This window comes from Erythrolamprus reginae, chromosome 2 (assembly GCF_031021105.1).
Source record: "Erythrolamprus reginae isolate rEryReg1 chromosome 2, rEryReg1.hap1, whole genome shotgun sequence".
NCBI lineage: Eukaryota > Metazoa > Chordata > Lepidosauria > Squamata > Dipsadidae > Erythrolamprus > Erythrolamprus reginae.
In genome coordinates, this window is record NC_091951.1 from 16,278,608 (window position 1) to 16,350,696 (window position 72,089).

The 72,089-nt window shown below is 41.5% G+C and overlaps 3 protein-coding genes across 3 annotated transcripts in view; 2 read left to right on the forward strand and 1 right to left on the reverse strand.

The window, feature by feature from the left end:
• The first annotated feature begins 3,994 nt into the window (after positions 1-3,994).
• LOC139159187 (vomeronasal type-2 receptor 26-like) lies at positions 3,995-19,761 on the forward strand. The gene is made up of 7 exons (XM_070736539.1): positions 3,995-4,144; positions 4,328-4,503; positions 5,686-5,971; positions 9,389-10,177; positions 11,175-11,387; positions 14,711-14,837; positions 18,851-19,761. Exons 1-7 carry the CDS (start codon positions 3,995-3,997, stop codon positions 19,759-19,761), a joined length of 2,652 nt encoding a protein of 883 aa, XP_070592640.1.
• Positions 19,762-44,833: 25,072 nt separating this feature from the next.
• LOC139159188 (vomeronasal type-2 receptor 26-like) lies at positions 44,834-54,404 on the reverse strand. Its single transcript, XM_070736540.1, has 7 exons — positions 54,351-54,404; positions 53,978-54,142; positions 52,706-52,945; positions 50,694-51,125; positions 50,311-50,517; positions 47,271-47,466; positions 44,834-45,729 (listed from the first exon to the last, which is right to left on the reverse strand). Exons 1-7 carry the CDS (start codon positions 54,402-54,404, stop codon positions 44,834-44,836), a joined length of 2,190 nt encoding a protein of 729 aa, XP_070592641.1.
• A 7,823-nt stretch (positions 54,405-62,227) lies between these two features.
• LOC139159189 (vomeronasal type-2 receptor 26-like) overlaps positions 62,228-72,089 on the forward strand; it is an 18,011-nt gene continuing 8,149 nt past the window's right edge. The window contains exons 1-2 of the mRNA XM_070736541.1: positions 62,228-62,485; positions 65,826-66,614. Coding sequence (XP_070592642.1) covers positions 62,228-62,485; positions 65,826-66,614 — 1,047 coding nt within the window. The remainder of the gene's footprint in view (positions 62,486-65,825; positions 66,615-72,089) is intronic.

A 72,089-nucleotide genomic window follows, 5' to 3' on the forward strand; every position in this document is an offset into this window, starting at 1 on the left:
TTCAAATACTTGAGAGGCTGCCACAGGGAGGAGGGGGGTCACATTATTTTCCAAAGCTCCAGAGTGCAAGACGAGGAGCAATGTTTGGAAGCTGTCCAAGGAGAGATTCAACCTGGAAATAAGGAGGAACTTTCTGACAGTGAGAGCGATCAACCAGTGGAACGGCTTTCCTGCAGAGGTGGTGAACGCTCCAACACTAGAGACTTTCAAGAATAGACTGGACTGCTATTGAACTAGTATGATGTAGGGTCTTCTGCATCAGACTAGATGACCTGCAAGCTCCCTTCCAACTCTAATAATAATAATAAAAAGGTCCATCCTGCCACTAAAAGGACCTAACAACAAGGAATTCTATGATGAATCAATCAAAGGTAACATCTACACAGAGATGGGCTACTGCCTGGATGGGGGGGGGGATGCAGTGGGGTAGCAAAAATGGAGTTCCACCCAGAGCACCTAATTTGCACTGAAAGATGTTGAAAGAAAATGCATAAGCCATGCCCACAGTGTGGCAGTAAAAATTTTGGTAGCCCTTCACTGCCTCTATAACACATTCTTGGGCTCAGTCTTTATAAACAGCAATGGCTCATCCCCAAAATTCCCTAATCACATCTCAAATACTATGACTTAACACAAATAGACTTCACAGAATACAATGTTGCAAAAGCACTACGTGACCTAAAACCTTTGCTATCAATTGGGCCTAATGGTCTATGTGCATACTTCCCAAAAAAGCTCTCCACAGCCATAGCTGAACCTCTAAGCCTAGTCTTTGAAAAATCATTCAGGACCAGTTCACTACCAAAACTATGGTCACTAGCCACGGTTATCCCCCTCTTCAAAAAAGGAGATCCCAGTCTAGTTGAAAACTACAGACCAATTTCTCTATGCTGTGTCACATGCAAAGTCATGGAATCAATCATAAATCAATTGATTACTCTTTACCTAGAATCTAACAATCTACTGTCTGACAAACAATTTAGTTGCAAGAAAATGTGTTTGGTGTTCGGAGCTTTGACGTCACTGGCAGGTTGCTAAGGACACCAAGGTGATCACTTCCTGGATTCCATGGAATACAGGAAGTGATCACTTTGGCATCCTTAGCAACCTGCCAGTGACGTCAAAGCTCTGTCCCCGGAATCTCTTCATAGGAGGGATTTCCCAGCTCCTTCAAAGGGAGGTCTTCACATAAAAATAAACATTGCTATTTTTATGAGAAAAAGGATGCCCACAGCAAAGCTGCAAGCAAAAGGCGGTCCTTTCACATAAAAATAAAAATAAAAAATTTACGAAAAAGAAGGGCAGATGCTCATTGAAGAAAAAAGAGGAGAAAAGTATGTAGGAATAATGGAGAGTGAGGTTGGGAGAACGGAGGGCAGAGGCTCATTGAAGAAAAAAGAGGAGAAAAGTATGTAGGAATAATGGAGAGTGAGGTTGGGAGAACGGAGGGCAGAGGCTCATTGAAGAAAAAAGAGGAGAAAAGTATGTAGGAATAATGGAGAGTGGGGTAGGGAGAACGGAGGGCAGAGGCTCATTGAAGAAAAAAGAGGAGAAAAGTATGTAGGAATAATGGAGAGTGGGGTGGGGAGAACGGAGGGCAGAGGCACATTGAAGAAAAAAGAGGAGAAAAGTATGTAGGAATAATGGAGAGTGGTGTGGGGAGAACGGAGGGCAGAGGCTCATTGAAGAAAAAAGAGGAGAAAAGTATGTAGGAATAATGGAGAGTGGGGTGGGGAGAAGGGAGGGCAGAGGCTCATTGAAGAAAAAAGAGGAGAAAAGTATGTAGGAATAATGGAGAGTGGAGTGGGGAGAATGGAGGGCAGAGGCTCATTGAAGAAAAAGGAGGAGAAAAGTATGTAGGAATAATGGAGAGTGGGGTGGGGAGAATGGAGGGCAGAGGCTCATTGAAGAAAAAAGAGGAGAAAAGTTTGTAGGAATAATAATAATAATAATAATAATAATAATAATAATAATAATAATAATAATAATAATAATAATAATTTATTAGATTTGTATGCCGTCCCTCTCCGAAGACTCGGGGCGGCTCACAACAAGCGATAAAACAATATTGTACAGGCACAAATCTAATATTAAGAAAAAACTAAAAAACCCTATCAATTAAAAACCAAACAGCACATACATACTAAACATAAATTATAATAAGCTTGGGGGAAAGGTGTCTCAAATCCCCCATGCCTGGCGGTATAGATGGGTCTTAAGTAGTTTACGGAAGACGAGGAGGGTGGGAGCAGTTCTAATCTCCGGGGGGAGTTGATTCCAGAGGGCCGGGGCCGCCACAGAGAAGGCTCTTCCCCTGGGGCCCGCCAGACGACATTGTTTAGTCGACAGGACCCGGAGAAGGCCAACTCTGTGGGACATTATCGGCCGCTGGGATTCGTGCGGTAGTAGGCAGTTCCGGAGGTATTCTGGTCCAATGCCATGTAGGGCTTTAAAGGTCATGACCAACACTTTGAATTGTGACCGGAAACTGATCGGCAGCCAATGCAAGCCACGGAGTGTTGTAGAAACGTGGGCGAATCTAGGAAGCCCCACGATGGCTCTCGCGGCTGCGTTCTGCACGATCTGAAGTTTCCGAACACTTTTCAAAGGTAGCCCCATGTAGAGAGCGTTGCAGTAATCGAACCTCGAGGTGATAAGGGCATGAGTGACTGTGAGCAATGACTCCCTGTCCAAATAGGGCCGCAACTGGTGCACCAGGCGAACCTGGGCAAACGCCCTCCTCGCCACAGCCGAAAGATGATGTTCCAATGTCAGCTGTGGGTCGAGGAGGACGCCCAAGTTGCGCACCCTCTCTGAGGGGGTCAGTAGTTCCCCCCCCCCAGGGTAATGGACGGACAGATGGAATTGTCCTTGGGAGGCAACACCCACAGCCACTCCGTCTTGTCTGGATTGAGTTTGAGTTTGTTGACACCCATCCAGGCCCCAACAGCCTCCAGGCACCGGCACATCACTTCCACTGCTTCGCTGACTGGACATGGGGTGGAGATGTACAACTGGGTATCATCCGCATATTGATGATACCTCACCCCATGCCCTTGGATGATCTCACCCAGCGGAGAGTGGGGTGGGGATAATGGAGGGCAGATGCTCATTGAAGAAAAAAACATGAACCTCTGCCCTCCGTTCCCCTCCACCCCACTCTCTGTCATTCCTGCACACTATTCTCCTCTTTTTCTTCAATGAGCATTTGCCCTCCGTTCTCCCTACCCCACTCTCCATTATTCCTACATACTTTTCTCCTCTTTTTTCTTCAATGAGCCTCTGCCCTCCATTCTCCCTACCCCACTCTCCATTATTCCTACATACTTTTCTCCTCCTTTTTCTTCAATAAGCATCTGCCCTCCATTCTCCCTACCCCACTCTCCATTATTCCTACATACTTTCCTCCTTTTTCTTCAATGAGCCTCTGCCCTCCATTCTCCCCACCCCACTCTCCATTATTATCCATTATTTTATTTTTATGTGAAAGGACCGCCCTTTGCTTGCTGCCCCGCTGCGGCATCCTTTTTCGTAAAAATAACAATGTTTATTTTTACGTGAAGACCTCCTTTTGAAGGAGCTGGGGAATCCCTCCCAGGAAGAGATTCTGTGGGCGGAGCTTTGACGTCACCCGCAGGTTGCTAAAGACACCAAGGAGATCTGTTCTTGGATTCAATGGAATCCAGGAAGTGATCACCTTGGCATCCTTAGCAACCTGCTGGTGACGTCAAAGCTCCGCCCTCGGAATCTCTTCATGGGAGGGATTCCCCGTTCGGGTTCGAGTTTGGGTTCGGTTCAGGTTCGGATGAATTTTGCGTAAAGTTCGTCCGAACTTGCCAAACCCGAACACCGTTGGGTTCGACCATCACTAGCCCTGACAGAAAAGAAAACAAACAACCCCAGGAGTGTATTTGTGACTTTTCACTTGCTATTCTACCCTTTGAGTCTGTAAAGAACTCCAGGATCCCCAGAGGAAAAATTGTTTCTCACTGTAATGATCACCATCCTGTTCTTTGAGACATATTCTGCCACAGTAATTGCCTTTGCTATTAACATCAGACTGAAACAACAAGAAAGGGATATTGCATCAAAAAGGATAAATGCTACAGGTTACACAGTCTGTGCTGCACATGTTTTGGGTCAGGTAAACATTGTGCTCTTGAATGTACCTTTATCTTCTTTCCAGGTGAAAATTGGTTTGTCTCTACAGAATCAGGAAAGCAAAAGTGCTTTGAATTGTCCCACTTCTTTATCTAGAAATATGAAGGAGATTGATTCAGTCCCATAAATTATGGATCTTCTGTTTCTAATGTTGCTGGTGTCTCAGGCACTTTCTGTGAAGCTTAGGATGAAATGCTCACTGAATTTCGAGAACCAGGATGGGGAAAAACCATGGAACTACTACACACGAGGAGACCATTTCATTGGCATAGTCACCACTGAAACAACATCATCTCCTAGAAAGTTGCCTTTCAACAGGGCTCCTTCTAGTGAGTCTCGCTCGTAAGTTATTCAATGTGAAGGAATTATATTCCCACCATATGCAGTTCATGTACTTTCCTCTTTTGACTCAAATCCAACCTTGTGGCATATAAAACCTGAAACAAGTCTAGATTATTTATGATTCCTGTCTAATACTATGTTCATCACTTGGATACTGAGTTTGGTTTAAAGTAGGGATTGAAAAGGTTGTAGATGGCTCTGCCCAATATATTTCCATATTTAAATTACATTTACATACATTTCTATATTCATTGATATTCAGTGCCAGATCCTTAGAAAAATGTATTCTTTTCACAGTTGCATATCTGGGCCACTTATGGAACATTCTCTTTTTCTCTATACTGTGTATAGAGTTAGGCTTATACGGTTATACTTTATTGAATTTTGAATACAAATTAAAGGGCAGATTAAAATTAAAACTTCTACCAATAATGGTGCATTTGTGATTCTTAACTGTGATGAAGGACTATCTCCATCCCATCTTCTCAATGCTCATAAACATGACCTGCTGATGGGTGGCTATCATTTGCCTTTGGCTTTGGATCTGTATTGATTTAAGACTTAGATGCTTGTGGAGACAAAAATAAATAAACTGAAAAAGAGGTTCTTTTTGTTGATGGTAGCACTTAGCAATAGCAATTAGATTTATACTGCTTCATAGAGCTTTTATAGCCTCTCTAAGCGGTTTACAGTTAGCCTCTTGCTCCCAACAATCTGAGCCCTCATATTGCTGATCTCAGAAAAGATGGAAGGCTGAGTCAACCTTGAGTCAGTGAGGATTGAATCCCTGGCTGTCAGCAGAATTAGCCTGCAACCCTGCATTCTATTTTTTATTTTATTTTATTTATTTTATTTATTCATTTGTCCAATACACAAATACATAGGAAGAAAAATAGACATGTAGTAATATATATAAGGGTAAAAGTGAACTTAGAGGAGAGGATATATGAAAGAAAGAAAATATATATGATAAGTGAGAGAAAGGAAAGACAATTGGACAGGGGACGAAAGGCACACCAGTGCACTTATGTACACCCCTTACTGGCCTCTTAGGAACCTGGAGAGGTCAATCGTGGAGAGTCTAAGGGAGAAATGTTGGGGGTTAGGGGTTGTCATTCTGACTGCATGCCCCACCATGGCTCTTTACAATAATGATAACATGAACACTTTTTTAAAAAACAGGAGGACAAATTATTTTAAGCAGTTAATCCTGATTTTGGCCATTCAAATGGTCAACAAGACGCCCCAGTTTCTGGGAAATCTCACACTTGGCTACAATATCCATGACAACTATGTCAACACCCTTGGCACTTCAGAAGCCTTGCTGGACATCCTTTCTACTGGGCAAGCCAATGTCCCCAACTACAGCTGTGGAAGGAAGGAAAACCTTTTGGCTGTTGTTGATGGAGCTAAGAGGGAGACCTCTATTCAGATGTCAACATTAATAGGCCCCTACAAAGTCCCACAGGTTGGTTTGGGTATTTCTATATCTGGGACAATAGTAGATGAGTGATAAATCCACCATATTTTGACTATGAATTATGTCCCTTACAAGTTTTGTGGCTGTTGATTGGAATACACCATGGGGAGGGGGGAAATAAAGGAGTCATCTCCTCTTATGACACCATCCCATTGCTTTGGGAGCTTCTGCTGAACACTTGAAAAGGATCTGTGTCCAATCAAAAGGTCTTCTGTAAGAGATGAAGGTGCAGCTTTGAGGGTAAGTTTTGTATAAAATCTTAATCAAAATAATTATATTTTCCATGGTGAACAAATCCATAATTTGTGAAAAGAATCCCAATTATTACCTTACCTACATTTGCTAAAACATATATAACTTGTGGATTTGTTGAGATCTGAACATTAACCACTTTATTTTTTAAAAATTACAAGCGCATTAGTCAATATATGTCAGCTATCTTTCACACTAATGAATTCATGATCAAATTCATCATAGAAGACTTGATGAGAACTGGAGCCCCAAAGAGGATTTTCCACAGGCTGGACTATTCAATATACACACTTCTCTCTCTCTCTCTCTCTCTCTCTCTCTCTCTCTCTCTCTCTCTCTCTCTCTCTCTCTCTCTGTGTGTGTGTATTGTTTAACCATTTAGTCATGTCTTACTGACTTTATAAGTGTGTTCTCTCCATGCCACCCTGTCAAGCATAGCTTCTTTCTATTGTTGCATGTTCAACTTTTTATCAGATTTGTTGTTATCAAGCCAGCGAGTTTGTTGGTTGCCCCTTCTTTTTGATCCACTAACCACAAAGACCACCTGGAATCTGAATTACACAGTCTCACGAATGTATTAATTTCCAATGGATTCCAAAGAGAGGCAATCACCAACTTAATCCAAAAAGAGACACCCCCCAAGAACCAAGACACAGAACAGGACAATGGCATCGCCCTCCTCCCTTACATCAAGGGCACCACAGATAAAATCAGCAAAATTCTCCACAAACACAACATCAAGACAGCCTTCGGTACAGATAAAAAAATAGCCAACATCCTAAGAAACCCCAAAGACAATATCCAGCTAGAAAACCAGGGAGTTTATCAAATACAGTGTAAAATCTGCCCAGCCACATATATTGGACAAACCAACAGGAGAGTAAATGCACGTGTTGCAGAACATAAAAATGCATTAAGGAAAAAAGAAAAAACCTCCTCCCTTTTCCAACACTTCAAAACTACAGGACATGAAATTGATTTTGACAGTACCAAATTAATTTCCAAAACAGAACACTACAGCAAAAGAATAATCATGGAAGTCATCAAGATAGAAAAACATCCCCAAAATATGAACAAGCGGGATGATACCTCCCACCTACCAGACATCTGGAAACCAGCCCTCAAACGTATCCCAGCCATAGAAACTGAAATCAGACTCAGAACACAATCAAGTAGCCTGCAAGCTTCAACTACTCAGGATATCATGCCCAATCTACAACCATTAACTAATCAGCATACCTCAGCTACATCAACGACCCGAGGTGTTACCCCACTGACTCACCAGGAAGTTTCTACACAGCAGGCAATTGCTGAGCCATCAAACCACACCCAGCCACCAGTATTTATAGAAGGAAGGCAGCTCAGGTCTCGCTGTGTTCGCCCTAGAACAATGACAGAAACACCAGCCTGAAGATGACGAGTGGGACCTCGTCGAAATGTCGCCAGAAATTTCCAAATCCTACATGGGAAGAAACCCGAATATACCAAGACCATGATACCTGTACCCGTGAAAATCTACGAATACACACACACACACACACACATATATATACATACATACATACATACATACATATTTATGCAAGTAAGTAGGTAGATAAATAACCTCTTCTGATAGGATTATTTATAGATATGAGTAATACCTGCCATATTCAATTCAGTGGAAGAGAACAATGTATGAAAAAGGAATAAAAAGGAACCTTGAAATTGCTGACTTACTATTCTAATAGATGTTGTGTCTCAAATATATATTAGCCTCCTCGTGTGCAGATTTGAGAGTGGCTGGATGAAAAGAGTAGTCCTTACAAAAGAACAAGTTTTGAAAGAGTTGAAATTGTTTTGTCTTGAACCAATTAATTATAAAAAGCGAGTCAAGGGAAACAATGGTTTGCTGCCCTTAGAAGATTTAACCAAATCCCTTATAGAAATAAGAAATAACAGAAGAAATAACATATCTAGTATTCCAATGTTATCTCCCTCTCCCTCATATATATATATGAGCCTATAGTAGTCCTTCCTTTTCATTATCAGCAAAAATATGTTACACACACACACACACACACACACACACAATTTTTTACGCCACCCTTCTCTCCCACTCAGGGCGGCTTACAACATGTTAGCAATAGCACTTTTTAACAGAACCAGCATATTGCCCTGTATATATTTTTGCTGATAATGAAAAGGAAGGGAGACTACTATAGATCTACTTTGGGCTTATTAGCCTTCATCAGGTATCCACACCCTTTTTACTGGGATTTGAATCCCGGCCTTTGCCTTGTAAGGCAGAGGTCTTAGCCATTAGGCTACAGGTTCAACTACTGTATCAGCTTGTACCAGGGAAGGGTTATGTATGATTTTTTGTTGAATAACCCCGGTATATTGAAGGAACGTGACAGCTCCTTTTTGGACGTTCCTTCACCCTAGCACAAGGGGCGTGCATAAGTGCACCAGTGTGCCTTCCGTCCCCTGTCCAATTGTCTCTCCTTATCTCATTTATCTTTTCTTCCTTTCAAATATGTTCACCTATACTTTTATATCTTTTCTTCTATTCTTTTCTTTACTTATATTATTACATTTCTTTCTCTTCAATGTGTATTATGTATTGGACAAAATAAATAAATAAATAAATAAGGCCAAATGGACCAGCCTAAAGATGATGAGTGGGACCTTGTAGAAATGTCACCAGGAATATCTGAAACATACATGGGAAGAAACCCAAATATGCCAAGACCTTCATATTTATTATTATTTATTATTTATTTATTAGATTTGTATGCCGTGCCTCTCCAAAGATATATTCTCGAGTTGCCTCGAGAAGGGCGGTATAGAAGTCTAGTAAATAAATAAATAAATAAAAATGTATGTACAGTATTATGTATGTATGTTTGTACGTACGTAGGTATGTATGTATGTATGTCTATGTTGTCTATCTATGTCTCTGATCAGACGTTTCTTAAAAAGAGAGAATTTATTTTTAATAAATAAAGTTCAGTTGAGATGTTCCATATGTGGCTCTTATTGTGGTAAACTATTGGAATATAACAGAAATATGATTCTCATTATTTATTCTTATTCTTTTTAACACTTTTTTTTAATGTATGGGTAATGTTCTGTACTTTACTGTCACAATGTTTTTCATTGCTTTTTCAGATCAGTGATGGAATTGTTGCAGAGGCCCTGAATAATAACCTTGAATTCCCTTTTTTCCACTGGCTTCTCCCCCAGAAAGGGTTCCAGTACTCAAAAATTGTCCAAGTGCTCCTCCATTTCAGATGGACTTTGATTGGGCTCTTTACTTCAGACACAGAGGAGGGAGAGAATTTCATGAGGACTTTTACTCCTATGCTTATGAGGAATGGAATTTGTGTTGTTATAGTACGACGATTCTCAGCAACTGGGCATACAGAGCCCCTCAGGGATGCCGTCTCTAAATGGAGACAAGTCAATGTCTTTGTGAACTACATAGAAATGGTTAATGTTTGGGACAGAATTCATAATTTGCAGTTAACATTTGAAAGTGTTCCAGGACCTGTTGAAGGGAAAGTCTGGATAGTAGAAAGCATTGAATATTTGGTGCTGGGACAGGAGAGACTTTACAAATATGTCCATAGTATTTGGAGCTTTGCTTTTCAGGAAAAAACAAGGCCAGTAGAAGATCCTTTTGGAACCAAACTTTATGTGAAGTTCAAAGATCGATATTTTCACTGTTCTTTTTCAAAGCACATTTCTTCTGTCAAAGGTAGGAAAAGATGCATCCAAAAAGCCCCTCTGGAGCCTGTAGAGGAATGGAGGAAGGTATGGATCGCTTTTCATTTCCATTTGCACAGTGTTATTAAGACTTTGGCCTATGCCTTGAAAGCTGCATATTCTTTCAGATCCAGGAGGAGAAGCAAGAAGAGTGAAGAGAGCTTGTGGGCCCCAAGACTGCAGCCCTGGCAGGTATGGAGTCCCTACCAGGATCAATGAAACTCCTAAGGAGGAAGAGTGGCACTTTGTCAACCTCCTTCTGCTACAAAAGGCTAACAGTTTGGCTAATTTAACCATACATTGAATAATATTTGGGGATGGGGAAAAAAAGACATTTTGGCTGAACTCTAGCAAGACCAAAAGGAAGGAAGGAAAGAAGGAAAGAAAGAAAGAAAGAAAGAGAGAGAGAGGAGGAAAGAAAGAAAGAAAAAAGAAAGAAAGAAGGATCAAAAGAGTAGGAACTATGACTCATATATTGATGTTAAAACTTCTCATTTTAAAACAATGTATAAATCACTGTATGTAGGATATTATGAGTATGGTAAAATTTTACATTCATAGGTTTGGAGAACCTTGAGTAGCGGTTCCTCTCCCCAAATCATTTAACTTGCTGTTTGTTTCTTTGTTCAATATATTTTTGTTGTGTTCTAAAATCCCTCCTTTAATAGACTAGACTAGACTAGACTAGACTAGAACAGAAGAGAACAGAATTTTATTGGCCAAGTGTGATTAGACACACAAGGATTTTTTTTGGTGCATAAGCTCTCAGTGTGGATAAAAAAAGATAAGTTCGTCAAGAATCATAAGGTACAACATTTAATGATAGTCAAGTAAGCAATCAAATTATATTAGGAACATATATAACATGTATAAACATATATAAATTGTAAGGATACAAGCAACAAAATTACAGTCATACAGTCATTTGTGGGAGGAGATGGGTGATGGGAATGATGAGAAAATTAATGGTAGTGCAGACAATAGACAATTGTATTTTGTCAATACATATTTTTGTCAATGAGCCTTTTTCACTTTTGAAGAAAGTTGATAACACTTGTTCTCCCAACTCACTATATTTGACAACTGTAGACAAAAGTTTCAAAAGTGAAGAGACCACCTGTGATTTTTTTTTAAAAGAAACACACCCTAATTTTTCTGCTTTTAATATTCCTGGATGTTTCTGTTCTAGTTCCATCCATTTCTGGAGAAGAATGAGTTTTGCAATATTTCCCATCAAAAATTGTACTTGGACCAAAATGGAGATATAACAGCAGATCTGAATGTCATAAGCTGGGTGTTTATTCCCTGGTTTGATCCTCTGGATGAGCAACTGGGAAGTTTTGAAAGGCAGAGATTTACAGTCAATAAAAATACCCTGTCATTGCTGAACATGCTCAACAAGGTGGGAGAAATTGGCGTCTATTCTCTATTGATCCAAGCCTGAGCACCCATTTCAAGTTGGCTTAGCCCAGTGATGGCAAACCTTTTTTGGTTCATGTGCCAAAAGGGAGTATGCATTTGGGCCAGCGCCTGCACACATGCCCACATCCATTATCTCCTCCATGCATGTGCACACCCCATGCTGACTTTGTGCATGCACACAACCCCCTCTGTCCCTCACACATGTGCACAAGCTTCATTGAAGCCTGAGACGGTGAAAAAAAGTTTGGAAAAATGGACTTGCCCATTGTGCTATTATTCACACTTGAGAGGCTCCAGGGAAGCTTCCTGAAGCCCCGGAGTATAAAAAACAGCACAATGGGCAAACCAGACGTCCATCCTTCCAAACTTCTGTTTTGCCCATTAGGCGGCTTTTTGCATGCTGGGGCTTCAGGAGGATTCAGAGGGTGAAATGATCTTCCCCAAGGATGAAAATCAGCTGGCTAGCAGGCCAGATCTGGCCATAATTATCCATGGTTTCCTTTCCCTCCAATTGGATAGAGCAAAAGATCTTCTGCAATGGTTGGATTCATCATTATTTTTACTAGCGGTTCTGTGGGCATGGCTTGGTGGGTATGGCTTGGTGGGCATGGCAGAGGAAGGATTCTGTAAAATCCCCATTCCTACCCCACTCCAGGGGAAGATTACTGGATAATCCCCATTCCCTCCTGATCAGCTGAGACTGAGAATAGATGGGGGCAAGGCCAGCTAGAGGTGGTATTTACTGGTTCTCCGAACTACTCAAAATTTCCACTACCAGTTCTCCAGAACAGGTCAAAACCTGCTGCAACCATCCTCCGGTCTTCTGGGTACTGGAAAGAATTTTGAGGTATTCAGTTCAACTGAAATCATAGTGACTGCTCTGATGTGAGATAATGCCCTGATCGAGAAAAACTGAGCACTAAAACATGATTTTGATTAAAAGAAAAACCCTTCCTAATATTGGAACTAATAATGGACAATTTTAAAGGAAATGTTATGTAGATCTGGCTTTTGGCTTGTAAGAGGGCATTTCATTATTATTATTATTATTATTATTATTATTATTATTATTATTATTATTATTATTATCATCATCATCATCATCTTTATCATCATCATCATCACCATCATCATCATCATTATCTTTATCTTTATCATCATCATCATTATCATTATTATTTTATGTATTTGTCAAACAATTATAGGATGGTAATTTGTACAAATAAAACATTAGATAAATAATGATACGAGTAATGATAGAAGACAATAGAACAGTAGGACAGGGATGGTAGGCACAATGATGTACTTATGCATGTCCCTTATAGACCTCTTAGAAAGGGGAAGAGATCAATTGTAGATAGTTTTAACTATAGTTCATAAAATCATATACTAAAATGTTCTCCCTGTTAGCAACTACTTCACCTTCAACCACAACAACACACAAGCACGAAATAGATTTAAACTAAATGTCAACTGCTCCAAACCAAAGTGCAAAAAATAGAGTTATCAACACCGGGAATGCACTACCTGACTCTGTGGTTTCTACTCCTAATCCCAAAACGTTTAATCTGAGACTATTTTATTTCATCTGAAAACCCTTGAATAATATTGTTTGGCATCATTGTTCCTACATTAAGTCTTGTTGATCAGAAATGAGGCTCCAAATTTAAGTAAAGGTAAAGATTCCCCTTGCACATATGTGCTAGTTGTTCCTCACTCTAGGGGATGGTGGTCATCTCTATATCAAATCTGAAGAGCCAGCACTGTCCAAAGAGATTTCCATGGTCATGTGGCCAGCATGACTAAATACTTAAGATGCACGGAACGCTGTTACCTTCCCACCAAAAGTGGCCCATATGTTTCCACTTGCATTTTTATGTGATTTCAAACTGCTAGGTTGGCAGAAGCTGGGGCAAGTAACAGAAGCTCACTCCATTCCACAGTGCTAGGGATCCGAATTGCTGAACTGCTGACCTTTCTGATTGACAAGCTCAGCATCATAGCCACTGAGTCAATGCTTCCCTCCAAATTTAGCTAATAATAAATGTGAGTCTTTCTTTCCATGCCAGTTGGAAAGTTCTTGAAGTTTCATTGAAGTTCTTCAGAAAAGTCTTGGATACCTAGCTGGGGCTTAGGAATAACTTTTTCCAAAAGTTCATATTTATGTTCATCTCCTGCAACAAAGTATGCTAGACATTTTGAGGGACATGTTATCATGATTTTATCTCTATATCATCTAACTACACTTTAGACACTAGGCACTTGCTTTTGGTCTCATATAACTAAGACGGCAGCCATATTAAAGTAAAATTACATTAAAGTAAAATTACAAATAAACAAAGACCTTCTATTTTAAAGTTGACACTTCCATTGTAAGGACCCTTTCCTATGTATTTTAACTAGGAGTAGACTACTTTCAAACTGGAGCAGCTTTACAATGTTTTAAGTAGTCTTAAAGAAAACTTTGCTCACTAATTTGAAGAGCCGGGGCTGTCCAAAGATTACTCTATAGCCAGCATGACTAAATACTGAAGATGCATGGAACACTGTTACCTTCCCACCAAAAGTGGGCCCTATTTTTCTATTTGCATTTTCATGTGATTTCAAACTGATAGGTTGGCAGAAGCTGAGACAAGTAACAGGAACTCATTCTGTTCCGTGGTGCTAGGGATCCAAATTGCTGAACTGCTGACCTTTCTGATTGACAAGCTCAGTGTCTTAGCCACTGAGTCAATGCATCCCTCCAAATTTACCTAATAATAAATGTGAGTCTGTCTTTCCATGCCAGTTGGAAAGTTCTTGAAGTTTCGTTGAAGTTCTTCAGAAAAGTCTTGGATACCTAGCTGGGGCTTAGGAATAACTTTTTCCAAAAGTTCATATTTATGTTCATCTCCTGCAACAAAGTATGCTAGACATTTTGAGGGACATGTTATCATGATTTTATCTCTATATCATCTAACTACACTTTAGACACTAGGCACTTGCTTTTGGTCTCATATAACTAAGAGGGCAGCCATATTAAAGTAAAATTACATTAAAGTAAAATTACAAATAAACAAAGACCTTCTATTTTAAAGTTGACACTTCCATTGTAAGGACCCTTTCCTATGTATTTTAACTAGGAGTAGACTACTTTCAAACTGGAGCAGCTTTACAATGTTTTAAGTAGTCTTAAAGAAAACTTTGCTCACTAATAAGTTCTTCTTTTTTCTAATAAGCTGACTAATATTCATTTTTACCTTTATTTTACATGGCTGGTAAGGACTAAATATTTTCTTTGGCATTTCTGGTTTTTCTGCTCAGTCTCTGCCTCAATCTCAGTGTGTGGGAAATTGTCATCCTGGATTTGTCAAGCAGAAGCGAGAAGGAGAGCCAGTTTGCTGCTATGACTGTGTTCCTTGTCCAAAGGGGACTATCTCCACTCAGGAAGGTGAGTGACACCAGAAAAAAGAAAAGGCCAGGCCTTGTGGAACTCGATTCTTCTGTAGCATTTTCATTTCAAAAGACAGACTTAAACTCAACTGTTTTCTCATTCATTTTCTAACTACTATGAGCTAGTTAGAGATAGCAGGATTTGGCAGATTGGACAAACTTTACTCTTGGCAGCTTTCCCCCTTAACCCTGGTATTCTCCTCCCATTTACTATACACTTGTTACCCTCCTGGTCCTTTTAGACCCGGAGTTTAAAAAGGTTGGTTCTAGCTACTGGAATGGTCTTTTTGAATACTTTTTTCACTAGTATACAAATTTGAATATTTCTGAACACAATGAAATGAAAATTGAAGTGAAAAAATAATGCTTATTTGTTTATTTTGCTCATCAAACCCCACCCCCCACCCTTTTTGTGAAATTTTGTTCATTTTCATTTAGATTAGGCTGCAAAATCTGACCTTTTTGACCATCTTTGGTATTGAGAAACTAATTTGAACATTTCTGAACACAATGATATGACAATTGAAATGAAATAATTGATGCTTATTTGTTTATTTACTCAGAAAAGGGCCTCCCCCCACGGCTGTGTGCACTTTTTTTCAATTTATAGATAGAATAGCCTGCCAAATCAGAATTTTTTTGACCATCTTTGGCATTGGCATACTAATTTGAACATTCTGAACATAATGAAATGAAAATTGAAAGGAGAAAAAAATGATGTTCGCAAAGATTATACACTTGTGCTGCTCCAGGTTCTTTTAGACCCGAAGTATAAAAAGGTTGGTTCCAGCTACTGGAATGGTTTTTTTTTTTAAATACTTTTTTCACTAGTACACTAATTTGAACATCCCTGATCACAAAAAAATGAAAAATGAAATTTAAAAAATGGGTTTTGCAGGCTAATCTATCTATAAATTGAAATAATTGCACACAGCGAGGGGGGCAGGCTTTTTTCAGCAAAATAAATAAATAAGCATTATTTTTTTTCATTTCAATTTTCATATTATTGTATTCAGCAATGTTCAAATTAGTATACTAGCAAAAAAAAGTATTCAAAAAGACCATTCCAGTAGCTAGAACCAACCCTTTTATACTCCAGATCAATATGACCCGGAGGACTACAAGTGTTATAAGAATATTTATTTATTTATTCATTCATTCATTCATTTATTAGATTTGTATGCCGCCTCTCTCCGTAGACTCGGGGTGGCTAACAACAGTAATAAAACAACATATAACAAATCTAATATTTAAAATAACTAAAAAGCCTTATTAAAAACCAAACATACAGACAAATATACCATACATAAATTGTATAGGCCTGGGGGGAATGAATATCTCAATTCCCCCATGCCTGACAACAGAGGTCGGTTTTGAGGAGCTTACAAAAGGCAAAGAGGGTGGGGGCAATTCTTATCTCTGGGGGGAGATGATTCCAGAGGGTCAGAGCCGCCACAGAGAAGGCTGTTCCCCTGGGGCCCATCAAATGACATTGTTTAGTCGATGGGACCCGGAGAAGGCCAACTCTGTGGGAACTAACTGGTCACTGGGATTCATGCAGCAGAAGGCAGTCCCGTAGATATTCTGGTCCGATGCCATGAAGAGGAGATTAGAACTGCCCCCACCCTCCTTGTCTATATAAGAGCCGCAGTGGCGCAGGAGCTAGAATGTAGTACTGCAGGCTACTTCTTCTGACTGACTGTAATTTGGCACAATGTATCTCACCAGGCTCAAGGTTGACTCGGACTTTCTTTTTCTAAAAAATATTTTTTTTAATTCATTTATAAACTTTAAAAAATACATAAAAGAAAAAACAAACAAATAAGACTTTACACAATACAAACCAAAACCAAAAATGAAACTTATATACATTCATCTCTAAGGTTATTTTACGGTACATATACCGTATATACTCGAGTATAAGCCGAGTTTTTCAGCCCCAAAAATGGGCTGAAAAACCCGACCTCGGCTTATACTCGGGTCACCACAAGAGGGCGCCGAATCACCACAAGAGGGCGCCCCGCGGGAGCCCGGCAGACATTTCTGGCTTGGGCGGGGGAGGGAGCTATTGCAGGTGCCTGCTGAGGCAGCTTCGGGGGTGCCTTTGGGAAGGCTAGACGCAGGGACTGGGCTGTGGAGGTCACACTTTTACATCCTCTGCAGCTCCAACGATGCCGGAGCTCTTGGGGCTATGGTTGGCTGGTGCCTTTACTTGAGCAGGGAAGAGGAGGCACCTGCCCCACCCCTCCCACAGCTCCGACGGCATGCAAGAAGGGAAAAACGCAATGGGAAGCCAGTGGGGGGGAGGTGGATTCGTGCTTCTGTCTTCTCACCCCTCCCCCACCTCCCCGGCTTCCCATTTTCCCCCTCTTGCGCGCCGTTTGAGTGGTTGGCTGGCGCCTTTGCTTGAGCCGGGGAGAGGAGGCACTTGCGAGAAGACAGAAGCTCAAGATTTGCTAAGGAGATCCACTTGGGAGGGCAGCAGGGAATGGAGGAGGAGGAGATCCAGAGAAGCCTGCAGCCGCAGAGGAAAAGGAGGAAGAGGAAAGAAAGAAGAACCCTCGCCGACAGCATAATTATTTATTTAAGTACCGGTATTTTAAAAATAAATTTAAACTCCTTGTAGCGGCAGGAGAGCGAGAGAGAGAGAAACAAGCCTTTTCCTCGGAGGAGGAGGAGCAGTTGGCTGGCGTCTTTGCTTGAGCCGGGGAGAGGAGGCAACGGCCCCACCCTCCCCACAGCCGCTCTCCTAGAGAAGCAGCTGTGGGGAGGGTGGGGCCGTTGCCTCCTCTCCCCGGCTCAAGCAAAGACGCCAGCCAACTGCTCCTCCTCCTCCGAGGAAAAGGCTCGTTTCTCTCTCTCTCGCTCTCCTGCCGCTACAAGGAGTTTAAATTTATTTTTAAAATACCGGTACTTAAATAAATAATTATGCTGTCGGCGAGGGTTCTTCTTTCTTTTCTCTTCCTCCTTTTCCTCTGCGGCTGCAGGCTACTCTGGATCTCCTCCTCCTCCTCCAGCATTCCCTGCTGCCCTCCCTTAGCAAATCTGCTTCCCGGAACAACACATGCGGCAATAAAGGGAAATGGGGGAGGAGAGAGCCAGCAAGCTAAAGTGGGGGTGGGGGAAACGGCATGAACTCTCTCCAGGCTTTAGAAGCCCCCAACCGGAGAGAGAAGCAGATTTGTTAAAGGGATCCACTTGGTATAGCAGCTGGGGAAGGAGGAGGAGAACAGCTGTTTCCTTTCCTCCTCCTCCCCCTGCTTTCGTCCCAAGTGGATCTCTTTAGCAAATCTGCTTCCCTGCACAACACATGGAGCAGTAAATGGAGACGAGGAGGAGGGAGGATCAGGGGTGGAAGATCCAGCCAACGAGCCAGCCAGCAAGCTAAAGGGGGGAGGGGAACAGCATGAGCTCTCCCCAGGCTTCTAAAAACTCAATTTTAAAGAGCCCCGGGTTAGGGTTAGAAATGCAAGAGTCTTCAAACCTGGAAAGATTAAGGCTTGTGGACTTCAACTCCTACTCCTGAAGTAGCATGGCTGGTGCAGGAATTCTGGGAGTTGAAGTCCACTAGTCTTAAAACTGTCAAGTTTAAAGAGCCCTGGGTTAGGGTTAGAAATAGGTTTTATCTTGGTTGCTGATTGAGCTACTTTTTTTACTTTTTAATTTATTGTTATTACCAGATTGCTTTTGTTTACCCTCTTTTAAATTTACAGAGCTAGTTTACTGGTTTTCTTTAAAATAAATATTCTAAAACATTTAATCTAGTGATGTCTCAATTAATGTAATTTTATTGGTTTCCATTTTTATAAGTTACCAGTAGCCACTGCATTTTCTAACCTCGGCTTATACTCGGGTCAATAAGTTTTCCCAGTTTTTGTGGCAAAAACTGGTGCCTCGGCTTATACTCGGGTCGGCTTATACTCGAGTATATACGGTACCCAACAAGCTACTTCTAAAAATGCGAATGGAAAGATTATTAAAAATAAATGAAAAATCTTTTGGCATTCTCAGATACAGAAAAATGCACCAAATGTCCATCTGATCAATATCCAAACAAGGAACAAGTCCAATGTGTCCCCAAAATTATAACCTTCCTGTCTTATGAAGAAAATCTGGGCATCATCCTAGTGTCTTGTGCCATATTCCTGTTCTTAACCACAGTCTTTATTTTAATTATATTCATTAAATACCAAGAAACACCCATTGTCAAAGCCAACAACCGGGACCTCTCATACATCCTCCTGGTCTCCCTCCTACTTTGCTTCTTGTCTCCCTTACTCTTCATTGGTCAACAAAGGAAAGCCACCTGCCTTCTCCGACAAACAGTGTTCAGCATTGTCTTCTCAATTGCCATTTCTTCTCTTTTGGCCAAAACAATCACAGTGGTGTTGGCTTTCCTAGCAACAAAACCAGGAAACCAAGTGAAGAAATGGCTGGGGAAGAGCTTGGCCAACTTCATCATCCTTTCTTGTACTGCTGGCCAAGTTATCATCTGCTCCATCTGGCTAGAGTTTTTTCCTCCATTCCCTGACTCTGATGTTCACTCCCAGTCTGGAGAGGTCATCTTGCAATGCAATGAAGGGGCTGTTGTCATGTTCTACATCACCCTCAGCTACATGGGAGTCTTGGCTGCCATCTGCTTCATGGTGGCTTTCCTGGCCAGGAATCTCCCTGGGTCCTTCAATGAAGCTAAGTTGATCACTTTCAGCATGCTGGTTTTCTGTAGTGTCTGGGTGAGTTTTGTGCCCACCTACCTGAGCACCAAAGGGAAAAACATGGTGGCTGTTCAGGTTTTCTCCATCTTGGCCTCCAGTGCTGGTCTACTGGGCTGCATCTTCATCCCCAAGTGCTATATTATCATCCTAAGACCAGCCCTGAATACAAAGGAGCATCTTACGACCAGAAGAAATGTAGAAATTTGAGACAGAAAGTTTGTATCATTCACACTGAGAAGATGATCAAAGCTCCTCTCCAAATTTAAGAGGACCAATGATTTTTGCTTGAAATAATTAAAGGGTTTTGAAAGATAACGACCCCAATTTTAAAATTCCAAAATGTCCACTAAGCTTTCTTGAATTCTCAAGACAGCATATCTGTCTTATGTCCTTAGTCTACTGAGGCCTGAGATGCCACATCCTGATTTTTGAAACATGACACTTCTGCAATGGGATTTTTGTTGATATGCTAAAAAATGGCATTTGATGTAAGAAAAAAGAAATGTTTTATCTACAAATTTTATAACAGAACTGGGAAATGACTGAATAATTGAGATCATTATTGAGCTTGCTACCCAGGTGTTAATTCTGAAGTTGAGTTGACTGAGGTCATCTTTGAGGCTTCAGCATTGCCACAATGGAGAGAAATAGGGAAGGGGGGGTAGAGGTAGGTTGGGGTATTGTAACCAAAACAGGATAGTTTATCCTAGGAACCAAGGACATTCCCACAGGTGGCTGAAGAGCGAAGGAGTGAGGTTATACCAAGCAACCAGATAGCACCTTGATTGGGAACTTTTATAATCAGTTTTCCCCAGTCTGTGCCAATATGATATATCCAAATAAATTGTTCATTGATGAATCTACCTGCCTCAGAGTTTTCCTTGCTATGGGTGCATCACTTGGAACCTTGACATTAGGTAGAGGTTGGGAAAAGTTGGAGATCCTGGTTGACCTGTGTTAATCTTCTTAGATGCAGAGAAAGCTTTTGATAAATTGTTCTGATCTTTTTACTTATGGTCTAGAACAGTGGTTGGCAAACCACAGCTCATGAGCCACATGCAGCTCTTTGGCCACTTAACTGTGACTATTCCGTAGAAGCCAAGTTTCTGGCACTGTACATATGCCACTATTTAAATTTGTCGACCCTTGGTTTAGGCGAACACCAGCAAAAGAATAAGCAATTTATAGATCTGCTTTGTGTTGTGGTTAGCTCTGGCCCAGCTCCTGCCCCAAGGACTGTGGATGTGGGGGAGACATCCACATGCCACAGGCCTGTTTTACTCCCGGTGGAATCTGATGATGAAGGCTCCTCTGACCAAGAAGACATGAGTGACAGGGAGGAGGAGAGTGTGGCCACCTGTGGTTGGGTGGGGCTGTGGTATTTAGTGAGGCTGCTATAAATAGCAGCCTGTGGGTTTGGCCATTGTGGAGGATTATCTGATCATTGTGTTTCGTGCCTGCCTTGATGACTTTGACCTTTGTGTACTGATTTTTCCCCGCTTTGAAACTAAACCAGAGCAAAGTGTGTTTCACTTTGTGAAAGAAGAAGGACTGTTAATTGCCTCACAGCTGCAAGCTAAGTATCTCAGAACTGATAAGGGACTTGTACAAATTACCAGTTTGTTTGGAGATGAGTGCTCTTTGCTATACAAAAAGAGAACTTAGTTTATTTGAATTTTCGGTATAAAGAACATTGTTTTGAATTTTCAAACGTGTGTGTGTCTGAAATTTGTATCTGTGAATTTTCGGGAGGATTCTACCAGAGACCTCGACAGAACACTTTGTAGCACATGCACCCTGTCATTCCAGTTTCATAACAACAGCCAATCAGTGGAGACTTTTGAACAAGTGAGAAGCAAAACTTTGGAGGGGAGAAGTTGAAAATTGTAGGAAAGAGTTAACTGCCATACAGTTCCCAAGAGTTGCTGCTTGCTTGTAACCCTGCAGTGAAACAAAAAGCTTTTGGAGGAAAGAACACAAGCCACATGCGCAAATTGATGCTGAGTTGAGTTTGATTTCCTTAAAGTCAGGGCAATCCCTCAGGCATGCGGAAAGTGGTTGAGAAGGGCACAGTCAGAAGGGAACAGAGGTAATAGATAAACATCCTGTCCTAATAAAAGCAGGTCTTAAAATAACAGGGCTGTTCCCTAGAATTGCCTACTTTATTTATTGGATTTATATGCCGCCCCTCTCCTTGCTCAGTGACAATTAACCCTGCTGTTCTCCTTGCGTTTACTGTACACTTGTGATCCTCGGGTCTGTTCTGTCGGGCTCTCTGGTAGAATCCTCCCAAAAATTCACAGGTACAAATTTCAGACACACAAACGTTTGAAAATTCAAAACAATGTTCTTTATACTGAAAATTCACTTAAACTCTGGTTTAGTTTCAAAGCGGGGAAAAATCAGCACACAAAAGGTCAAAGTCAGTAAAGCAGTCACGAAACACAAGGATCAGATAATCCTCCACAATGGCCAAACCCACAGGCTGCTATTTATAGCAGCCTCACTAATTACCACAGCCCCATCCAACCACAAGTGGCCTCATTTTCTTTGATAATAATCTCTCAGTTGTTGCTGCCCATGCATCGCTCTCCACATGCGTGGCTGTATCATTAACTCTTGTTCTGAATCCAAGGAGGAGCAAGATAATTGATCTCCTTCTGAGCTGTCTGCCATACTCTCCTCCTCCCTGTCACTCATGTCTTCTTGGTCAGAGGAGCCTTCATCATCAGATTCCACCAGGGGCAAAACAGGCCTGCAGCATGTGGATGTCTCCCCCCACATCCACAGTCCTTGGGGCAGGAGCTGGGCCATAGCTAACCACAACAGGGTCATATATAACCAGGGCTAAAGAAAGATTGGTTTTAGCTACTGGAATTGTCCTTTTGAATACTTTGTTCACTAGTATACTAATTTAAAATTTCTGAACACAATGAAATGAAAACTGAAGTGAAAAAATTAATGCTTATTTGTTTATTTTGTTCAGAAAAGCCCACCCCCCTGATTTTGTGTAATTTTTCCAATTTATAGATAAATTAGCCTGCAAAATCAGAAGTTTTTGACTATCTTAGGCATTGACATTCTAATTTGAATATTTCTGAATATAATAAAATGAAAAAGGAAATGAAAAAAATCGATGCTTGTTTGTTTATTTTGCTCAGTAAGGTGCCACTCCCCCCCCCCTCCGGCTGTGTGCAATTATTTCACTTTATATATAGATTAGCCTGCCAAATTAGACTTTTTGGACTATCTTGGGCATTGGCATACTACTTTGTACATTTCTGAACATAATGAAATGAAAAATGAAATGAAAAAATGGATTTTGCAGGCTGATCTATCTATAAATTGAAAAAATTGAAAAAATTGCACACAGCAGGGGGGGCTTTTCTGAGCAAAATAAACAAATAAGCATTCATTTTTTCATTTCAGTTTTCATTTCATTGTGTACAGAAATGTTCAAATTAGTATACTAGTGAACAAAGTATTCAAAAAAAAACAATTCCAGTAGCTAAAAACCTTTTTTTAGTCTGGGTCAATATGACCCCGAGGAGTACAAGTGTATAAAATTCCTGCTGTTCTCCTCGGATCATATTTGACCCGAAATGAAATTTGAGACCCTGTAAAAAAAATCCCCTGCATATCTGAAACTTGAAATTACATGACTTTGTCTCATTTGAAGGGTTATTTCTAAGGGTGGTGTGTTTTTTTGTAACTTTTTTTGTCCAGCAAAAACTAAACAACCCCCCAACCTCCCAAAAAAATTATGTATGTTTGTGTGGGTGAATTGAAAACCCCTGATACTGCATTAGTATTGCACTACACAGTAGAATTCAACAGTTATTGCTATGACATAGAAGCTGTTTTTCAGCCTATTTGTCCTTGTTTTTATTGTCCTGTATTTTCTGCCAGATGGCAATACAAAAAAAGGTGCCCAGCAGAAGATGGATCTTTAAAAAGATTTTGAACTTTCTTAATTAAATCAGAAAGAACAGCCTAGAAAGAACAGATTTTGTGTTTATCCCTAATATTATATGTTCTTACTGGAAGTTATTAAGCAGATATTGGATAACCATTTGTCTGAAAGAGTGTAGGGTTTCCTGGCCAAGCAGGGGGTTGGACCAGAAGACCAAGTTCCCTTCCAACTCTGTTGTTGTTGTTGTTGTTGTTGTTGTTGTTATCATTATCATCAGTACAACACAGCAAATGAGATCACCATGCTAGATTTCGTATTTCATCATCAGTCGGGCACTTCCCAAGCATCTAGGACTGTGCGATGTAACGGTGAATTATGTGTGCCTATCCCAGTAAAGCATTTTTTTGCAATTGACAGATGGAGATTTTGTCAATTCTGATGGCTTTCAAATGTCTGCTGAGATCCTTTGGCACTGAGCCAAGTGTGCCAATACCACTGGGACCACTTTCACTGGCTTATGCCAGAGTCATTGCAGCTCGATTTTTAGATCTTCATATTTCACTAATTTCTCTAGCTGCTTCTCCTCAATTCTACTGTCTCCTGGGATTGCAATGTCAATGATCCATACTTTCTTTTTCTCCACAATCAGGATGTCTGGTGTGTTATGTTTCAAAATTTTGTCAGTCTGAAGTTGGAAGTCCCACAGTAGTTTTGCTTGCTCATTTTCAACCACTTTTTCGGGCTTATGATCCCACCAGTTCTTTGCCACTGGTAGATGATAGTTCTAGCACAGGTTCCAATAGTTCTGGCACAAGATGGTAGATCTGGCACAAGTTCCACAAGTAGTAGTAGTTGTTGTTGCTGCTGCTGCTGCTGCTGCTGCTGCTGTTGTTCTTGTTGTTAGACTTGAAGACCTCCAAGATCCCTTCAAATATTATTATTTTATGTTCTACGGAATGATATGAACCATAGGCTGTCACTTTCCTGCCTTTTAGTTGGTTCTTATTCAATATTGGATAAAAACTGTTGGGAAATAAAATTTTACTTCAAACACAAGAAATTTTAAAATCAGTTCCAATTTATGATTAGAAAATGGAGACCTTATAGAAAAGAAAATCACAAAAAAACCCTACCCTTAACATTAGGGAGGGTTTAAATATTCAGTTGGCCTCCTTTGTATTAGAAGACAGGCAGGTGTCATCAGAATGTAACCAAACTCCACAGCTCTGAGTGACCTTCCTCAGCAATCTTAGGGGACAGGACACCACAATGAAAAGGCAAAAAAACCCCAAAAGTCAATTACCTGGGTATTAAATTATTTTCCTTCAGCATCCCTTTCTGGACATGCTCTGACAACAAGAAAACAGCAACCCCAGGAGTGTATTTGTGACTTTTCACTTCCTTGCTATTCTGCCCTTCAAGTCTGGGAAAAACTCTAGATCCCCAGAGGAAAAAATGTTTATCACTGTAATGATCACCATCCTGGTCTTTGAGATATCTTCTGCCACAGTGACTGCCTTTGATATTAACATCAGACTGAAACAACAAGAAAGAGATCTTGCATCAGAAAAGGATAATGCTATAGGTCACACAGTCTGTGCTGTACAAGTTTTGGATCAGTTAAACATTGTGCTCTTGAATGTACCTTTATCTTCTTTCCAAGTGAAAATTGGTTTGTCTCTACAGAATCAGGAAAGCAAGAGTGCTTTGAATTGTCCCACTTCTTTGTTTAGAAATATGAAGGAGATTCATTCAGTCCCATAAATTATGGATCTTCTGTTTCTAATGTTGCTGGTGTCTCAGGCAGTTTCTGTGAAGCTTAGGATGAAATGCCCACTGAATTTCGAGAACCAGGATGGGGAAAAACCATGGAACTACTACACACGAGGAGACCATTTCATTGGCATAGTCACCACTGAAACAACATCATCTCCTAGAAAGTTGCCTTTCAACAGCGCTCCTTCTAGTGAATCTCGCTCGTAAGTTATTCAATGTGAAGGAATTATATTCCCACCATGTGCAGTTCAAGTGCTTTCCTCTTTTGATTCAAATCCAACCTTGTGGCATATAAAACTTGAAACAAGTCTAGATTATTTATGATTCCTGTCTAATACTATGTTCATCATTTGGATACTGAGTTTGGTTTAAAGTAGGGATTGAAAAGGTTGTAGATGGCTCTGCCCAATATATTTTCATATTTAAATTACATTTACATACATTTCCATATTCATTGATATTCAGTGCCTGATCCTTAGAAGAATGTATTCTTTTCACAGTTGCGTATCTGGGTCACTTATGGAACATTCTCTTTTTCTCTATACCATATATATAGTTAGGCTTATACGGTTATGCTTTATTGAATTTTGAATACAAATTACAGGGCAGATTAAAATTAGAACTTCTACCAATAATGGTGCATTTGTGATTCTTAACTGTGATGGAGGACTATCTCCATCCCATTTTCTCAATGCTCATAAACATGACCTGCTGATGAGTGGCTATCATTTTCCTTTGGCTTTGGATCTGTATTGATTTAAGACTTAGAAGCTTGTAGAGACAAAAAGAAATAAACTGAAAAAGAGGTTCTTTCTGTTGATGGTAGCACTTAGCAATAACAATTAGATTTATACTGCTTCACAGAGCTTTTATAGCCTCTCTAAGCAGTTTACAGTCAGCCTCTTGCTCCCAACAATCTGAGCCCTCATTTTGCTGATCTCAGAAAGATGGAAGGATGAGTCAACGTTGAGTCAGTGAGGATCGAATCCCTGGCTGTCAGCAGAATTAGCCTGTAACCCTGCATTCTGACTGCATGCCCCGCCATGGCTCTTTACAATGATGATAATATGAACACTTTTTTTTAAACAAGAGGACAAACTATTTTAAGCAGTTAATCCTGATTTTGGCCATTCAATTGGTCAACAAGAAGCCCCAGTTTCTGGGAAATCTCACACTTGGCTACAATATCCATGACAACTATGTCAACACCATTGGCACTTCAGAAGCCTTGCTGGACATCCTTTCTACTGGGCAAGCCAATGTCCCCAACTACAGCTGTGGAAGGAAGGAAAACCTTTTGGCTGTTGTTGATGGAGCTAAGAGGGAGACCGCTATTCAGATGTCAACATTAATAGGCCCCTACAAAGTCCCACAGGTTGGTTTGGGTATTTCTATATCTGGGACAATAGTAGATGAGTGATAAATCCACCCTATTTTGACTATGAATTATGGCCCTTACAAGTTTGTGGCTGTTGATTGGAATACACCATGGGGAGGGGAAAATAAAAGAGTCATCTCCTCTCATGACACCATCCCCATTGCTTTGGGAGCTTCTGCTGAACACATGAAAAGGATCTGTGTCCAATCAAAAGGTCTTCTGAAAGAGATGAAGGTGCAGCTTTGAGGGTAAGTTTTGTACAAAATCTTAATCAAAATAATTATATTTTCCACGGTGAACAAATCCATAATTTGTGAAAAGAATCCCAATGATGACATTACCTACATTTGCTAAAACATATATAATGTATAGACTTGTTGATATCTGAACATTAATATTTTATTTTTAAAAATTACAAGCACATTAGTCAATATATGTCAGCTATCTTTCACACTAATGAATACATAATCAAATTCATCATAGAAGACTTAATGAAAAATGGAGCCCCCAAGAGAATTTTCCACAGGCTGTGTGCATGTGTTTGTGTTTGTGTATGTGTGTGTTGTATTTAACCATTTAGTCATGTCTAATTCTTACTAAGCGTGTTCTCTCCATGCCACTCTGTGAAGCACAACTTCTTTCTATTGTTGTATGTTCAACTTTTCATCAGATTTGATGTTATCAAGCCAGCAAGTTCTTTGATTGCCCCTTCTTCTTGATCCACTAACCATTTCCATATATATTATATATACTACATATACATGTACATATACATACATGCATATATACATACATATACATACATATATATCTATGCAAATAAGTGGGTAGATAAATAACCTCTTCTGATTGATTGCCCCTTCTTCTTGATCCACTAACCATTTCTATATATATTATACATGCATATATACATACATGATATACCGTATTTTTCGCTCTATAAGACGCACCTGCTGATAAGACGCACCTAGTTTTTAGAGGAGGAAAATAGAAAAAAAAATATTTTGAGCCAAAAAGTAGGCTAAAATATTTATTACAATAACACTGCCCTAGGGGAATTGGGAAAATATACAAACAAGCCCCCCTCTCTCTTTCTTTCTATCTCTCCCTCTTTCTCTCTACCTTTCTTTCTCTTTCTCTCTCTCCCTTTCTCTGTCCCTCTCTTTCTTTCTCTCTGTCCCTCTTTCTTTCTCTCTGTCCCTCTCTTTCTTTCTCTCTGTCCCTCTCTTTCTTTCTCTCTGTCCCTCTTTCTTTCTCTCTGTCCCTCTCTTTCTTTCTCTCTGTCCCTCTTTCTTTCTCTCTGTCCCTCTCTTTCTTTCTCTCTGTCCCTCTTTCTTTCTCTCTCTTATCTCTCCTTCTCTCACTCACTCTCTTTGTATCTCTCTCTTTCTCTCTCTCCTTCTCTATCTCTCCCTCTTTCTCTCTCCCCCTTTCTATCTCTCCTCTTCCTTTCTCTCTCTTTCTTTCTCCCTTATTTTTTCTGTTTTTCTGCTGTGGGCGGTTTAGGGCCCCTCAAACCCCGACGACCTCGCCCCCGGATCCTGGCCGGGACAGGGCAGCTTCCTCTGACAGGCGCCGCGCGGGGCCGAGGGGGCTCAGCAGGAGGCGCAGCGGCGGGCGGAGAGAGGGAAGGGGGGCAGTGGCGTCCCTCCTGGCCTTGGCGGGCCGCCCGACCCTCCCCACCTCCTGCAAACGCGGCGGGCGGCGGGGGGAGAGCGAAGAGCCGGCTCCGGCGGGCGCGGGGCTTGGCTGGCTGGCGGGGGGAGCGCCGCTGGTGGTGCGAAGGGAGACCCTCCTCCGGGAGGGAGGGGGCCAGGCAGCAGCTAGCCAGCCGAGTTCGCAGCCAAACTTTGCACAGGTGGCTGCCGGCTGCGAGCGACTGGCTGAGACCTCCCCGCCTCCTGAAGCGATTCCCATAGCCTTCCCAAAGGCTCGGGAATCGCACAGGCAGCGGCCGGCTGCGAGCAACTGGCTGAGACCTCCCCGCCTCCTGAAGCGATTCCCATAGCCTTCCCAAAGGCTCGGGAATCGCATAGGCGGCGGCCAGCTGCGAGTGACTGGCTGAGACCTCCACGCCTCCTGAAGCGATTCCCATAGCCTTCCCAAAGGCTCGGAACCGCCAACGCTCCTCCGGTGCCGCTCCGCCTCCTAAACCTGCGGGGTGGAGGCGTCCCCCGGCCCAGCACTTCCGGAGGCTGAAAAGCGCGGCTCTCTTCGGGGTTGGGAAGAGGAGAGGCGGCGACAGAGGCGGCGGTCTCCAGATGAGTATATCGCCGCCCCCCCCCTCTGCTCCAGCGCCTCCCCCCCCTCCCTGCCTGCATCTTCGCTCCATAAGACGTGGCTGATTTTTCATCCTACTTTGGGAGGAAAAAAACTGCGTCTTATGGAGCGAAAAATACGGTATACAGTGTTCCCTCGATTTTCACGGGTTCGAACTTCGCGAATAGCCTATACCACGATTTTTCAAAAAATATTAATTAAAAAATACTTCACAGTTTTTTTCCTATACCACGGTTTTTCCCACCCAATGATGTCATATGTCATCGCCAAACTAATAATTTTTGCAAATAAATAACAAAAAAATAAGTATTGTTAATAAATAATTATGTTTATAAATATCAGGATCACTAAATGTCTTATTCAATGGTGAGTACCAGTAATAATGGTGAGTAAATGGTTGTTAAGGGAATGGGAAATGGTAATTTAAGGGTTTAAAGTGTTAAGGGATGGCTTATGATACTATTCATAGCCAAAAATGGTGTATTTACTTCCGCATCTCTACTTCGCGGAAATTCAATTTTCGCGGATGGTCTCGGAACGCATCCCCCTCGGAAATCGAGCGAACACTGTATATATATACATGTATACTTATGCAGGAAGGTAGATAGGTAAATACCCTCTATTGACAGGTTTATTTATAGATGAGTAATATCTGCCATATTCAGTTGGGTAGAAGATGACAATGCTAGTTCCTATGTATGGAAAATAAATAAAAAGGAACTTTGAAACTGCTGACTTACTATTCTAATAGATGTTGTGCCTCAAATATATATTAGCTTCCTCTTGTGCAGATTTGAGAGAGGCTGGATGCAAAGAGCAGTCCTTACAAAAGAACAAGTTTTGAAAGAGTTGAAATTGCTTTGTCTTGAACCAATCAATTACAAAAAAAGAATCAAGGGAAACAACGGTTTGCTGCCCTTAACCAAATCCCTTATACTGAAGATATTTGCATTTGCAGATCTCTAGAGATCGAAAAAAATAACATATCTAATATTCCAATGTTCTTTCTCTCTCTCTCTCTCTCTTCTCTCTCTCTCTCTCATATGTATGTATGTATGTATGTCTATGTTGTCTATGTCTACGTCTCTGATCAGATGTTTTTTTTAAAAAAAATAGAAAATTTATTTTCAATAAATAAAGTTCAGTCCATATGTGGCTCTTATTGTGGTAAACTAGTGGGGTATAACAGAAATATCATTCTCATTATTTATTCTTATTCTTTTTAACAGAAATATTTTTTCTTTTATTTTTATGTATGGTTATTGTTCTGTACTTTATTGTCACAGTGTTCTTCGTTGCTTTTTCAGATCAGTGATGGAATTGTTTCAGAGGTTCTGAATAATAACATTGAATTCCCTTTTTTCCATCGGATTCTCCCCAAAAAAGGGATCCAGTACCCAGGAATTGTCCAAGTGCTCCTCCATTTCAGATGGACCTTGATTGGGCTCTTCACTTCAGATACAGTGCAGGGGGATAATTTCATGAGGACTTTTACTCCTGCACTTGTCCGGAATGGAATTTGTGTTGTTATAGCAGAACAATTCTCAGCATCTGGACATACAGCACCCCTCAGGGATTCCATCTCTAAGTGGAGACAAGTCAATGTCTTTGTGAACTACATAGAAACAGTTAATGCTTGGGACAGAATCCTTACTTTGCAGTTAACATTTGAAGGTGTTCCAGGACAAATTGAAGGGAAAGTCTGGATATTAGAAAGCATTGAACATTTGGTACTGGGACAGGAGAGCCTTTACAAATATGTCCATAGTATTTGGAGCTTTGCTTTTCAAGAGAAAGCAAGGCCAAAAGAAGATCCTTTTGAAACCAAACTTTATGTGCAGTTGAAAGATCAATATTTTCACTGTTCTTTTTCAAAGCACATTTCTTCTGTCAAAGGTCGGAAAAGATGCACCCAGAAAGCCCCATTGGAGCCTGAAGAGGAATGGAGGAAGGTATGGATCTCTTTTCACCTCCATTTGCACATTGTTATTAAGACTCTGGCCTATGCCTTGAAAGCTGCATATTCTTTCAGATCCAGGAGGAGAAGCAAGAAGAGTGAAGAGAGCTTGGGGACCCCAAGACTGCAGCCCTGGCAGGTATGGAGTCCCTACCAGGATCAATGAAACTAGGGAGGGGGAGTGGCACTTTGTCAACCTCCTTCTGCTACAAAAGGCTAACAGTTTGGCTAATTTAACCATACATTGAATAATATTTTGGGGATGGGGAAAATAAGTTTTGGCTGAACTTTAGAAAAACCAAATGGCTTCTGCTGCATGTATCTTCAGGATCTGGAAATTTAGCATCTTTAGTTCTAGATGGGGTTGCACTACCACTGAAAGATCTGGTCCACAACTTTGGGGTTATCCTGAATTTTCAACTCCTATTTCAATAAACAGGTGGCAGTCATAGCCTTGATTGACTTTGCACAACTTGTATTGTGTGCCAGTTGCACACTTTTCTGAACCAAGATTCCATGAGCTCAGTCATTCGAGACCTCATCATCTTTTGCTTTAGCCATTGCAATCACTTTACATGAAGCTACCATTAAAGAGCATTTGGATGCTACAACATATGCAGAAGGCAGCAGGGCAGGCAGTTCTTGTTGTCCCAAGTATATCCTTAGTTACATCACCACTCTGCAAGCTGCTCTGGCTATTGGTTTGCTTCTGGGGGAAATTCAAGATGTTACTTATCACCTTGAAAGCTCTGCATGGTGATTAGACACACAAGGATATTTTTTTTGGTGATAAGTTTGTCAAAAATCATGAGGTACAACATTTAAAGATAGTCCGGGTACAAGTAAGCAATCAAATTATATTAGGAACATATATAACATGTATAAACATATATAAATTATAAGGATACAAGCAACAAAGTTACAGTCATATAGTAGTTTATGGGAGGAGATGGATGATGGGAATGATGAGAAGATTAATAGTAGTGCAGACAATAGACAATTGCATTTTGTCGATGCATATTTTTGTCAATATATGATTGAACAATTTATCTGAGCCTTTTTCACTTTTAAAGAAAGTTAGTAACACTTGTTCTCCCAACTCACTATATTTGCATCTTCGACAACTGTACGCACTTTCAAAGGTGAAGAGGCCACCTGAGATATTTTTTTTAAAAAAACATCCTAATTTTTCTGCTTTTAATATTTCTGGATGTGTCTGTTCTAGTTCCATCCATTTCTGGAGAAGAATGAGTTTTGCAATATTTCCCATCGGAAATTGTACTTGGACCAAAATGGAGATATAACAGCAGATCTGAATGTCATAAGCTGGGTGTTGATTCCCTGGTTTGATCCTCTGGATGAGCAACTGGGAAGTTTTGAAAGGCAGAGATTTACAGTCAATAAAGATACCCTGTCATTGCTAAACATGCTCAACAAGGTGGGAGAAATTGGTGTCCATTCTCTATCTATCCAAAGCCTGAGCACCTATTTCAAGTTGACTTAGCCCAATGATTGCGAACCTTTTTTGGTATATGTGCCAAAAGGGAGTATGTATGTAGGCCAGCGCCCATGCACATGCCTACACCCATTCTCTCCCCCATGCACGTGCACACCCCAACACTGACTCTGCGCATGCACACAACCCCCTTCGGCCTCACTGAAACCTGGGACGATGAAAAAATGGCTAAACAGGAAAAACTGAAGTTTTGAAAAATGGACTTCAGGTTGGCCCTTTGTGCTGTTTTTCACACTCCAGAGGCTTTAGGGAAACTTGCATGCCACTGGCTTATCCTAATCAACAAGCTAGTTGACCTTCACTGAGAGAAACCCCACCTCCGGACTTCCATGTTTTTGTGATGCTGCGATTTCGCTGAGGCTCCCCTCGCTGGGAAACCCCACCTCCGGACTTCCATTGCCAGCAAAGCACCCTTTTTTGCACTGCTGGGATTCCCCTGCAGCACTGCAAAAACACAGAAGTCCAAAGGTGGTGAAGTCTGGAGGGGAGCCTCAGGGGAATCCCAGGAATGCAAAAACCGGCGCTTCGCTGGCAACAGAAGTCTGGAGGCGGGGCATCCCAGTGGTGGCGGCTTGGGTTTGTAAGGTGAAAATAGTTTGGAAGAAGAGGCAAAAAAATCTTAAACCCTGGGTTTGTATCTCGAAAAGTTTGTATGATGAGGGGTTTGTAAGACGAGGTATCACTGTACATTAAAGTAAAATATACAAATAAAAAAAGACCTATTTTAAAGTTGACAACTCTATTGTAAGGACCAATTCCTATGTATCTTAACTAGGAGACTAGACTACTTTCAAATTGGAGCAGCCTTACAATGTTTTTAGTAATCTTAAAGAAACCTTTCCTCACTAATAAGCTTCTTCTTTTTTCTAATAAGATGGCTAATATTCATTTTTACCTTTATTTTATATGGCTGGTAAGGACTAAATATTTTCTTTGGCATTTCTGGTTTTTCTGCCCAGTCTCTGCCTCAATCCCAGTGTGTGGAAAATTGTCATCCTGGATTTGTCAAGCGGAAGCGAGAAGGAGAGCCAGTTTGCTGCTATGACTGTGTTCCTTGTCCAGAAGGAACCATCTCCACTCAGGAAGGTGAGTGACACCATTAAAAAAAAAGGGCAGGCCTTGTGGAACTGGATTCTTCTGCATCATGAAAATGCTGCAGACTAAGATTAAAAGACAGACTAAGCTCAACTGTTTTCTCGTTCACTTTCTAACTACTATGAGCTAGTTAGAGGTAGCAGAGTTTGGCAGATTGGGCAAACTTTACTCTTGGCAGCTTTCCCACTTAACCCTGCTGTTCTGTTCACATTTACTATACACTTGTTCTATTCCCGAATCCTTTTGGCCCCGGACTGAACGATGTTGATTTTAGCTACTGTAAGTGCTTGAATACTTTTTGTGTTGGTATACTGATTTGAACATTCCTGATCATAAAGAAATGAAAAATGAAATGAAAAAATTAATGCTTATTTGTTTATTTTGCTCAGGAAACCCCCCCACCCCAGTTGTGTGCAATTATGTTCATTTTATATATAGATTAGGCTGCAAGTACAGTGGTACCTCATGATACGAATCCCTCATGATACGAACCCCTCATGATACGAACCCGGGGTTCGGAAATTTTTTGCCTCTTCTTACGAACTTTTTCGGCTTACGAACCCACAGCAGATCGCAAAATGGCGCTCCGCTGGGCGCCGCCGCCTGGCTGTCACCTTTTAAAGCAGCCGGGGGGCTTCTCGGCATTCTCCAAACCCAAACCCAAACTTTTTGGGTTCAGGAGGTCGCCAAGAAGTGCCTCCACCCAGCTGTCACCTTCTGAAACAGCCAGGGGGCTTCTCGGCATTCTCCCGAATGCTGAACCCGGAAGTTCAGGTTCGGGTTCTGGAGGCCACCGAGAAGCGCCTGGCTGTTTCAGAAGGTTACAGCCAGGCGCCGCCACTTGACGGAGCGCCGTTTTTGCGATCAGCGGCGGCGTTTTCGGCCGATCTGGAGGCTAGAAAGGAGGTGGAGAATCCCAATAGGGAATTCCATGGGCGGAGCTTTGACGTCACGAAGACAGCTGGGCAGCGGCGCTTCTTGGCGGCCTCTGGAACCCGAACCCGAAAAGTTCGGGTTCGGGTTCGGGTTTGGGAGAACGCCGAGAAGCCCCCCGGCTGTTTCAGAAAGTGACAGCCAGGCGGCAGCGCTTCTCGGTGGCCTCCCAAACCTGAACCCGAAAAGTTCGGGTTCGGGTTTGGGTTTGGAAGAATGACAAGAAGCCCCCCGGCTGTTTTAAAAGGTGACAGCCGGGCGGCGGCACCCAGTGGAGCGCCATTTTGGGATGGGTTTTTTTGCACAGATTAATCACTTTTACATCGTTTCCTACGGGAAACAATGTTTGGTCTTGCGAATGTTTTGCCTTACGAACCTACTTCCGGAACCAATTAGGTTCGTAAGATGAGGTATTACTGTATTCTGCTATACTTGTATTTTATTAAACAATTACACCATTTAGTTCAGAATACTTTTTTCCTTGTTTTCCTCCTCTAAAATCTAGTTGCGTCTTATACACTGGTGCGTCTTATGCAACAAAAAATATGGTTATCTTGTGCATTGAGGAATACTAGTCAAAGGTTGAGTCAGACTTTCATCCTTCTGAGGTTGGTAAAATGAGATTCCAGATTGTTGGGGGCAATAGGTGACTCTATAAACCATTTAGAGATGGCTGTAAAGCACTGTGAAGCAGTATATAAGTTAGTGCTATTGCTGTCTTCTGATTTAAGTATATTAAGAGTGGCCATCCAGCAAGATTTAGGAAGTGTATCTAGAAAGATTAACTAATTCTGTAAAATCCTATGGTGGTTCGGCATATTAAACATTGCTCTGCTCATATTCCATAGATATTAGCTATACAGTGATCCCCCGGTTATTGCGTTCCCGACCATTGCGAACAGGCTAATTTGTGATTTTTGAACCCGGAAGTCAAAACACCATCTGCGCATGCGTGCCCTTTTTTTCTATGGGCACGCATGCGTAGATGGCGCCGGGCAGATCAGCTGCTGGGCGGATTCCCTAGGTCTTCCCCCTCTTGGCGGGCATCAGCGAGGAGTTTCCCCACCGCCCACGCAAACTCCTCGCTGCTGCCGCTTCGCTCGGGCCGCTTCCCAGCTGAGTACTCATCTGGGAAGCGGCCCGAGCGAACGGCTTGTCCGCAGCCTGCCTGCCCGCGCACCCGCGGCTTGCCCGCCCTTCTCCCGCCCACACCGTTCGCTCGGGCCGCTTCCCAGCTGAGTACTCAGCTGGGAAGCGGCCCGAGTGAATGGCTTGTCTGCAGCCTGCCCACGCCGTTCGCTCCCCCTCTTGCTGGCGGGAGGGCGAGAATCCCTCCCCAGCACCCGCTCGCCCGCCCTTCGCCGCTCGCCCGCCCTTCGCCCGGCCACCCGCCGTTCGCTCGCTGCTCACCCGGGTTCGGGGGGGGGTGCTGGCAAGCCGCCCATGCCGGCGGCGACGTTTTAAAACAGCCGCGCCGCTTTCCAATGAGTCCCGAAGACAAACGCGGAAGTTTGACGTTTGTCTTCGGGACTCATTGGAAAGCGGCACGGCTGTTTTAAAACGTCGCCACCGGCATGGGCGGCTTCCTAGCAGCCCCCCAAACCCGGGTTGGGGGTCCGGGGGGGGGGTGCTGGCAAGCCGCCCATGCCGGCGGCGACGTTTTAAAACAGAACCCCAATCTTCGGCTCCTCGCTAGCGCTGCGGGAGTAAAAACACCATCTGCGCATGCGCAGATGGTGTTTTTACTTCCGCAGCGCTACTTCGCGAAAACCCGCTCGTTGCGGGGGGTCCTGGAACGGAACCCTCGCAATGATCGGGGGATCACTGTATATTTATATATTATAAAATAGTATTATTAATTGTATCATGATGAGCTTTTAAAACATGTATTTGAGGGGGGGGGGGGAATCTGGTACCAGATGTTGTCCCAAAGAGCTCCTTCTTAAAATGCGAATGGAGAGATTGTTAAAAAATAAATAAATCTTTTGGTATTCTCAGATACAGAAAAATGCACCAAATGTCCACCTGATCAATATCCAAACAAGGAAAAAGTCCAATGTGTCCCCAAAATTATAACCTTCCTGTCTCATGAAGAAAATCTGGGCATCATCCTAGTATCTTGTACCCTATTGTTATTCTTAACCACAGTGTTTATTTTAATTATTTTAATTAAATACCGAGAAACACCCATTGTTAAAGCCAACAACCGGGACCTCTCATACATTCTCCTGGTCTCCCTCCTACTTTGCTTCTTGTCTCTCTTACTCTTCATTGGTCAACGAAGGAAAGCCACCTGCCTTCTCCGACAAACAGTGTTCAGCATTGTCTTCTCACTTGCCATTTCTTCTCTTTTGGCCAAAACAATCACAGTGGTGTTGGCTTTCCTAGCAACTAAACCAGGAAACCAAGTGAGGAAATGGCTGGGGAAGAGCTTGGCCAATTCCATCATCTTTTCTTGTACTGCTGGCCAAGTTATCATCTGCTCCATATGGCTAGAGTTTTTTCCTCCATTCCCCGACTCTGATGTCCACTCTCAGTCTGGGGAGGTCATCTTGCAATGCAATGAAGGGGCTGTTGTCATGTTCTACATCACCCTCAGCTACATGGGTTTCTTGGCTGCCATCTGCTTTATGGTGGCTTTCCTGGCCAGGAATCTCCCTGGGGCCTTCAATGAAGCCAAGTTGATCACTTTCAGCATGCTGGTTTTCTGCAGTGTCTGGGTGAGTTTTGTCCCCACCTACCTGAGCACCAAAGGGAAATACATGGTGGCTGTTCAGGTCTTCTCCATCTTGGCCTCCAGTGCTGGTCTTCTGGGCTGCATCTTCATCCCCAAGTGCTACATTATCATCCTGAGACCAGCCCTAAATACAAAGGAGCAGCTTACGACCAGAAGAAATATAGAAATTTGAGACAGAAGATTTGTATCATTCCACACTGAGAAGATGATCCAAGCTTCTCTCCAAACTTAAGAGGACCAATGATTTTGCTTGAATTAATTAAAGAATCTTGGAAGATAATGACCCCAATATTAAAATTCTAAAATGTCCACTAAACCTTCTTGAATTCTCAAGGCAGCATATCTGTCTTATGTCCTTAGTCTACTGAGGCCTGAGATGCCATACAATGGGGTTTTTATTGATATGCTTAAAAATGGCATTTGGTGTTAGAAAAAAGAAATGCTTTATCTATAAATTTTATAATAGAAGTGGAAAATGACTGAACATCATTGAGATTATCATTGAGCTTGCTACCCAGGTGTCAATTCTGAAGTTGATCTGACTGAGGTCATCTTTGAAACTTCAGCATTGCCACAGTGGAGAGGAATGGGAGGGGGAGTAGGTTGGGGTATTATAACCAAAACAAGATCCTGGGAAACAAGGGCATTCCCACAAGTAGCTGAAGAGAGGGGGAGTGAAGTTATACCAAGCAACCAGATAGCACCTTGATTGGACCATGGGAACTTTTAGAATCAGTTTTCCCCAGTCTGTGCCAATATGATATATCCAAATAAATTGTTCTTTGAGGAATCTACCTGTCTCAGAGTTCTGTTTGCTATAGGTGCATCACTTGGGACCTTGACATTAGGTAGAGGTTGGGAAAATTTGGAGATCCTGCTTGATTTGTGTTAATTTTCTTAGAGGAAGAGAAAGCTTTTGATAAACTGTATTTATCTTTTTACTTATGATCTAGAACAGGGGTCGGCAAACCACAGCTCGTGAGCCACATGCAGCTTTTTGGCCACTTAAGTGTGGCTCTTCCACAGAAGGTGAGTTTCTGGCACTGTGCATGTGTCGTTATTTAAATTTGCCAACCCCTGGTTTAGGCAAAAACAAGAAAAAGAATAAGGAATTTATAGAGCTGCTTTGTAGCACATACTATAGATTAGGTAATAAAGGGGAAGAAGAAGAGGTCACACATGCACCCTGTAATTCCAGTTTCACAACAACAGCCAATCAGTGAAGACTTTTGAACAATCGAGAAGCAAAACTTTGGAGGGGAGAAGTGGAAAACTGTAGGAAAGAGTTAACTTATTATTATTATTATTATTATTATTATTTATTTATTTATTTATTTATTTAGATTTGTATGCCGCTCCTCTCTGCAGACTCGGGGCGGCTCACAGCAATCACAAGAACAATATATAGTAACAAATCTAATATTAAAATCTAAAATAACAACTTTACATTAAAAAGCCTAAAAACCCCAGTATATAAAAAATATATACATAAACATATCATACATAAAACTACATAGGCAAGGGGGAGATGTCTCAGTTACCCGATGCCTGACAGCAGAGGTGGGTTTTAAGATGTTTATGAATGGCAAAGAGGGTGGGGGCAGTCCTAATCTCTGGGGGGAGCCGGTTGCAGAGGGTTGGGGTCGCCACAGAGAAGGCTCTTTCCCTGGGTCCTGCCAGCTGACATTGTTTAGTCGACGGGACCCGGAGAAAGCCAACTCTGTGGGACCTAACCGGCCGCTGGGATTCGTGCAACAGAAGGCGGTCTCGCAGATATCCTGGTCCGGTGCTATGGAAAGCTTTATAGGTCATAACCAACACTTTGAATTGTGACCGGAAACTGATTGGCAACCAATGCAGACTGCGGAGTGTTGGAGTAACATGGGCATACCTAGGGAAGCCCATGATTGCTCTCGCAGCTGCATTCTGCACAATCTGGAGTTTCCGAACACTTTTCAAAGGTAGCCCGATGTAGAGAGCATCACAGTAGTCGAACCTCGAGGTGATGAGGGCATGAGTGACTGTGAGCAGTGATTCCCGGTCCAAATAGGGCCGCAACTGGCACACCAGGCGAACCTGGGCAAACGCCCCCCTCGCCACAGCTGAAAGATGTTTCTCTAATGTGAGCTGTGGATCAAGGAGGATGCCCAAGTTGCGGACCCTCTCTGAGGGGGTCAATAATTCCCCCCCCAGGGTGATGGCCGGACAGATAGAATTGTCCTTTGGAGGCAAAACCCACAGCCACTCCATCCTATCAGGGTTGAGTTTGAGTCTGTTGACACCCATCCAGACCCCAACAGCCTCACTTCCACTGCTTCGTTGACTGGACATGGGATGGAGATGTACAATTGGGTATCATTGGCATACTGATGATACCTCACCCCATGCCCTTGGATGATTCACCCAGCGGTTTCATGTAGATATTAAACAGCAGGGGGGAGAGGACCGACCCCTGAGGCACCCCACAAGGGAGAGACCTAAAGGTTGACCTCTGACCCCCCAATAACACCGACTGTGACCGACCGGAGAGGGAGGAGAACCACTGAAGAACAGTGCCTCCCACTCCCAACCCCTCCAACCGGCATGGAAGGATACCATGGTCGATGGTATCGAAAGCCACTGAGAGGTCAAGAAGTACCAGGACAGAGGATAAACCTCTGTCCTGGGCCCGCCAGAGATCATCCATCAATGCGACCAAAGCAGCTTCCATGCTGTAACTGGGCCTGAAACCCGACTGTTGAGGACCTAGATAATCAGCTTCTTCCAAGTACCGCTGGAGCTGGAGCGCCACCACCTTCTCAACAACCTTCCCCATAAAGGGAAGGTTGGAGATTGGACGATAGTTATTAAGAACGGCTGGGTCCAGGGAGGGCTTCTTGAAAGGAAAGGAGGGGGCACATAAGTGCCTCCTTGTACAGAGCTGGAAAAGACCCTCTCCCCAAAGAAGCGTTGACAATCTCCTGGACCCAGCCGAGACCAGCCAGGAGGGACACGGATCCAGTAAACAGGTGGCGGAAGTCACAACTCCAATGGCCTTGTCCACTTCATCAGGTGTCACCAGATCAAACTCTTCCCAGACAGATGGACAAGTACGGGCCCCAGTCACCTCGACTGACTCATTGTCAGTCGACTCTGCTATCCAATCGGAGTGGAGGTCTGCCCGGATCCGAGCGAATTTATCAGTGAAAAATGTGTTAAAGTCCTTGGCACTACTCTGCAAGGGCTCCCCAATTCCCCCCTGGTTGAGAAGGGAGCGAGTCGCCCTAAACAGAGCTGCCGGGCGAGATTCCGCTGATGCAATCAAGGCGGAATGATATGCACATCTTGCCAACTTGAGCGCCACTTTGTAAGTCTTAATATGAGCTCTTACAAGTGTTTGATCAGATTCTGACTTACTCTTCCTCCATCGGTCTCTAGATGTAACTTCTGGCGTTTCAACTCCCGGAGCTCCTCGTTGAACCATGGAGCTCTACAGAGTCTAGTGCCACAGAGAGTTCGCAACAGCGCAATCCGGTGAAGAGCCTCCACTGCAGCCTTGTTCCAGGCCTCAGCAAGAGACTCTGCTGAACTGTGGACGAGTGTATCTGGAATAACCCCAAGCGCCCTCTGAAAACCCTCTGGATGCATCAGGCATCTGGGGCGGAACCTCCTAGTTGGTTCCGCCTCCCTGCGGGGAAGGATTGGAGCCAGGAACTTAAGCCGCAGTAGAAAATGGTCTGACCATGACAAAGGCACCACTTCTAAGCCCCTTAGTCTCAGACCATTACTCAGTTGCTCAGAGAGGAATACTATGTCGGGTGCGTGCCCCCCCCTCATGAATCAGTCCCTGTACTACTTGAGTCAGATCCATGGCTGTCATGGTGCCATGAACTCCTATGCTAGCCCATAGGTTTCACCGAGCGATGGTAGGTTAAAGTCCCCCAAGACAATAAGTCTTGGAAACCCCACTGCCAGCCCGGTTACCTCCTCAAGCAGTACAGGCAGGGCTGTTGACATGCAGCTTGGAGGCAGTTATGTGAGTAACAAGCCCACCTGAACCCCTAGGTCCAATTTCACCAGGAGGGACTCGCAACCTGCAATCTCTGGAGCAACGAGTCTATTTAGGCAAAGGCTCTCCCTGGCTATAATAGCCACTCCTTCCCCCCTTCCCTGGGGTTGAGGCTGATGCCATACCTGAAACCCGGCTGGGAAAATTTCAGAGAGAGGAACTCCTCCCTCTGGGCCCAGCCAGGTACATATTCCTATAATAGTTTTGCATTTCATAAATATACCTTCAGAAAATTTGGAAACTCTAGCATGGGACCAATACAGGAGTTCTTGACTTATTGTTAAATAGTGTGCAGAATGATCCTTGAGTTGCCAAGGACATGCAATCCTTGAGTTATCAAGCACATGCAATCCTTGAGTTATCAAAGACATGAACCAGTAGATCTATGAGGACAGATTTGGGAAGTGCAGTGGCTGGATGACCTTGTGGAAGAAAGGAAGCAAGAGATTGGCCCTGACTCTCCTTGGACATTTTCCTATGGCCTGCTATGCTTTCTAGACAAGTTGTAGGTCCCAGCGGGCCCACTCTGTGGCCTGATTATGAACCAATACCATGATAACCCTGCAGCTAGAAATTTTGGTCTCTTCAAGACCTTGCACCTAGTGTTTCAGACTTTCTGGTGGCCTAGACTCCAGCATGTCATTCATTCCTATGTGAGCTCTTGTGTTTGTTGCTGCCAAGCCAAGACAGCCATGGGAGCCCCTCCTGGATTGTTATAGCCTTTGCCAATGCCAGAGATACCTTGGGGGACTATTTCCATGGACTTCCTGGTGAACATGCTCCCTTCCTCCAGTTTCATGACCGTACTCATGGTGGTGGACATGCTGACCAAGATGGCACATTTCATTCCCTGTCGAGGACTGCCAGCTGCTCAGATCACTATTTGTCTGTCCATTCAGCCTATCTTTTGGCTACACAATCTGTATGACAAAGTGATGTCAGACAGAGGAGCCCAGTTCACTGTTAAGTTTTGGAAAGAACTCGTGTCAGCTTTCGAGGTCCATGTCAGCCTATGTGATTGTGGTTAAAATATCAGAGATTTATGACTTTAGCTTGTGCATGCCCTGGATTGTTTTATCTTTCGCCAATTAAAGAACTGTGGCCAGCATGGAATTCCTTGCATTCATCATTTCATTGTAGAAATTGCTTTACCAATAGATCCTGTTTATTGAGACTTTGGAAATGCATTGGTGTATGTGAACGGAAATGAGACAGAGAGAGGAAACAATGTATTGCAAAATATGAAATAGATCAGTGATGGCAAAGCTTTTTTGGTTCGCATGCAAAAAAGGTGTGGGTGTGGGTGCTAGCACAGAGTGGGTCTTCTCCGGGTCCCGTCGACTAAACAATGTCGTCTGGCGGGACCCAGGGGAAGAGCCTTCTCTGTGGGGGGCCCGACCCTCTGGAACCAGCTCCCCCCTGAGATTAGGATTGCCCCCACCCTCCCTGCCTTTCGTAAACTCCTTAAGACCCACCTTTGCCGTCAGGCATGGGGGAACTAAAACACCTCCCCCTTGCCCATGTTGTTTTGTTGATTGATTGACTGTGTGCCTGTTTTTTATATATACTGTTTTTTTATGAGATTATTAATTTCAATTGGAATCTGGATGGGTGGGCATTGGATTTGGTATTGTGTACTGTACTGTTTTTTATTATTGTTGTGAGCCGCCCCGAGTTTGCGGAGAGGGGCGGCATATAAATCCAATAAACCTAAACCTAAACCTAAACATATGCACATATTCACACCCATTCCTTCACCCCCACGCATGAGCAGCCCTGTGCTGTCTCTGCACATGTGTACAATACCCCCATCCCTGCAATGTGCATAGTCCTCATTAAAACCTGGGCTGGTGAAAAAAATGGACAAATGGGCAAAGCAAAAGTTCAGAAAAGCAGACTTCCAGTTTGCCCGTTGTGCTGTTTTTTGCATTCCAGAGCTTTCCGTGAAGCTTTTTGAAGCTTCCAGAGTACAAAAAATAGCACAATGGGCAAACTGGAACGTGCTTTTTCTGAACTTCTGGTTTGTCCCTTGGGCGTGATTGGTTTGGTTTTTTTTAATACTCTTGGGCTTCAGGCAGCTTCTCTGAAGCCTCCAGTGGGTAAAATGGCCTTCCCTAAGGCCAAAAAATCATCTGGTGAGATATTGTTCTAATCTCAGCTGTGGATCTAGCAGGACACCCAAGTTGTGGACCTTATTTATTTATTTATTTATTTATTCAATTTTTATGCCGCCCTTCTCCTTAGACTCAGGGCGGCTTACAACATGTTAGCAATAACACTTTTTAACAGAGCCAGCATATTGCCCCCACAATCCGGGTTCTCATTTTACCCACCTCGGAAGGATGGAAGGCTGAGTCAACCTTGGGCCGGTGATGAGATTTGAACCGCTGACCTTCAGATCTACAGTCAGCTTCAGTGGCCTGCAGTACAGCACACTACCTGCTGTGCCACCCCGGCTCCAATTGCTTCTCTCCCCATGACCAAAGATGGACAGATGGAATTGTCTTTAAGAGGGAGGATCCACAGCCACTCAATCTTGTCAAGTTGAGCTTTAACCTGTTAAAGGGGGGTTACCTTTGAAGAGTATTCAGAGACTTCAGCTGGTGCAGAATGCAGCAGTACAAGCAATAACAGGTGTACCAAAGTATGCCATTTTTAAAAAAATGATATTATCTCTTTTATCATACTGCTGATTTTATTGTTGTATTTTTTACTTTTTTTACTATGGCTGTTTTTATAAGTGTTGTCAGCCACTCTGAGTCTGTTTCAGAATGAGCAGCATAAAAAGACAATCAATCAATCAATCAATCAATCAATATGCCACCTTTGGCACATGTGCCATAGGTTCACCATCACAGGAATAGATGGTATGATTGGCTTGAAAGGAAAAGTAAAATTAACATGTAAAGTGATTGTTGTGGTTGGCTCTCACCCAGCTCCTGCCCCAAGGAATGTGGAGGTGGATGCAGGGGAAACATCAACATGTCATAGGCCTGTTTTATTGCTGAGAGACTCAGGTAGTGCAGTTTCCTCAAATGAAGAAGAAGGTGGGGGTGACTTGGAAGAGGGGGGCTTGGCACACAGCCCAGGAAGCCAATCTCCATTATCTTCGGTTGATTCGGATGAGGAAGTGTGAAGAGTTGAAGGGGATTTCCACCACCATGTTGCTAGGGTGAGATCACACCCTGATTAAATGGCAAGTACAAAGAAGCTTGGACCAGAGTCTTCTCACTTACATTTGATGGAGTGCAGTATCTCAAGCTGGGGTGTTCATTAAACAAAGTTGATGAAAGTGGAATTAGAGATGACTAGACAGAGTCCATATTTTATTCAGTCTGCTGAGTATAGAGGCAAAGCACTAGTTTGAGATTCAAATCATTTGTGTCTTGCACAAACACAAAGGTGTTGAGAAGCATTATTATTTATTCACATACTTTTCTGAAGACCTGATTGCAAAAAGAAAAAAAGAAGCGATATATATTATAAAGCAATGCTCTTTTTCCACCAACTTGAAAAACATGGACTTGCTGGTTGGTTTTTTATGGTGGGTGGGTGGGGGAGGAGGTAGCTCATCAAAATATCAAAGGTTGTCATAATTATTAACTGTTATTTTGGAACATACCCACACAAAAGTCATATTTCTATTTCATTTTGACATCAAATGTTCTTTTGTATTGAGATCTGGTCTGAAGAAAATAATGAAACACTTTGGGATGAAGATGCAGCCTAGAAGTCCTGCATTGGAGGCCAAAATGGAGAAGACTTGCACAGCCACCATGTATTTTCCTTTGGTGCTCAGGTAGGTGGGTACAAAGGACACCCAGACACTGCAGAAGACCAGCATGCTGAAGGTGATTAACTTGGCTTCATTAAAGGCCCCAGGGAGATTCCTGGCTAGAAAAGCCACTGTGAAGCAGATGGCAGCCAGGAAGCCCATGTAACTAAGGGCCCCATAAAACATGGCGTCAGCACCTTCATTGCACTGTAGAACGATTTCTCCAGACTGCGAGTGCATGTCAGTCTCAGGGAAGGGAGGAAAAGTGCTCAACCAGATGCTGCAGAGGACCATTTGGGGACCAGAGCAAAAGAGTATAATGGAGTTGGCAAAACTCTTTCCAAGCCATCTCTGAACATTATTCCCTGGTTTTGTGGCCCAGAAGGCTAGCACCACTGTGATAGTTTTGGCCAAGACAGCAGAAATGGCAGCAGAGAAGATGATGCTGAAGGCCATTTGTCGAAGAAGGCAGGTGATTCTCCTTGGCTGACCAATGAATAAGAATGGGGTGAAGAAGGAAAATAGGAGACAAAAAAGAAGGATGTAAGAAAGATCTCGATTGTTGGCTTTGACTATGGGAGTTTTTTGGAATCTGATGAAGGTTTCCAAAACAAAGCTTGTGATTAAAGACAGAAACAGGGCAACTGAAATCAGGATGAACCCCATTTTTTCTTGATAGGACAGGAAAGTCTTAATCTTAGGGATACAACGAGTTTTGTTGTTGTTTGGATGCTGATCTGCTGGACATTTTCTGCATTCTTCTGCGTCTGAAAAAGGGCAAGAGTAACACCTTTTGGATGCAGGTAAGTATAGGGCACATATGGAGGCTTGGGAAGGGCAAAAAATGGGCCAACTGGGGTTTTTTAAATACTTAATATTTTAAATTTGTCTGTCTACTTATGATTTGTTTCTACATGTTGTGAGCCGCCCCGAGTCTTCGGAGAGGGGCGGCATACAAATCTAAGTAATAAATAAATAAATAAATAAATAAAATAAATAACCACAACTCAGAGTAAGCGTATTGGCCCACAACAATCTGGGTCCTCATCTTATCAACCTCAGAAGGATGGAAATCTGAATCAATCTTGAGTCGGTCAGGATCAAACAGCGGGGAGTTGGCAGAATTAGCCTGCAATACTGCATTCTATCCTGACTGTTCTTTAGAATAGCCGATCCTGAAAATAGTTTGGGCACCTAATGCGAAGGAAGGACTCACAGGAGAAGAAACTAATGCTGGGAAAGATTGAGGGCAAAAGAAGAACAATGTGACAGAGAATGAGGTGGATGGATGGAGTCACTGAAGAAGTCAGTGTGAGTTTAAATGGACTCCAGAGGATGGTAGAGGACTTATTAATGAATAATTAATAAAGAGGGGAGAGGGGTGGCATATAAATCCAATAAACAAAGAAACAAACAAGTAAGTAAATAATATTATATTATATAATATAGAAACATAGAAACATAGAAGACTGACGGCAGAAAAAAACCTCATGGTCCATCCAGTCTGCCCTTATACTATTTCCTGTATTTTATATTACAATGGATATATGTTTATCCCAGGCATGTTTAAATTCAGTTACTGTGGATTTACCAACCACGTCTGCTGGAAGTTTGTTCCAAGGATCTACTACTCTTTCAGTAAAATAATATTTTCTCATGTTGCTTTTGATCTTTCCCCCAACTAACTTCAGATTGTGCCGCCTTGTTCTTGTGTTCACTTTCCTATTAAAAACACTTCCCTTCTGAACCTTATTTAACCCTTTAACATATTTAAATGTTTCGATCATGTCCCCCCTTTTCCTTCTGTCCTCCAGACTATACAGATTGAGTTCATTAAGTCTTTCCTGATACGTTTTATGCTTAAGACCTTCCACCATTCTTGTAGCCCGTCTTTGGACCCGTTCAATTTTGTCAATATCTTTTTGTAGGTGAGGTCTCCAGAACTGAACACAGTACTCCAAATGTGGTTTCACCAGCGCTCTATATAAGGGGATCACAATCTCCCTCTTCCTGCTTGTTATACCTCTACCTATGCAGCCAAGCATCCTACTTGGTTTTCCTACCGCCCGACCACACTGCTCACCCATTTTGAGACTGTCAGAAATCACTACCCCTAAATATTATAATAATAGTGTGGAGATTATGAATAATTTCAATAAATGGCTGATTATATATTTGTCATTTGCTGCCTCGCCTACAGATGATTTTCAAAATCATTTTCTTTCCAAAGGAAGCAATTCTGTTAGTAAGAGTAAGATTGAAATGAAGATTTATCCCACCTTGTTCATTTTATCCATCTCTGTCATACCCTTTGGATTGACCATAAATTTAAAAACCAGGGATCCCTGTTTTTCTAGGCTTCCCATCATCACTTTGGTAATTGATCTGTTGTGCTGCAGCCAGTTGACAATGTCCAGGTCTGCCGTGAGGTCTCCCTTCTCATCCAGTGACACTCCATCTATGGATTTATTGTAAAATTTAGATTTTTCAAGAAATGGGTGAAACTGGAACGGAAGAGAAAATGGGAATCTTTATATAGGATATCCACACTTCTGTTTCAAAATCCCTTTTATTGATGAGAAAGAAATGAAAGCATCACATTCACTTTCACTATTCAGGAAATAATACATCAACATTTGAATCATAACAGTAACCTACCATGTGTACTCCAAAATAAGACCCTGTCTTGTATTTTTTTTTTAACCCCGAAATAAGCGCTTGGCCTTATTGCCATGCACTCAAAAGCCCAGTTGGGTTTATTATCAGGGGATGTCTTATTTTTAGGAAAACATGGTATCAAATATAAAACACCGAAGCAATGCATTAATTTAAAAACCTACCATATGGGTGATGAATAAAATTATGAATGAAATTAAATGATACATGAGCAGTTATTGCAGTGACTAAACCTATAGCTGGGTATCTAGATTGTGTAGTCATTGGACAAAGGAGCACGGTGGCTCAAGATGTTAAAATGCTGGGCAGGAGGTTAGCAAGGAGGTTTGAGACCCAAGAGCAGCTGTGAGGTGGGATCAATATCTTGTCCTTCCTCTTGCCAGGGAACATGAAAGACACCCCAACTGGGCATACCCTAACCCTAACCCTTTCAACCCGAAAGCACCTTGATCCTCTGATCAAAGGGAATTGGGGGCCTTTCTTTTTTTTAAATGTTTTTTTATTGAAATTCTTTAAAAACATTAACAAATCATAAATAAACATATTTACAAACAACCAAAAATACAAAAATGAAATAAATCAAAGAACACAACAACACCAATAAAGAAAAAAGAAAAACACACAAATAACAATAAATATAAACTTAAATCACGGAAGGAGGGAAGATATATATTCATGTATTAATCACTATAAAAACTCATTCTATCACTCCTTTCTGTTCATTTAAATTCTGGCAATACAATTGGCACCCAGGTTAATTATTTTGGTTATTAATTTCTACCTATAAATCAATTATTATTTCTACCTCCTGATTCTAATTATATATTCATACTTAAGATCCTAAAAATCATCACTCTAAATATATATTACACAAATACATACTTATTTTTATAATTCCAAAATTCTAGTAATATTAATTCAAATGTAGTCATATTGTAATTTTAACTCTCTTTCCTTCTCCTAAACCAATAATAACAAAAATTTATAGTAAATGGAATCTTTGTTTCTTAATTTTAGTGTTAAGGCATCTGCCTCCGTGCAGTCCATGATTTTTAAAATTATCAATGAGTCATCTGGTAGGGTAGGTTGTTTCCAGGTTTGAGCTACTGCCATTCTGGCTGCCGTTAATATGTGCATCGTTAGGTAATATTTATCTTGGTCCAGGTTTTGATCTATGATTCCTAGAAGAAATGCTTCTGGTTTCTTATTTATTTTGACTTTGATTATATCCATTATCCATTTTTGTATTTTGGTCCAAAATTTCTTGATGAATGGACAGGTCCACCATATATGATAATAGGTTCCCATATTTTATTTACATCTCCAACAATATGGCTTTAATCTAGGATACATTTGCGCTAGTGTTGCAGGAGGGAGAATTCTTCCCTGCATGTCCTAGGATAAGGAGGGGGGTGGGCCTTGTCTTCATCTGAACCCCCTCTCCCTTGTTCAACCTTTGTCCTGCTTTGCCCTTGCACAGTTTCCTCCACAGCCAACAGTCACTCTCCCACCCTCTGTCAGCTCAGAATTTATCTCAGATTCAGACATGATGCAAAGATCCAGAGAATTTCTGCTTTCTTTTGCAATATGATGTAAAGTTTGTGGGATATTCGCATAGTCACACTTGGAATTATTAACCAGCTCCTATTTATCTTTCCAAACTTGGTATTCGCCATGGCTAACTCAGATCTGATTGAGCACTGTCCAAGTTTTCCTTGACCAACAAAACTGTCCACTTTTAATAAGAGCTAAATGTGCGACATGCGTAGTTATGGGCATCACTTGTTAATCTCAAAAAAACCTGTTACACTGTGACCTATAGTAATTATTACCAATAATGTCTCACACAGTGTAGGGCCAGCGTTCTTGTTAAACTGTTTCTCTCACACAACACACCCTCAGAAAGAAAATACAATTGTCATTTTGTCATGTCAATTGTCATGTTATCAAGCTAGGAAGCGAGAACTATAACCTGAATTCTTTTTATTGGGTATTATTATAGACAAATACTATAAGGGAACAATATATTCAATGTTACACATTTTGACTGCTGCCAGATTGGCTTTTGCACAAAAAATGGATATATTATTGGTGGGAATCAAAGGGGGATGTTGGGATTATGATTTAGCGATAAATTGGAGAGGTATATATTTTTATATTAGCAAATAAGGAAGATGGATTTAGTACTGTACATAAAATGGAACTATACCTATATAGAGATAAATAATTGTATTTTAAGAAGATGAATAACTCGATGAAAATGTGTTAACTGGAATATCATATCATGTCCAACTCTTTTTGGGTTTTTTTGGTTTGTTTGTTTTTAATTGAAGTATAAATAAAAAACTTTTTAAAAAAAACCTAGGAAGCCTATTTTGATAGTAGTGGACTGTCATCTCTTGATTGATCTGCTTCTTCTTAAAAAGAGAGACATTAAATGATCTTTGATCAAATGAGGGAAAGGATGGCTAAAAAGTATATTGTTGAATTGGAAAACCAATTTAAAAGTCTATGTTGCAAACAATGGGGAAGGTGGGAAGGGACTGCAAAAGGAAAGGAATGGAAAGTTGGGGGAGGTTCCTCCTCTTTTGAATAAATTACTTTTTAAATTTTGATAATTACAAAATAAATCCTTGGCTGCAGGAGAGATGCATAGAACAGCAAAGAAATACCTGCCAGGCCTTCAGCCTTGGAGTTTCCAAGCTCTTATCATCTCCCACCTTTGTCCTCTTGGATCTGGACACATAGGCTGCATGTAAGGCCCGTGCCACAGCCCAGATAGTGTTGTAAATGAAATGACTGTCAATGCACAAGACCAGATCCTTCACCTTTTGATGCACTGCTAATAGTCCTTGTCTTTCTCTGCAGCGTCTCCAGACCTTCACAGAAAAGGAATTTTTGGTGTAGGAGCACATAAATAACCTTTTGGCAAGGTGTCTCATGTAAGAATAAAACTGCTTATTATGGACATCGCATTTTGACCTTTGATTTATCTTCAAAACAAAAGAAATATGCTTTGAATGAATTCCAAGGGAAACCCTTGCTCCATTAATACCATTTTAACATCCCAGAGCACTGGTATCACCAGGACTTTTCCTGCAGCAGAATCCTTTATTCTTTTATGTACAAGATGTAGAATTGCTAACCCTGAACTGATAGAGTCAATCTCTGCAGCGTAAAGAAAGACAGCTACTTGTCTCCATTGGTGATATGCATGATAATCTATGAAGATGTTTTGTAGAGCTGGTGGAAAGTCCTGTGATATAACTGGACAGATGCCACTCCTTATGAGCATAGAAGTCACTGTTGTTATGAATTTATGCCCCTGGTAATTGTCTGGAGCAAGCAGACCAACCAAAGTCCACCTGAAATGGAGGAGCAACTTGACTATCCCTGAATACTGGAATCCTTCAGCAGGGAGCATTGGGTAGAAGAAAGGAAACCCAGTTTTGTCCCTCAGAATCTGGGAAACAAAATTGTAACTTATCTGAAAAGGAAGTAAAAGGGACTAAAGTAAAGTAAACCATCAGAACCATCAGAGTGGGATATGTTTGCTTTACACCTGGTCTACTTTTGCATAACCAAACCATCATCCTAAATGATCATCTTCCATTGAGGATGTGTATTTTGCATGAGTCAAAAAGAGAGCTGTGAAAATATTTACAGACCCCTCACATCCTGAACCTAAAGTCTTTCAACTTCTACCCTCAAAATGAAGCTATAGAGCACTGCACACCAGAAAGACTCTGTGGTATCATCACCTAACCCCTAAAACCTTACCCTTAGACTATCCACTGTTGACCTCTCCCGATTCCTATGAGGTCAGTAAGGTGTGTGCATAAGTGCACCAGATTGCCTTCCGTCCCCTGTCCTAATGTTTCTCTTTTACTAGTATCATGTATATAAATATATCTCTGTATACCACCAATACGTACTTGACAAAATAAATAAATAAATAAATAGGCACAAGCACAGCTTCCCCCCAACAGAATCATTCTGCTAAACAAATAATTCCCTTAACACTGTCAAACTATTCACTGTCTGCATTACTATTACTATTAATCTTCTCATTGTTCCTATCACCCATCACCTTCCAATAATAATAATAGTAATAGTAATAGTAATAATAATTTATTAGATTTGTATGCCGCCCCTCTCCGGACTCGGAGCGGCTCACAACAATAACAAAAATGTAAACAAATCTAATACATTTAAAAAAACATCTAAAACCCATTATTAAAACTATACAACACATACCATACATAAATAATATAAATCCAAAGACTCAATTTCCCCATGCCTGACGACATAGGTGGGTCTTCAGTAACTTACAAAAGGCAAGGAGTGTGGGAGCAGTTCTGATCTCCAGGGGGGAGTTGATTCCAGAGGGCCAGAGCTGCCACAGAGAAGGCTCTTCCCCTGGGGCCTGCCAGACAACATTGTTTAGTCGATGGGACCCGAAGAAGGCCAACTCTATGGGACCTAATTGATCGCTGGATTCGTGCGGCAGAAGACAGTTCCGAAGGTATTCTGGTCCGATGCCATGTAGGGCTTTATAGGTCATTACCAACACTTTAAACTATGACCGGAAACTAATCGGCAACCAATGCAGGCTGCGGAGTGTTGACGAGACGTGGGCAAATCTAGGGAGCCCCACGATAGCTGTCGCGGCCGCATTCTGTGCGATCTGGAGTTTCCAAACACTCTTTAAAGGTAGCCCCATGTAGAGAGCACTGCAGTATGACTGTAACTTTATTGCTTGCATCTTTACGATTTATATTGATTGTTTCCCAGTATGATTTGATTGCTTATTTGTACCCTATGATTATCTTTAACTTTTCTGCCTTATGATTCTTGATGAATATATACTTTTCTTTTGATGTACACTGACAGCATATGCACCAAAAACAAATTCCTTCTGTGTCTAATCACACATGGCTAATAAAGAATTCTACTCTAATGTAATCATGAATCATTTCCATATTAAGAGTCTTGTTTTTATTTACAAAGAGGCATTTCTGACTGAAAGCTGAACGATTTAATACGGTCTTCCCAGCAAAGACGTACCTGTGGGATTTTGTAGATGCCGAACATGGATGTTATCTGGATGGAGAAGCCAGTCTCAGCCCCTTCAAGAACAGCCACTGTATTTCTCTGTCTCCCACAGCTGTAATTGGGAACATTGGCCTGCCCATCTGAAAGTAAGTCCAGTAAGGCATCTGAAGTCTTTCTTGGACTGAAATAATTTTCATATATATTGTAGCCCAGAGTGATGTTTGGCAAGTAATGGAAATCCTGGTTAATCTCCTGGATGGCAAAAAGGAAGGATAGAATTTTCCAACATTGTGTTGCTTTTATCCTGTGAGAATAATGTATTAAATATGGTAATAAATGAAATGATGTTTAATTTAAGCCGCCCTGAGTTTACAGAGTGGGGCGGCATACAAATCTAATAAATAAATGAATGAATGAATGAATGAATGAATAAATAAATAAATAAATAAATAAATTTCTGTTTACAAAAAATACTTCTAACCTGTCTTAAGGAGGCATATCAGCTGCAGGATCCAAAATAGATCCTTAAGATTAAATGCCACAATGCCTAACTACAGTTGTTTCAATAATTCAGAAATAAAGTTGTTCTTATAATTATAATAGTGATTTCTGACAGTCTCAAAATGGGTGAACAGTCAGGTGGTAGGGAAAGCAAATAGAATGCTTGGCAGCATAGCTAGAGGTATAACAAGCAGGAAGAGGGAGATTGTGATCCCGCTGTATAGAGCACTCATGAGACCACATTTGGAACACTGTGTTCAGTTCTGGAGATCTCACCTACAACAAGATATTGATAATATTGAAAGGGTCCAAAGATGGGCTACAAAAATGGTGGAAGGTCCTAAGCATAAAACTTATCAGGAAAGACTTACTGAACTCAATCTGTATAGTCTAAAGGACAGAAGGGAAGGGGGGAACATGATCAAAACATTTAAATATGTTCAAGAGTTAAATAAGATTCAGGAGGGAAGTGTTTTTAATAGGAAAGTGAACACAAGAACAAGGGGGCACAATCTGAGGTTAGTTGGGGAAAAGATAACAAGCAACGTGAGAAAATATTATTTTACTGAAAGAGTAGTAGATGCTTGGAACAAACTTAGAGCTGACATGGTTGGTAAATCCACAGTAACTGAATTTAAATATGCCTGGGATAAACATATATCCATCCTAAGATAAAATACAGGCAATAATACTAGGACAGACTAGATGGACCATGGGGTATTTTTCTGCCATCAATCTTCTATGTTTCTAATTCAGTAATGGAAGACTGACTTACATAAATACTGGAGTCACAGGAGGTTTTTTGAAAGCTTTGGTTTCAAATTTAGCCTGAGTTGCCGAAATGATGCCACTGATGGAAAGTTCTCCTGGTCTGTAATGATGCTTTGGGTCTACTTCATCCCTTAGCAGCATTAGGGAGCACTTGGCTTTGAGCATCCCCCAGGCTTTCTGTGGAAACAGAAGCAGCAGAAGCAGCAGCATGATGTGTTTCTGATGGAGCCTCCAGCCCTATATGTGATTCCCAGCAAGTGTAAAAACAACAATTGGAAGAAAGCTTTTCCTTTTTTTCCTTTCAGAAATAATTCAGCCTAGGGTTCATTTCTGAAGTCCTCCTGCCTGAACAAAAATTTTCATCCCTCCAGACTCATTCATTCACCCATGGATTTTCAATGCCATAGACCAGTCCACAAGGCTTTTGGTGTAAAGTCATGGTGAAAACACATATTACTGATGTGCATGGGGTTTCTTTAAATTGACTCTTCTGAAAGATTGTATAAAAGTCTTTAGGGAATTAGCTCCAAGACTACAGCTAAATCTCTATAATTTGGATACTGGCAATGAAGGAAAAGTCACGGATGGAGTCCAAACTTTGGAGATAGCAATAACAATAGTGCTTAGACTTATATACTTCTTCGTGGTGCTTTACAGCCCTCTCTAAGCAGTTTACAGAGTGTGAGAAAAGTCCATCAAGGAAATATAGAGGGGTCCGAAGGAACAATAAAAAATAGTTTATTATATTTCTCTTTTTCAATAGGTCTTCAAATGAACATAGACTTATGATGTCTCTATAACATAAGAGGCAACATCATTATTTGAGTACAGCATATAAATACAAAATCATGTCTTTGGTAAATAAAAACTTTGTTCCTCCTACTCCACTGTTCACTGTCCTTTATGTAACATCTTAGCATCTTATTCTGGTGTTTTCCAACTTGCAAATTCCCAAAAACTATTCATTATTCTGACATCTGCCCACTTCATCTACCTAATGATCAGCAGGTCCCTTTCTCACATTTCAGCAGCATAAACATTTCCTCTCTAAGCACAAACATATTCTGTTTATGAGAACAGAAGAAAAGCTTGACAAGCAAAAAATACATTACATGTTTATATAATATAATATGTCATAAAAATGTCTGTGCCATTGTTCTCGTTACATTTTTTTATTTCTTACAAGAATAAGATTCCATTTCTGACACAGAGTCTGCTGATGAAGGCTCCTCTGACCAAGAAGATATGAGTGACAGGGAGGAGGAGAGTATGGCAGACAGCTCAGAAGGAGATCAATTATCTAGCTCCTCCTTGGATTCAGAACAAGAGTTAATGATACAGCCACGCATGCGGAGAGCGATGCATAGGCAACAACAACTGAGAGAGTATTATCAAAGAAAATGAGACCACCTGTGGTTGGGTGGGGCTGTGGTAATTAGTGAGGCTGCTATAAAGAGCAGCCTGTGGGTTTGGCCATTGTGGAGGATTATCTGATCATTGTGTTTCGTGCCTGCTTTACTGACTTTGAGCTTTTGTGTGCTGATTTTTCCCCGCTTTGAAACTAAACCAGAGCAAAATGTGTTTCACTTTGTGAAAGAAGGACTGTGAATTGCCTCACAGCTGCAAGCTAAGTATCACAGAACTGATAAGGGACTTGTACAAATTACCAGTTTGTTTGGAGACGAGTGCTCTTTGCTATACCAACAGAGGGCTTGGTTTAAGTGAATTTTCATTATAAAGAACATTGTTTTGAATTTTCAAATGTGTGTGTGTCTGAAATTTGTATCTGTGAATTTTTGGGAGGATTCTACCAGAGAGCCTGACAGAGCACCAGTGAATCACTATTGGTTTGGGCAGTCCGGTCTTATCTGGGAGGAGCCTACTCTTGGCCCAGGCTCACTCTCTCATTTACATATATTTGGAGGCTTGGTTTTCCACTAATCCACAAGGGAGGAGGACAATTTTGCTGTTGGGAAACAGCCTGTAAAGAGCCCGTAAGATCTCTTTTCCCTGAAAACCAGGGTGTCAAATTTGCTTCGTCACAGCAGTGTCATGTGACATATTGGGACTTTTCCCCCTTTGCTAAACCAGACATGGGTGTGACCAGCATGTAACACATCTGGACCATGAGCCACGGGTTTGACAGCCCTGCCTTTAAAAATAAAGATTGGATACATATGTTTCATTGACCTAAAGTTGGCTCTAATGAATGAGTCAGGTGTGTAATTGCTAGTCTTCATCCATTCTTCCAATTTCTATAGCCACCCATATCAGCTAAGCAACATAAGCTCAACTTTGATACATGCATATAGAAAAGTGTGAGAATTATCTATAGAATCTAGGCATCTAAGGCCTAGATAGATACAAAACACACTTATTAGAGTACTAAACTTCCGACCTTTTGGAGAGCGGACCTTGCCAAAAAAGCAAAAATGTACAAAAACATGTTTACATCCTGTATCAGAGATGAAGAAATCCTATTTTGTAGGCCAAGAAACATTCATAAAGGCAGAGAAACAACTTGATGGATTAATTTAGAGAGTTCCGAGGAACTATGATGAAATTGGATGCAAGACAACCCCATATATGGACAGGAAGAAGGGGGTGTAAACCAGACATGAAAATTCTATATAAGATGATTCTTGAAGTTAGGTACTTTACGTTTTGAGGTTCACGGATATTTTTCCCGTGACTTCGTTTGGTCGCTGTATGATACTGTATGACCATGCTGGCATCTTTAAGATCTTTATGTTATGATTGATATATGTTTCTATGATATATATATATATCATGTGGTTAATAAAGTTTTTTAGCTTTTATTCTCTTGGTCTGGGGAATTTTTCTTACAAAAAGCCATCTGATCATTAGCTTGTTTCTTGAGGTGGAGAGCTCATTTATTTTAATTTAATTTTATTTAATTTTTATTTATTTCATTTGATTTTTTTATGCCGCCCTTCTCCTTGGACTCGGCGAGGCTTACAATAGCACTTTTTAACAGAGCCAACATATTGCCCAACAATCCAGGTCCTCATTTTACCCACCTCGGAAGGATGGAAGGCTGAGTCAACCTTGAGCCGGTGATGAGATTTGAACCGCTGACCTGCAGATCTAACAGTGAGCTTTAGTGGCCTCCAGTACTGCACTTTACCCACTGGGCCACCTTGGCTCATATAATAGGAAGCCTGAAAAAATGAATTAATGAACAGCAGAGAGGTGCAGTCATTCACATCCAAATCTCTCATCCCAAATAATTCTCCAAGCATGAAATACTTCCTGACCACCACAGTCTCCGCTAATAATAGAATCAGGACAGCACAACTGCATTCTCATGCTGCATCTGGGCATCATCAAGTGTATCTGCTAAGTCAATGTGAAGGATACCCAGGGTTTCTTGGCTAGTTATATATTGAATGCTCTCTGAGCACTAAGAGACGGCATAAGTTAAATCTGATATTTTATTTATTCAGTCATTTGTTTGTTTCTTTTTATTTGTTTGTTTGTTCGTTTATTTATTATATTTGATTTGTATACCACCCCTCTCTGAGGACTCAGAGTAGGGGCAGCATATAAATCCAAATTCATTTGTATGCTAGGGAATAGATCCTAATTTGTTCCCAAGCAACAAATTAAATTGATGATTGTGGGTTGATAAAAATCAGCCAGTTGGAGCATAGCCCAGGGTGATTTAAGACAAAACCACTAAAAACAGCTCTTCCATATACAAGAAGTCAAATTTATTATCTGAATTCCATTCAGTCTTTTCTAAAACAAGGATCAGAAAATTTCCTCAGAAAAAAGAGGAGAAAATGTCATGAAATTGTGTAGCAGCAGTTCAAATAATGTCAGAGACACTAACAAAAATATGTAGTATTTTAAATGTAATAATAATAATGATGATGATGATGATGTTCCATCATGCACTACACCCCCACAGTGATGTTTACAGGTTGTATTTACCAAGGAAAATAGGTGGCAGAGGACTTTTGCAAGTGAAGCAGACAGTGGAAGAAGAGAAGCATGCATTAGCTGACTATGTGAAGGAGAGCAAAGAATCAGCGTTGATGGAGGTCAACAATAGGAAGCTTCTCAAGGTGAAGCAAACTAAGGACCAGTACACAAAAACTGTAAGTCAATGTCGTATGGGCAGTTGGTGGAACAAAACATTGCATGGCCAGTTCTTGGAGAAGATTGAAGGCAAAGTGGATAAAGAAAAGACCTACTCATGGCTTACAAGTGGAACACTCAAAAAGGAGACAGAAGGACTAATACTGGCAGCACAAGAACAGGCCATTAGAACAAATGCTGTCAAAGCCAGAATTGAAAAATCAACAGATGATCCAAAGTGCAGACTCTGTAAAGAAACAGATGAAACAATCAATAACATACTCAGCTGCTGCAAAAAGATCGCACAGACTGACTACAAGCATAGACATGATGCTGTGGCACAGATGATCCACTGGAACTTGTGCCGGAACTACCATCCATCAGTGGCAAAGAACTGGTGGGATCATAAGCCCGAAAAAGTGGTCGAAAATGAGCAAGCAAAACTACTGTGGGACTTCCGACTTCAGACTGACCGAATTCTGAAGCATAAGACACCAGACATCCTGATTGTGGAGAAAAAGAAAGCATGGATCATTGACATCACAATCCCATGAGACAGCAGAATTGAGGAGAAGCAGCTAGAGAAATTAGTGAAATACGAAGATCTAAAAATCAACTCTGGCAGAAGCCAGTGAAAATGGTCCCAGTAGTACTTCGCACGCTGGGCACAGTGCCAAAGGATCTCAGCTGACATTTGAAAACCATTGGAATTGACAAAATCTCCATCTGTCAATTGCAAAAGGCCGCTTTACTGGGATCAGCAAAGATAATTTGCTGCTACATCACGCAGTTCTAGGTGCTTGGGAAGCACCTGACTGGTGATAAAATGCGAAATCCAGCATAGTGATCTTGTTTGCTGTGTTGTATTGACATAATAATAATAATAATAATAATAATAATAATAATAATAATAATAATAATAATAATAATAGTAAGATTAAAATTAAGATTTATTAGATTTCTATGCCGCCCCTTGGGGCGGCTCACAGCAACAACAATACAATACACAGAATACAAATCCAATAGAGTTAAAAACGAGATTTAAAACCCATAGATATTAAAAGCAACCATTACTGCACAATCATACCATTCTCATATATTACAATCAGGAAAAAAAGTGGTAGTTATTCCCCCCCCCCCCATGCCTGGCGACATAGATAGGTCTTCAACATCTTGCGGATATACGTATAAGTCTAGGTACTATAGGTATATACTTATATAGTTATAAATATGAGCCAGCAGTGTGCAACTGCAGCCAAAAAAGCCAGTACAATCCTAAACTGCATTAATACAGGGATACAATCTAGGTCTAGGAAGGTACTAATACCACTCTGTAAAGCTTTAGTTAGAGCACACCTTGAGTGCTGCATCCAGTTTTGGTCACCATACTACAAAAAAGATGTCAAGATCGTACTAGATTTGATCATACTCCTCTCTAGAGATGAGAGCAACCAGGATGATTAGGGGACTGGAGACTAGAACATATGAAGAACAGTTTCAGGAACTGGGCATGGCTAGTCTAGTGAAGAGAAGGACCAGAGGAGACACGATAGCAGTGTTTCAATATTTGAAGAGCTGCCATAGAAAAGGCGAAGTCAAGTATTTCCCAATGCACCCGAAAGACAGACGAGAAATAATGGATGGAAACTGACTGAGGAGAGATTCAACCTAGAAATAAGGAGGAACTATCTGACATAGAACAGAAGTTGCCTTCAGGTTTTGAGAGCATCATCACTTGAGCCTTTCAAGAACAGATTGGACTGACATTTGTCAGAAATGGTGTAGGGTCTTGGTTGAGCAAGGGGTTGGACTAGATGATCTACAAGGTCCCTTCCAACTCTGTTCATCTGTTAGAATTATGTCCTCAATACAGAGTTTCACAAACTCCATAGGAAACTTTTTTCAGCAGTCTCTGTAGACCAAACATCACAATGAAAAACAGAAGAAGTCATTTCCTTGGGTGTTGAACTATTTTCCTCCCCTATCACTTTCTGAGCATGTCCTGACAGGAAGGACTACAACACCTCCAGGGGTATATTTGTGACTTTTCAATTACTTCCATGCTATTCTCCAGCTGACCTTCTGTACATGCAATCTTGGAAGAACTTCAAAATCCCCAGAGGAGTTGTTACTTATCACTGTAATTATTATTGTACTGATCTTTGAGACCATCTGCTAAAGTGACTGTCTTTGATATTAATATCAGACTAAAGTAACAAGAAAAGGATCTTTCACCAGAAAAAGATAAATGTCATAGTTCACTCTCTCTACAGCAGAAGTTTTTGGATAGGCAAAGATTTCTCTCCTTTCTAGGTGGAGACTGGTTTGTCTCTGTCTGAAAGTGAGGGTGTTTGATTTTTTTTCATTCCTTTTCTTATTCTTGTTTGAAAACAGAAAGGAGATTGTTTCAGTCCTATACATTATGGATCTTCTGCTTCTAATGCTGCTGGTGTCTCAGTCATTCACTGAGAAGTTTAGAATAAAATGCCCACTGAATTTTGAGATCCGGGATGGAGAAAAGCCATGGAACTATTACAAGCCAGGAGACCATCTCATTGCCACAATCTCCACTGAAACAACATCATCCCCTAGAACGTTGCCTTTCAACATGGCTCCTCCTAGTCAGTCTCGCTCGTAAGTAATTTCAGTCCGATGGAATTGCATTCCCACCATTTGCAATTCTAATACTCTTCATTTCATTTGGTCATATATTGCAGGACCTGTCTAATTTCTTGAATCGTTTTGATTTCCATGACTTTCCTATTTTGTCTTCATTTATGGAATAGACTGAAATCAACCATGTGGGAAATAAAACCTGAAAAAGTGCAGTTTATTTATACTTTTTCTTCTAATACTATGTTCCTCACTTGGAGAATAGAATAGAATGGGATGGGATGGAATGGAATGGAATGGAATAGAATAGAATAGAATTCATCTTAGGTGTTTATGCTCTCAATGTACATACGGAGAATAAAATACATTCATTAGGAATAAAAAGATACAACACTTACCTTGTTTCCCTCAAAATAAGACATCCCCTGATAATAAACTTAATAGGGCTTTTGAATGCATGGCAATAAGGCCAAGGGCTTATTTTAGGATTCAAAAAAAATATAAGACAGGGTCTTACGATAGTCAAGGATACTAATAAGCTATCAAATCATACTAGGAAATAAAAGCAATATAATTGAAAGATACAAGTGACATGGTTATAGTAATGGGAAGTGGGAAGAGAAAGATACTAGTGCTGCAACGTCCGACTGGTCAATGACTACTTCAGCTTCAACCGCAACAACACAAGAGCACGCAACAGATTCAAATTTAATACGAACCGCTCCAAACTTGACTGTAAAAAATATGATTTCAACAATAGAGTTATCGAAGCGTGGAACTCATTACCGGACTCAATTGTGTCAACCCCTAACCCCCAACATTTCTCCCTTAGACTCTCCATGATTGACCTCTTCAGGTTCCTAAGAGGCCAGTAACGGGCGTGCATAAGTGCACTGGTGTGCCTTTCGTCCCCTGTCCAATTGTCTTTCCTTTCTCTCATTTATCATATATATTTTCTTTCTTTCTTATATCCTCTCCTCTAAGTTCACTTTACCCTTCTATATATTACTACATGTCTATTTTTCTTCCTATGTATTTGTGTATTGGACAAATGAATAAATAAAAATAAATAAATAAAAATAGTAAGGAAGAGAAGAATAACAGTAATACAGTCTTAGCAAATTATTTGACAGTATTGTGGGATCAGTGCCTGATCCTTAAAAGATTATTTCTTTTTTACAGTTGCTTTTTTGGGGGTCAGTTTTGGAACACTTGGTTTTTCTTTCATGAAAAAATGATTTTGAATACAACTTTCAGAACAGATAAATAGTAGGACTTTAACAAACCATGTGTATTTGTAGTATTTAGCCATGGTGAAGGATTCTCTCCATCCCATCTTCTCAATGCTCATAAAAATTAGATGCTGATGGATGTGTGTCATTTGCCTTTGGCTTTGGATCTGTATTGGCTTAAGACACAATAGGTGTCTGGAGACAAAAGAAAATTAAATTGAAAAATGTATATAATTTTGTTATTTGTGTTGGTGATGATGGTAATCACCTGAACATATTTTACAGTACAGGACTTTACTTTAAACTGCTAATCATGGTTTTTGCCATTCAAACGGTGAACAAGAATCCCCAGCTCCTGCCCAATCTCACACTTGGCTACAACATGCATGACAACTATGTCAGTACCTTTGCTACTTCAGATGTGTTGCTGGACATCCTGTCTACTGGACAAGCCAATGTTCCCAACTACAGCTGTGGAAGAAAAGAAAACCTTTTGGCTCTTGTTGATGCAGCTAAGAGGGAAATCTCCATTCAGATGTCAACATTAGTAGGCACCTACAAAATCCCACAGGTTTGTGTGTGAGAGAGAGAGATCAGGAGCTTTTTGATGAACTTGTGCTAATATTCAGGTTTTTGGAAGATGTTGTATAGATGTTATGTTTACTTTTGTGATGTTAAGGGTTTCTGCAGTGTGTTGCTTGTTTGTTTGTTTACTAAAGTTGGAAGGGACCTTGTAGGTCATCTAGTCCAACCCACTGCTCGAGCACGATCCCTATGCCACCCCAGACAAATGGCAGTCCAATCTCTTCTTGAATGTCTCAAGTAGTGGAGCATTCACAACCTCCGCAGGCAAGCCATTCCACTGGTTGATCACTCTCACCGTTAGGAAGTTCCTCCTTGCTTTCAGGTTAAATATCTCTTGGTCAACTTCCATCCATTGTTCCTTGTTTGACTTTCTGGTGCTTTAGTAAACAGCCCGATCCCCTCTTCTCTGTGTCTAAAGGTCCAGGTGGGCTTGTTGCTCAAGTACCTGACTCCCAGATGCATGTCAACAGCCCTGCCTGTGCTGCTTGAGAAGGTATCCGGGCTGGCGGTAGGGTTCCCCAGACTTATTGTCTTGGGGGACTTTAACCTACTGTCACTCGGTGAAACCTCTGGGCTAGCACAGGGGTTCATGGCCACCATGACAGCCATGGACCTGACTCAAGTAGTACAGGGTCCAACTCACAAGGGGGGGCACGCACCCGACATGGTATTCCTCTCTGAGCAATTGGATAATGGTTTGAGACTAAGGGGCTTAGAAGTGTTGCCTTTGTCATGGTCAGACAATTTTCTACTGCGGCTTAACTTCTTGGCTCCAATCCTTCCCTGCAAGGAGGCGGAACCAACTAAGTGGTTCTGCCCAGACGCCTGATGGACCCAGAGGGCTTTCAGAGGGTGCTTGGGGTTATTCCAGATGCACTCATCCACAGTTCGGCAGAGTCTCTTGCTGTAGCCTGGAACAAGGCTGCAACAGAGGCTCTTGACTGGATTGCGCCGTTGCGACCTCTCCGCAGCACTAGACCCCAGAGAGCTCCTTGGTTTACTGATGAGCTCCAGAAGTTGAAACACCAGAATAGACATCTAGAGAAGCGATGGAGGAAAAGTAAGTCCGAATCCAATCGAACACTTGTAAGAGCTCATAGTAAGACTTACAAAGTGGCACTCAAGGCAGCAAGACGCGTATCATGCCGCATTGATTGCATCAGCGGAATCTCGCCTGGCCGTTCTGTTTAGGGTGACCCGCTCCCTTCTTAATCAGGGGGGAGTTGGGGAGCCCTTGCAGAGTAGCGCGAGGATTTTAACACATTTTTCGCTGATAAAGTCGCTCGGATCCGAGCAGACCTCGACAACGAGTCAGTCGAGGTGACTGTCTGGGAAAAGTTTGATCTGGTGACACCTGATGAAGTGGACAAGGCCATTGGAGCAGTGAGTTCTGCCACCTGTTTACTGGATCCATGTCCCTCCTGGCTGGTTTCGGCCAGCAGGGAGGTGACATGGAGCTGGGTCCAGGAGATTGTCAATGCTTCTTTGTGGAGGGGGTCCTTTCCGGCTCCCTACAAGGAGCCACTTGTGCGCCCCCTCCTCAAGAAGCCTTCCCTGGACCCAGTCATTCTTAATAACTATCGTCCAGTCTCCAACCTTCCCTTTATGGGGAAGGTTGTTGAGAAGGTGATGGTGCTCCAGCTCCAGCGGTCCTTGGAAGAAGCTGATTATCTAGGCCCTCAGCAGTCAGGATTCAGGCCTGGCTACAGCACAGAAACTGCTTTGGTCGTGTTGGTGGATGATCTCTGACGGGCCCGGGACAGAGGTTTATCTTCTTTCCTGGTGCTTCTCGACCTCTCAGCAGCTTTTGATACCATCGACCATGGTATCCTTCTGCGCCGGCTGGAGGGGTTGGGAGTGGGAGGCATTGTTCTTCAGTGGTTCTGCTCCTACCTCCTACAAAAAAACATGTAACATATATATACATATATATATATATACATACATACATACATACATACATACATACATACATACATACATATATATATAAAATGTTTGTAGCTGGAATTTTAAAATTAAGGGAGACTAGGATGGTCCCATTTCGGCCTTGTTCTGGCCTCATCAGCTAGCCACACCCTTCCTTACTGGGAGAGAATTAGCAGTTGAGCCACCAGACCTGATACCTCCAGCTCTGTACCAGGGAGGGGCTATATGTTTTTTTATGTCGGATCACCCTGGTATATTGAAGGAACGTCACAGCTCCTTTTTGCCTCTAGGCCCAACCCAAGACCATTTCAAGGCAGTTAATTTATTCATAGCCGACAACTATATTCTGTATGTATCAAATGTTTTTAGCTGGAATTTTAAAATTAAGGGAGACTAGGATGGTCCCATTTCGGCCTTTCATTATTACTATCTGCAAAGAATATTTTCCAAGCCCTAAGTCTTTGCAGAGTTTTTTCATTGCTATAACTTGCTCCAAATACGTTTTTTTCCAGCCCTAACCAGGTGCTAACAATATTCCCAGTTCTTCCCGCTTGCAAACTCTTTCATTGTTACACTCTATGAATAATGTTTTCCAAACCCTGTCTTTGTAGTGTTAGTAGTAGTAGTAGTAGCAGCAGCAGCAGCAGCAACAACAATAATAATAATAATAATAATTTATTAGATTTGTATTATTGTGGCTCACAGCAACAATAATAACAATATCATAAATCTAATACTTAAAAAGCATCTAAAACCCATCATACAACACAAGCATACCATATATAATCTATATACGCCCAGGGGTGGGGTGTATCTCAATTCCCCCATGCCTGGCAATATAGGTGGGTCTTAAGCAAGTATTTGTAGGTTTTGTAGGTTTTTTAATTGTTCTACTTGCTCAGAATTTTTCTTTCCAGCCCTAACCAGGTTCTAACAATGTTCCCAGCTCTGACCAAATTGAGCGGCATTACATAAAAGCAAGCATTTCTTCAATGGGGATTTTACACTCTGACAAAGTTAATAGAGGACTGATGAAAGCTTAGTAGATTTTTAGTGTTTTTAGTAGTTTTAAATAAATTGTAAATGTTCCAGAGATTGTGATGTCTATCATTTCTTCATCTACAACTATACGTAACTCGTGTGTGTGTGTGTGTGTCCATGTCTATTTCTGTGATCATATTTTTTAAAAAATTGAGAATTTATTTCAACAATAAAGTTCAGTTGGGATGTGCATCTGCGTCTCTTATTGTGGTAAACTAGTGGAATATAACAGAAAGATGATACTCACTCTTTATTCTTATTCTTTTTAACTGAAGTATTTTTTCTTTTATTTTTATGTATAGTTAATGTTCTGTACTTTATATCTTGCATCACAGTGTTCTTCATTGCTTTTTCAGATCAGTGATGGAATTGTTTCAGAGGCTCTGAATAATAACCTTGAAATTCCTTTTTTCCACCGGATTCTCCCCCAGAAAGGATTCCAGTACCCAAGAATTGTCCAAGTGCTCCTCTATTTCAGATGGACCTTGATTGGGCTCTTTACTTCAGACACAGAGGAGGGAGAGAATTTCATGAGGACTTTTACTCCTATGCTTGTCAGGAATGGAATTTGTGTCGTTATTGTACAACGATTCTCAGCAACTGGACAAACAGCACCCCTCTGGGATGCCGTCTCTAAGTGGAGACAAGTCAATGTCTTCGTGAACTACATAGAAATGGTTAATGTTTGGGACAGAATTCATACTTTGCAGTTAATATTTGAAAGTGTTCCAGGACCTGTTGAAGGGAAAGTCTGGATAGTAGAAAGCATTGAATATTTGGTACTGGGACAGGAGAGCCTTTACAAATATGTCCATGGTATTTGGAGTTTTGCTTTTCAGGAGAAAACAAGGCCAAAAGAAGATCCCTTTGAAACCAAACTTTATGTGCGGTTGGAAGATCGGTATTTCCACTGTTCTTTTTCAAAGCACATTTCTTCTGTCAAAGGTCGGAAAAGATGCATCCAGAAAGCCCCATTAGAGACTAAAGAGGAATGGAGGAAGGTATGGATATCTTTTCACCTTCATTTGCACAGTGTTATTAAGACTCTGGCCTATGCCTTGAAAGCTGCATATTCTTCCAAATCCAGAAGGAGAAGCAAGCAGAGTGAAGAGAATTTGAGGGCTCCAAGACTGCAGCCATGGCAGGTATGGAATCCCTACCAGGATTAATGACACTCCTAAGGAGGGGGAGGGGGACTTTGTCAACCTCCTGTACTACAAAAGGCTAACAGTTTGGCTAATTTAACCACACATTGAATATTATTGTGGGCATGGCAGAAGAAGAAGTTTTGGCTGAACTCTAGAAAGACCAAATGGTTTCTGCTGCATGGATCTTCAGGATCTGAAAATTTAGCATCTTTAGTTCTAGATGGGGTTGCACTACGCCTGAAAGATCTGGTCCACAACTTTGAAAATTATTCTGAATTTTCAACTCCTATTTCAATAAACAGGTGGCAGTCACAGCTATGAATGGCTTCTCTCCCACTGTGCAACTTGCTCCCTTCCTCCTCATCCTTTTAGTTGCAATTTTTATTGGGATTAGAAACATTTATTATTTATTTTGAATAGAATAGAATAGAATTCTTTATTGGGCAAGTGTGATTGGACACACAAGGAATTTGTCATTGGTGTATATGCTCTCATTTATTGGCCTTAATGTATAATGACAAGTGTTATTTCAAGGTGAGATGTGTGGCAAACAAATCTGATGAATGAGTGAATGAATGAATGAATGAATGAATGGTGAGAAAGAGAAAGAAAGGAAGGAAGGAAGGAAAGAAAGAAAGAAAGAAAGAAAGAAAGAAAGAAAGAAAGAAGGATAAAAAGAGTAGGAACTATAACTGCTCATTTTAAAGCAATGTATAAATCGCTGCATGTAGGATATGAGGGTGGTAGAATTTTACATTCATCAGTTTGAAGAACCTAGCACTTGAGTAGGGATTCCTCCCCACAAAGCATTTATCTTGCTGTTTGTGTTGTGTTCTAAAATCTCTCCTTTAATAAACTAGACCAGTATTCCCTCTAATTTTTTTTTTTTTTTGAGAAAAAGTTTTATTAGTTTTTATCAAAGTTATACAAACTGAAATAATGGGAAACTTTTCAAACAATATTTCTCATATTACAAACCACGACCACTCAAGGTTATATAAGAAACATAAAATAAGTCAAAAAGATATATATAAAAGTTTTCCCCCATAACAATTACACTAATCTCTTTCCCCCCCAACCTCCCCCCCCGAACTTCCCAGAGTGAAATCAACTTTTCAATTCCCTCAAAATCAAAATCATACATATTTAAATTCTATATTAGCTATTATCTCTCCCTAACTCTACTGCTTTCACACCCAAATCCATTTAGGCTCCTTATACTATTAAAAAATCCTAAACTATTCATATACTATTTGAAGTTTTTTTGAGTGATATTTAATTTGAATATAATCAATCCATTTTTTCCAGTCCAATATATATTTTTCATTCGAGTGATCCTTCATGTAGGCCGATATCTTCGCCATCTCTGCTAGATTCATGATCTTTAATGTCCATTCTTGAATTGTGGGTAACTCTTCCTTCTTCCAATATTGGGCGATCAAGAGTCTCGCTGCTGTTATTAGATTCAGTATCAATTTAGTCTCTATACTTGTACAGTCTGTGGTAATACCTAATAAGAACAACTGTGGTATAAACTTCAGTTTTTTCTTAAGAACATTTTGCATAATCCACCATATTTTTATCCAAAATGCTTTTACTTTTACACATGTCCACCACACATGAAAATAAGTAGCGTCCATACAATCACATTGCCAGCATTTAGGCTGTATATCAGGATACATACTAGCCAACTTCTTAGGGTCCAAGTGCCATCTATAAAGCATTTTATAAAAGTTTTCTCTCAAATTTTGAGCTTGTGTGAATTTAACATTTCTTACCCAAATTACTTCCCATGTATCTAATGTAATCGTTTCCTCAAAATTCTGTGACCATTTTATCATACAATCCTTAATTAGTTCTGTTTCAGAGTCTTTTTCTATAAGTATGTTATATATTCTTTTTATGTGCATTGGACCTTGGTCCTTAATTTGTTTTATTAATTGTCCTTCCTGTTGTTCCATACCAAGTCTTTGATCCTTTTGCCATCTATCCTTCAACTGTGAGTATTGAAACCATGTTTGCACTAATCCTTCTTCTTTTAAATCATTCAAAGATTTTAATTGTAATACTCCTTCATTTAATTTCAGTAATTCCTTATATGTTACAACATCTTGCCTTTGTTCTGTACTAGTATTCTCTATTGCGTGTCTGGGCGCCACCCATATAGGTACTTTATAATCCATTATCCCTTGATATTTTCTCCAGACACGCAACAGAGCATTCATTAGTACATGGCTCTTGAAAGTCCTGTCCACCTTTTGATTATAAACCAAATATGCATGCCAGCCATATAACAATTCATACCCTTCTATATTCAATATCATTTCATTAGTTAAGTTTACCCAATCACTTATAGTTACCAAAACTGTTGCATCATAATACAATTTTAAATTAGGCAATTTTAAACCACCTCTTTCTCTTATATCCTGCATTATTTTCATTTTTACTCTTGGTTTTTTCCCTTGCCATACATATTTAATAATTCCTCTCTGCCATTCCAACAATTTTGAATAATTTTTAAGTATTGGAATCATTTGAAACAAGAACAAAAATTTAGGTAAAACATTCATTTTGATTACCGCTATCCTCCCCAACAGTGATAATTGCAATTTTTTCCATTTATCCATCTCTATCTGTATCTTGGACCATAAAGTTTCATAGTTATACTTATATAATTTTCCATTCTCTGCTGAAATATAAACTCCCAGGTATTTTACTTTTTTCACAATCTCACATCCAGTTGCCTTTATCAAACCATCTTTTTGATTCCCTGTCATATTTATTGTTAACATCTTGGTTTTCCCCACATTAATTTTAAAACCCGATACTTTCCCATACTCCTTGATAATTTCCATTAATACCTTAGTAGATTGTAGAGGCTGTGTTAATGTTACCACCACATCATCTGCAAATGCACGCACTCTATAATCATGATGTTTAACTTTAACCCCCCTTATTTCCTCTACTTTACGTATTTTATTTAACAACATTTCCAAAGTCAATATAAACAATAATGGTGATAATGGGCAACCCTGCCTTGTACCTTTACCAATTTGAAAAGATTCTGTTAAATTCCCATTAATTATTATCTGTGCAGTTTGTTCTTTATATATTGCTTTAATAGACTGATTAAAATGTTCTCCCATTTGCATCTTTTGAAGTATCTTTTCCAAAAATTGCCAATTCAATCTGTCAAATGCTTTCTCGGCATCTAAAAACATTAACACCACCGGAGTCTGAATATCTCTCCTAAGATACTCCAATACAGTGATCCCCCGGGTATCGCGACCCCGATCATTGCGAAACGGCTATATCGCGAGTTTTCAACCCGGAAGTAACACCATCTGCACGCATGCGTAGATGGTGGAGTTTGCGTTCCGGCAGATCAGCTGCTGGGCGGCCGAAGGAACGTTCCCTGGGTCTTCCCGCCGGCATGGGGGGCTTCCTAGCACCCCCCAAACCCGGGTTGGGGGCTGGGGGGGGTGCTAGGAAGCTCCCCATGTTGGCAGCGACATTTTAAAACACCCGCGCGGCTTCCAAACTGAGCCCTAAAGCCAAGCGCCAAAGGCGAACTTCTGCGCTTGGCTTCAGGACTCAGTTTGGAAGCCGCGCGAGTGTTTTAACAGGTCTCCGCCAACATGGGGAGCTTCCTAGCACCCCCCCGAGCCCCCAACCCGGGTTTGGGGGGTGCTAGGAAGCTCCCATTGTTGGCGGAGACCTTTTAAAACACTCGCGCGGCTTCCAAACTGAGTCCTGAAGCCAAGCGCCAAAGGCGAACTTCTGCGCTTGGCTTCAGGACTCAGTTTGGAAGCCGCGCGAGTGTTTTAACAGGTCTCCGCCAACATGGGGAGCTTCCTAGCACCCCCCCCAGCCCCCAACCCGGGTTTGGGGGGTGCTAGGAAGCTCCCATTGTTGGCGGAGACCTTTTAAAACACCCGCGCGGCTTCCAAACTGAGTCCTGAAGCCAAGCGCCAAAGGCGAACTTCTGCGCTTGGCTTCAGGACTCAGTTTGGAAGCCGCGCGAGTGTTTTAAAAGGTCTCCGCCAACAATGGGAGCTTCCTAGCACCCCCCAAACCCGGGTTGGGGGCTGGGGGGGGTGCTAGGAAGCTCCCCATGTTGGCGGAGACCTGTTAAAACACTCGCGCGGCTTCCAAACTGAGTCCTGAAGCCAAGCGCAGAAGTTCGCCTTTGGCGCTTGGCTTCAGGACTCAGTTTGGAAGCCGCGCGGGTGTTTTAAAAGGTCTCCGCCAACAATGGGATCTTCCTAGCACCCCCCAAACCCGGGTTGGGGGCTCGGGGGGGTGCTAGGAAGCTCCCCATGTTGGCGGAGACCTGTTAAAACACTCGCGCGGCTTCCAAACTGAGTCCTGAAGCCAAGCGCAGAAGTTCGCCTTTGGCGCTTGGCTTCAGGACTCAGTTTGGAAGCCGCGCGAGTGTTTTAAAAGGTCTCCGCCAACAATGGGAGCTTCCTAGCACCCCCAAACCCGGGTTGGGGGCTCGGGGGGGTGCTAGGAAGCTCCCCATGTTGGCGGAGACCTGTTAAAACACTCGCGCGGCTTCCAAACTGAGTCCTGAAGCCAAGCGCAGAAGTTCGCCTTTGGCGCTTGGCTTTAGGGCTCAGTTTGGAAGCTGCGCGGGTGTTTTAAAACGTCGCTGCCAACATGGGGAGCTTCCTAGCACCCCCCAAACCCGGGTTGGGGGCTCGGGAGGGTGCTAGGAAGCTCCCCATGTTGGCGGAGACCTGTTAAAACACTCGTGCGGCTTCCAAACTGAGTCCTGAAGCCAAGCGCAGAAGTTCGCCTTTGGCGCTTGGCTTTAGGGCTCAGTTTGTAAGCCGCGCGGGTGTTTTAAAACCCCAATCTTCGGCTCCTCGCTGCTGCGGCGGAAGTAAAAACACCATCTGCGCATGCGCAGATGGTGTTTTTACTTCCGCAGCGCTACTTCGCGAAAACCCGATCATTGCGAGGGGTCCTGGAACGGAACCCTCGCAATGATCGGGGGATCACTGTATATTCACAATTTGTCTAACATTCTCTCTCATCTGTCTACCTTGTATAAAACCTGTTTGGTCTTTATGTATTATCTGTTGCATGATTGGCATCAGTCTATTAGCTAAAATTTTTGTAAAATTTTTATAATCTATATTAAGCAGTGATATAGGTCTATAATTCTTAGGCTGAGTATGATCTTGATCTTCTTTAGGAATTAGAGAAATAAAAGTTGTTTTCCATGATGGGGGGACCCTATTTCCTTCTAGTATTTTATTGAATAATTCTTTAAGTGGTTCTACTATCTCATCCTGAAGGCTCTTATAATACACTGCTGTCAAACCATCCGTGCCTGGAGCTTTACCTATTTTTAACTGTTTAATTGCCAGTAAAATCTCATCTTTAGTTATATATGAGTTTAATTTCTCTTTTTGTGCTTCGGGGATTTTAAGAGTACACTCCTTATCTAAATATCTATCTATG

What these genes read in the sequence shown, in the direction of transcription:
- LOC139159187 (XM_070736539.1), top strand. Translation starts at nt 3,995, where the DNA reads ATGATCACCATCCTGTTCTTTGAGACATATTCTGCCACAGTAATTGCC. An exon ending in TGCTGAACATGCTCAACAAG is followed by an intron (nt 11,388 to 14,710) that starts GTGGGAGAAATT and finishes TTTTCTGCTCAG; the next exon opens with TCTCTGCCTCAATCTCAGTG. An exon ending in GACTATCTCCACTCAGGAAG is followed by an intron (nt 14,838 to 18,850) that starts GTGAGTGACACC and finishes TGGCATTCTCAG; the next exon opens with ATACAGAAAAATGCACCAAA.
- LOC139159188 (XM_070736540.1), bottom strand. Translation starts at nt 54,404, where the DNA reads ATGACTTTACACCAAAAGCCTTGTGGACTGGTCTATGGCATTGAAAAT. An exon ending in GCATCTACAAAATCCCACAG is followed by an intron (nt 51,126 to 52,705) that starts GTACGTCTTTGC and finishes CTTCCTTTTCAG; the next exon opens with ATAAGTTACAATTTTGTTTC. An exon ending in CAAGGCTGAAGGCCTGGCAG is followed by an intron (nt 47,467 to 50,310) that starts GTATTTCTTTGC and finishes CTTCCGTTCCAG; the next exon opens with TTTCACCCATTTCTTGAAAA.